This window comes from Sardina pilchardus, chromosome 20 (assembly GCF_963854185.1).
Source record: "Sardina pilchardus chromosome 20, fSarPil1.1, whole genome shotgun sequence".
Classification (NCBI taxonomy): Eukaryota; Metazoa; Chordata; class Actinopteri; order Clupeiformes; family Clupeidae; genus Sardina; species Sardina pilchardus.
This window is the reverse complement of record NC_085013.1, coordinates 18,926,685-18,998,773: the sequence shown is the minus strand read 5'-3', so window position 1 is coordinate 18,998,773 and position 72,089 is coordinate 18,926,685. Positions and strand designations below refer to the sequence as shown.

Here is a 72,089-nt window from a genome sequence, read left to right as displayed (position 1 = left end):
GTCTGTATGAAACCCTTGCAGTGACGTGTGTGCGTACCAAACCCTTGCAGTGACGTGTGTGCGTACCAAACCCTTGCAGTGACGTGTGTGTGTATGACCCCTTACAGTGATGTCTGTGTATGAAACCCTTGCAGTGACGTGTGTGTGTACTAAACCATTGTGGCGACGTGTGTTTGTACTAAACCCTTTTAGCGACGTGTGCGTATGAACCCCTTGTAATGACGTGTGTGTGTGTGTATGAAACCGTTGTGTCAACGTGTGTGTGTGTGTGTGTAGTAAGCCCTTGCCTGGTGCAGCGCTCCGATGATCTTGCGGCTCTCCTGGTAGGTGGTGTGTGCGCTCCAGTGGGGGTTGAGAGCTCTCAGAGCGGCGGCCACGCGGTTGTGCTCCCTGAGCCACAGCGTGTGGAGGGCTATGAGGGGCAGCACCTCGTTCACCCTGCTGTCCCCGGCCAGGAAGCACTCCACCCGCTCCCTCCCCGCCACGTCCGAGTCGCCGCAAACACCACCCTCGCAGCTGCCGCCGCCGCGCTCCTGGAAGCACGGGGAGTCGGCGGCCACAGACGGCAGCAAGGGCCGCCCATTGGTGTCGGCGAAGCGTTGATTGACAGCCATGGTGCCGGCGGAGCTGTTGCGGTCGCGCAGCAGGGCCTCCAGAGCCACGCTGTGTCCGTACACGGTGGAGGCGTCCAGGAAGGACGTGACGGCGTTGCTCTGCTGACGCTGGAGCATCTGCTGCGGGGGGCGGAGAGGGTCGCTCGTCACCGTCATCGTCACCGCCGCCGCCGCCACGCTCGGGCACGCCGGCGAGGAGCGGAAGAACGGGAGACAGCTCTTCCTACCGAACAGCTGGTCGTCGGGGGGGATCTGCGGGCGACAACAAGATCATCCGTATAGCGGCTGAAACGCGGCGCTGGAATCATAGATCACAAGTCATGGCGGAACATCTGCTGCTAAACAGAGTGCACTGCTGAGCTCTGTGTTTAAACGGCGACAATAAAAACACAGTTTAAAACACCTCCCCTATTAAACTTGATGGCTATGACTTAAAAAAACACACACGGCAGGCTGGAGTCAGATGTGGCTCAGCAGCAGCGCTGGCATGGCGTTGGCATGGCGCTGGCACGGCGCTGACACGGCGTTGGCATGGCGTTGGAGGAAGTTGGGCTGAGGAGCGCCTTTGACCCTCCAGGCAGGAGGTGGGTCGTTTAGAACACTTAACCCGTCAGCCCTGCCGTTTGGAGAATGGCCTCACCTCCTTTAGCCAAACAGTTTAAAGTGCTCTCTCTCTCTCCTTCTCTCGTAGTCGTCTCTCCCCCTCTCTCTCTCTCTCTCTCTCTCTCTCCTTCTCTCGTAGTCGTCTCGCCCCCCCCCTCTCTCTCTCTCTCTCTCCTTCTCTCGTAGTCGTCTCTCCCCTTCTCACCACCCACTCAACCGCTCACCCGCCCGCCGTGCACGCTGTGGCACTTTAAAACTGGGGCGTAGTGGCCTTAACTGTGGGGCCCAAGGTTGTGTTATGCAAAAACGCCTGGAGCAACGCCCCTGATGTGTGTGTGTGTGTGTGTGTGTGTGTATGCGTGTGTGTGTGTGTCTGGGGAGGGGGGGTTCACTCACAGATTGCCACGTGGTGTGCTCACGTCTTTGTGCTAGCCTTTCATTATTTCATCTTTTGTGTGTGTGTGTGTGTGTGTGTGATGGAGGTAGTGCCTCTCCTCTTCCCTCCCCTCCCCTCCCCTCCCAAACACTCTTCTTTTTACTTTCTTAAAATAGCAGCTACTGCTTCTCAGAACTGCACCGTGCTGCAGGGGTGGTGGTGTACATGAGATGAGATGGAGCTTGATGCTCGCTGCACATTAGCGCCCGCGCACATCTCGTGTTTTAGCCGCGGACGAGTCTTTCAGGCGCCGCGCAAATGTGCTGTGAATTGTGAATGGGCCGAGCGGTTCAAAGCAAGACCTTCTCTGATCGGGGAAAATAGAAGCGGTCTGCCGCCACAATCTGCTTAATACGTTTTTAAAAGACATCATCTGCATTAGCAGACGTGTTCTGATGGCTGCGCTCCTTCATATCGTTTGCAGCGCTAATTCCAATCGCCTGTCCCACTCCTCATCTCTTCCGGGCTTGCGTCCAATCCAGTGGGCTGTTTTCCCTCATTTAGCTGGCCATTTTTATTGCATCATTATGCAGTTTATTGCAATTGTTTTTTGTTTTGTTTTTTTTCCCCTGCAACTCGAGCTTTCCACAGAGGATGTCCCTAAGGAGCTGCCAGGCGCTTGTGCTCTTACAAACAGTTGATGAGGCTCAAATCCAATTCAAACAAAACATTAGAGAGCCTACCAGCTCCCTGACAGCTGCCTGGCAGTAATTTAAACTTTGTCAGTGTTATTCTGTGTGTGTGTGTGCGTGTGTGTGTGTGTGTGTGTGTGTTTGAGGTTATGTGTGTGGAGTGCATGTGTAGTGTGTGAGGAATGTGTATGTGTTTGTATGGGGGCTTTGGTGTTTGGGAGGGGGCATGTGTGTGTGCATGAGTGTGTGTGGGGAAGAAGGGTTTGTGTGTGTGTGTGTGTGTGTGTGTGTGTGTGTGTGTGTGTGTGTACATGTAATGTCAGTATCCATCTGTTGTATGTGTGTGTATCCAGTAAATGACCATACTTATTGCTGTCATTTCAGCTGTCGGCTGTCCATCATGAAATATTGCCACTTTGAGAGGGTATCACCAACACTGATGTCTTTGATAGTCTATCCCACTACACATGATGGCTACACTGGACACTAGATATGGTCTCACATACCATATAAAGGAAATGAACGACTACAGAGAAACTGTAGATCCATCGAGTGCCTTTCACACAAACCCTTTATTATTGCGGTGTCTTGGTCTGGATCTGGATTTTCAGCAAACAAAATAATGAAAAATAACTGACAATACTGACAAAACACAACACAGAACACATGACACAGCTGCAATAACGACACATTTGAGAAGCAGTAATGACACTCGTGATGTATTTACTGTGCAGTGAAGCAACTTTCATCCACCAGTTGTTGTGATATCCAATTTGAGCCCACACAAGAAGGACCGCGATGCCCAAAGCAATCCTCTGAGCTGTTTACAGAGAAATTAAACCAAAGTGCTTTCGCAAAACTCTCCAAAGACGGGCTCAAATGTCAGCGCGGTAATGCAAAAAGCTGACCCTTAGGAGTCCTGCAGACTAGGAGCAGCTGGCTCGTCGGAGTCACAGAGAGGCAGTCTGGAGAGCTATCATCTCCAGGCGTGAAACTGTTCTGCATAAAAAGCCGACAGAATAAAAACAAACACAGACCATGGACTCTTTATCATCTAGCATCTAGGCCCCTCCAGCAAGCACACACTCTAGAGCGCAGGCTGCCATAGGATCTGGCCCCTCAAGAGCTGGCTTGTTCCACATCGACGAATGAGGCACGCATTCACAGAGAAAGACCTGCTAGTCTTCTGTCTGTGTGCGTCTGTGCTAGTTTGTTTGTTTGTGTATTTATAAGTGGGTGTGAGTAATGTGTGTGTATGTGTATGTGTGTGTATGTGTGTGTGTGTGTGTGTGTGTGTATATACTGTATGTGTGTGTATGTGCACGTGTGTGTGTGTGTGTGAGTGTGTGTGTGGGGGGGGGCGGGTGTGTGCGAATGTGTGTGTGTATACAGTAGATGTGTACTGTATGTGTGTGTGCGCACGTGTTTATGTGAGTGTGAGTGTACGCACGTGTGTGTGCGCGTGCGTGCATGGTTCTGTATTTCGCCGTGGTGTCACCGGCTGGATGATCACACATCCTGTTTGTGGCTGAGTCACTCTCCTCTGGCTGGGACGCGCGCACCCACATTAATGACAAACAAGTGCAGCCCCCTGAAACTGCCCCCCGACTGACTAATGCACCCGGAAACTGCCCCCAGACTGACTAATGCACCCGGAGACTTAGTGGACCCAAGGAGCCGCGGCCGCTAGAAACTGCGCTGTTCTGCCCCGATAAAGAAGCAATCAAAGAGATTCTTAATCAGAGGTCAGTGCCTCGGGGCCCCGCGACCTCTCACTCCCCAGCAGACTGATAAACACAGTTCACTGCTCGCCCACCCCACGCCGGCTGCACCAGCAGACTTCTCATGGAGCAAAAATGATGCTTAAGCATCCTCGACACACCACCAAAAAAAAAAGGGAAAAGAGGCCTCCTTTGCTGTCAAAAGAATGTCTGTTTTCCCCCATCCGTTTGATAAGCTCGACAACAAGAATTATATTGCGGCGCAGCTAAGGGGGATTGGATTGAGGGAGACACTGTACACTATGAATTTAAATGGGGGTGCTATGGTATATTACTCAATAGCGCTTCACGGCCGGCTGACTCTGGCTACGCATGCAGGCTCGGGACGCTGGAGATGTTTAGCATCCAAAAGCTTGTGCATGTCTGATGTCCCATGCAAAAGAACAGGCTGCGTGCCACTGAAAGCGCAGACAACCTCCACAAGAGAGCACAGAGGAGGGCAGGAAAGAGAAGAGAAGTGAAGAGCAGAGTGTGGCTGGTGAAGCCGGTGTCTGTACGTCTGTGCGTCGCATTCAAATGAATTGAATTAAGCAGCATCATTACCCTTCATTAACCTCCGATAATGTGCATGCACCCAATTTTGATATCGGATACCTGCACAACACTTGATCCTTGGTGTGCATGTCACTAGGTTATGATGATGGCTCTATATCAGCCCTCGTTGAGACATTAAAAAAAAAAAAAAAACATTAATTTTGTCTTTATATACAGCTATGTTTTTTTTTTTTAGCACACACACACACACACACACACACACACACACACACACACACACACACACACACACACACACACACACACACACACACACACACACACACACACACACACACACACCATAATCTTGTTGGTGAGACTTTTTCAAAGAAAAAAGTAATGGTGTCCTTGTCTTCTTGCCTTACTTCAGCATTTGTCTTCAGCTGTCATATTGCAGGCTACTGCACTTGAACTGCTCTCTCTTCTGCCATAGAGGCTTTAAGTGGTACAGGTAATCCTGCCGCTGAATCAAGGTGCCTGTCACATGCTCAGTCATGGGTCCCTCTGCTGCTAGATTTGATCATTTCAAGTAATATAACCCGGTGTGGCCTATCATGATGGCTTTTCACACTCCCTCTAACTTATAAAACCGCCTGGCAAAATTCAGCAACATTCCTATTAGCTAGTTTGATGTGAAATGTAATAACTTAGATCAGGAGTTCGCCTAGAGGCAGATATATAATTCAATTAAACTCAGCTGGAGGTATTTTCATGCATTATGTCCTTCTTTTGAACTCTGTCTATATGGCACATTCTATGCATTAATGTGCTTTACAGATTGTAAAAAAAAAAAAAAATCAAACTCAACAAAAACCTTCTGAGGTTATCATGTTGCTTCATCTGAGGTCAAGCTGGGTGAATGTGTGGTGTCAACTTTATTACATAACTCAATCAAAGCAAACAGTGACTGAGAAATTCTGAGTGCACTAATGTTTTTCCATAGTGCATACACTACTACTGTATGTTTCAACTACAGCCATGTAGAGACAACATAGTCTACTAGCGTGTACAGTATGTGTGTACTATGAAGGACAGCTTTAGCAAAAGTTTCATCCCTGTCAGTCATTCTTTTCAATCAAAGTCTGGCGTTTCATGTGACTTGGAAAAAAACAATAATTATAATATATCAATAATATTTAAGTTAAGTTAATTAAGTTACAATTTATAATAATTCAACGGTATTCTACAAAAGTTTTCAAGCTGTAACATTTGCATGATCCTAATTAACCTACTGTATATCTCATCTATTACTATGTAATGCCACAACCACTCTGGAGCCAAGATAAAACTGAGTGAACCGCATTAGAAATGCATCACGAGGAGAGTATCAACAAACATCGTTCTTCCATTATGGTCATACTGTACTTTGTTCTTCACTTCAACCCTTTCTTCCCCCTGACCACCACCATCAACTAGCATGCTGGTATAGCTACAGACACAGCGGCCGGATATATAGTACCTCGATGGGGAAGCATGGGTTAGCGTTCCCGCACGTGCTCAGGCAGTCCGGTCCTGAGGGGGCGGCTGAGCGGCCGCTGCTCTGCGGAGTGAAGGAGACGTCGTGGTCCATGTACTGGCCCCAGTCCACCAGCAGCTGAGAGTATTCCTCGTCCTCCAGGACAGGCGCGCGGGGAGCGCGGGGAGAGCCCTGCATAATTCTGCTGCTCGCTGCACGTACCTATAAATGTATGAATATGGAACAGTGCACAGCACAGCACAGCACAGCACAGCACAGCACAGCACAGCACAGCACAGCACAGCACAGCACAGCACAGCACAGCACAGCACAGCACAGCACAGCGTGCCCTAAAAGCATCAGCAATGATTTAAAAAGTCAAATGTATGAAAATAAGGGTGGGATGTGAGGAGCAACTGAATGCGGCTTTTTGGCCTCCGTTCGGTGATCGTTAACACAGCAGCTTCTCTCAGCAATCTTTTTAATGAACTTTTCTCTTTCAGCTCTGCCACTTATTAAAATGAGGATGCTTGCATTAACCACATACTGTGATAGAAGAGCTGCATTATGGCCATACTGTGTGTTTACAGAGTGATGTATTCAGCTGTGTTTATGTCAACAGGAAGCAAATAAAATCAGTAATTTTTTTAGTTACATCAACATGATTCATTATCTCGTCCTCATTCCTGACCTTATGTAAAAGAGCTTTTTTGCATATCTCTGGGCTACATTAGACTAAAACTGTAAAAGATTTAGTTTACTTGTGTATTTGGGGAGAATAATGTATTATTGAGGCAAATATTACATTTTTAATACAGACTTCCTTGAAAGAGTTATTTGCAACATAAATGTTAAAATGGTGCAATGCAATTTCAATGTGGTGGGTATTACCATATGTGACAAGTCTGTTTATCACAGAGGGGTATATGCTATTTATAAATGCTCATGTTTGCATATTAATGTGTCCTTCCCAGCAAGCACTCTACAATGGAGCCTACATGGCCTGTCATTTGTACTCTGATTAGGCACTTTTTAGTGTACTTTTTCCCCCTGTAATCTAGGTATATGTAAATGCATAAATTCAAGCCATAAAATGAGACTAAAAACAGGCGGATTTTTCAACCTGCGTTGTCACTTCCTTCAGCTTACCGGAGGGAGTTGGAAACCGGCGTAGTGGCGGCCGGCGTTCCAGCCTTTGGGCTGGCTCTTCCCGTCTTCGTACTCTGCCGGGAGCCATCTGGCCAATAGCGTGTTGGCGGCTCCCCAGGGAGGGTTATTTCTGAATAAGACAGAAAGTCTGAATAGCGGCATTGAAAAGACCGTCCCAGGCACAGCACAGTTTCAAGGTTTTTTTTTTATTTAAGCAACACCAACCCGAGCCTGTGACTCCGACGCAGTCTGTCATCCGCCGAAAACATGACACTGTCAAGTGTCACAGGCGATATCTGAGGCTGTGCACAGCAACCATGACTGACAAATGGGTGGCTTTTAAGAGGGCCTTATTGTATACAAGCTGTTTGGATAAATTGTGAGGCTCTGCTTAGCACAGCTCAGTGGCTGATTGTGCCTTTGTCGAATTACATTGTTCTGTGTTAATCAACTCTGCTGTCAGTTCATTCCAGAGCAAGCCTGACATGAATGAGACAGAAATGCAATATACTTTTCCCTCTACATCTGTCAGTCACAGCTGGCAGATAAAACCGCGACCGGCACCATTCCACGGAGAGAGCATCTCCGTGCCTGTCTCTGTGCTGCCATGGGTAACGCAGTGCCCGGCTTCAATATTTATATCGGCGCGCGCGAGAGAGAGAGAGTGAGAGAGAGAGAGAGAGAGAGAGAGAGAGAGAGAGAGAGAGACCTCTCGCTCCTCATGCGTGTGATAACAGCAGTGCAGTGCAGCAAGATATCTCTCCTGCGCCGCGCCGCGCTGCGCTGCTTAGCACAACTCGCCCTGCTGGAAGCCCTTCGCGCGCCGGGGCTGCTGTGCCCTCCATCTGCCCAGCAATCCTTGACCGCTTCGCTCTGTCACAGGCTATCTCATCAGCCCCCATGCTGCAGCCTACGTAAAATGCCACCATCCGGTCAGCCTCAGAGCCGACCGCTATACTTCTGTGCCAGGGCCCCCGCCGCCTGGGATATGATCCAGTCAGTGTAAATAAAAACAACAACACCGGTCACAACTCGGTGTTGGTTTTTACTTCTATTGAGTTAGTGAAATGCTGGTGGCACTCGTAATCAAGTTTATGGAAAGGGCAGTGGCATGGAACTGTGTTGGCATACAGCAGCCAGATAAGCTGTGGGTACACCTGTGGGTACACCTGATGGGCCCATGTTACAGATCTTTTCAACATCACAATGCTGGAACATTCTATTTTGTTCCCAAACGACTTCTGCTGCGTTGAGATAACATAATGGAAGGTTGAAATGGAAACCTTGTGGGAACGCTGATAATGGAACTCTCTTGATACGGTCTATAATATGTTATAATAATCCCATAACCATAACCACAATTGATAGGCACTGTGGATGAATGCCTGAGCCTGATGAATATGTCTGAGAAATGCTGTTTGGGTGTGAGGCAGGGTGAGGTGTATTACCTGTTGTTGCAGACTCCATCGATGGAGCGGTATTTGCTCGACTGATCTCCATGGGGACAGCGGGCTGGCTGCAGGGGGGCGGGGCACCCGGACCAGTTCGCAATCAGCTCCACTTCCTCTACGGAGAGGTACTCTTAAACGGGAGTTAATTAGGTTTACAAATGCAAATCAAACATCCCACAGTCAACAGTCCTCCGAGGTTTGTGTAATATCCATTTCCAAGCCTACTGCACCCCCAAGCTTGTGCACACAGATCAGGCATGACATTTACTAGACTTGGGGCTAAAAAAATAAATAAAAAATATGCGCCACAGAATCCAAACGAAATGCTATCACTTGCTTGTTGTGAAAATGACCTGCTTCTGGGATCAAGCTTTTAATGATGACGCCCTGTGTAAACACTACAGAAATAGACAGGTAGGCTCGGCGTGACTGGATTACAGCAGTGCTGACTTGGCAGGCGAGTTTGAATTGAAACAGGACCCCACCTGTCAAAGCTATGGCTCTTTTATGTCTCCGGCTTGCCTTGGCCTTTATGAGCTGTAAAGTCATTTCAAAGACTTCGGCTGCTTTTGATATCTCCAGGGTCTCTGCCGCCGGTTGCCTTAGAAGCGTGAACATCTGCATGGGAGATTGCGCCGTGCCTCGCCTGCGAAGCCACCAAACCCCACGGAAAAAGTCAGCAGATTCCACCGCATTACGGGGGAGAAAAGTGTGTAGAGGTGCAGAACAGAAGCCATGCTATCAATGTTACCTCATATTAAAGTGTAGAGGTGCAGAACAGAAGCCACGCTATCAATGTCACCTCATATTAAAGTGTAGAGGTGCAGACGCCATGCTATCAATGTTACCTCATATTAAAGTGTAGAGGTGCAGAAGCCACGCTATCAATGTTACCTCATATTAAAGTGTAGAGGTGCAAAACAGAAGCCATGCTATCAATGTTACCTCATATTAAAGTGTGTAGAGGTGCAGAAGCCACGCTATCAATGTTACCTCATGTTAGTGTGTTGGTACGCCTGCTCCACCATCTGCACGCTCTCTTGAAATGAGGAAAAAAGCACATCCCAAGACTGGTCTGGTCCTCCTGAAGCAGCTGTATATATACATGAGGAAGTAATGAAATAAAACAAGGAAAGAGACAATACGAATATTGGCATACCATTTAGCCATCATTTCTTTATACACTTGACTTGGAGGTCTATTTTTAAAATATATATATGTTTAAATGGAAAGAGCATTTCCTGTCATTATAGTCGTTTTAGTGTTGGTGCCGTTTCAACGGTGGGAAACATAATTATGAAGGTGATTGTGGCTCACAACAATGAATCTATTCATACACTGCCTTCAGCTTCTGATTGCACTGTACTGTACAGTACTTACAAGTGGCTACAACTGATTCATTTCCTGAACCCAGGGGGGAAAAAAACAGTAATGTGCCTGGAGGCACCATAGAACTATCCAAGGGGATCCATGTGACATTGGTATGTCCTTGACAGCCACCTCATCCTGAGTCAAGACGGCCCCTCAGTGACCCAGGGGCAGTAGGCTGCGTGCATATGGCCTCTATTAGATCACCGCATGTCCGCCGCTTTGCCGTGAGGTGCTAACCCCCTTCTCTCCCAGCATGCCTCACACCCCCGTGTGTGGCGCCAAATGGCTGGGAGCATCTCCAAGCAGACATTCTGGGATCAGCAGCCATACTGGAAGGCTAAACTTTTGAAATTAGGAGGAATATTGTTCCCCCCCCGTGTGTCACAATAATGTACACGCAGAGAAGCTGCTGCATTCGGGCTGCTGCCCTGAGCTTTGATTAAACTTCACTAGAAGGGGAAAGCAGGCGTTTGCTGGAGTGTCTGAGGGTATCATGACAACAGCAGTATCCTTGAGAATAATATTGTGAATTTGTTGGACTATTCAGTGTAGCAACAGGACACAAAGGGATATCTTGATGATCTGCTGACCCTTACATCTCAGAGCGTAGGCTACTTGAGAGCAGTGTGATTCATATGGTTGGCACCTTTGGCATTTCTATATTTCTATTGCAAAATAACCCACCAAGTCTGACCCAATGTAACCAAGTCTGACCCAATGTAACCAAGTCTGACCCAATGTAACCCAGTCTGACCCAATGTAACCCAGTCTGACCCAATGTAACCGTGATTTGTGCAGCGCTAGATTCAGGGGAAACTATATCAGCTTGTCATGGGCTTCAGCATGTGGTGGTAATTTTGATACTACTGATGAATAAAGACCCAGTCAGACCAATAGTATAGGACACATCAGTCACAGTTTAATTTACAATGATGTGCATCAAAAGATAGACAGCAGGACTTCACCTTAAGATCCACCAGCTGCTCTAATAACTAGACAAGGAAATAGTCAGAGTTTAATTATCCTTCAAGGTTGACGGGAGATTTGCTCATCCCATCTTATGTGGACCATAATAAGTCAGACTCTGATTAGTGACAATCTGACTGTTGGTAAAAATATTAGCTGACTGCTGGTAAAAATATTGCATACCAAAGTGAGACGCGACATCCAGTCACACAGAAGTATACAATCAAGATGCAGAGTTTAATTTGGCTGTATACAGGAGAGAGACACATGCACAAAGCACAATGCACTCCAGAATATGCGTCTCTGATTTGGCACAGAATTATACAGGGTTTACTGTAAGTACCCAACAGCAAAGGATACAGATATCATACAGTAACAGTGGCAAAGTCAGCAGTCATCCAGTCTACCCTAATCAATGATGCAAATAGCCAGAACCATAACATTCCCTCACATGTCTAAACACACACACACACACACACACACACACATACACACACACACACACACACACACACACACACACACAGATATAGGCATAGGCAGGGACAGTACAGGAACGGAATTAAATAACAACAGTCATGTGGAAGAACACATAACAGAAACATCAGGACATAAACCACTTATGAATTCATATAAAAATCATAAGTTCCAATTCCAAAACACTCACATGCGCTGTTTCAAATCATTGGCTCATTCCACAGTGAATTTGTTATTGATAGGATTTCAGGAAATACATTTCTGAGTGCATTGTTTATACTCAGTCCTGATTATAACTGTCCCTCAGTTTACTTGACCCTCTTACCAAATGCTGCTCTCACAATTGGTTGTTCAAAGCTGGACATGTATTCCTTACGTGGACACAGCAGACATTTTAAAGTCAGAACCATCTAATCAGTTATCCAATTAGCAAGTCACTAGTAGCCTACTGCCCACTGTACATACCTGTGACAGAGCTTTGTCAAGGGGCTGAAAACTAAAATGTGAATAATGGCAAAAAAAAACACAACAACAACAACAACAACAACAACACAATGGCATTAAGGAAGCTCGGGAGAAATCATCTTCCAACGTGCACCACATGGAAAGGTGCAGCAAATGACTGTAATTCACCTAAAATTGCTCCTCTGAAAGAAATGAGTAGGCCTACGGGATAGCAGTTACGAAGACCAGAGAGAGGTCCTCAAGTACAGTAGATGTGTCCAAGAAAAATGCACTATTAAATTAAATTAGAAACAGGTCAGATCAGTAAGAACTGCAGAAAATGGATGAGGGAACGAACACGAATATTACTGTCACATGGGCTGAGGGAAGCCAGTGTTTTCTAGCCACTGACTGAGTGTAGGCTACAGAGATTGTATGCTGTCTTTAGCCAGTATAGAGGTTTTTGTTCAAATTGAGAGAAAATAACAGGGAAATGCAATTCAATTATAAGTAGGCCTACATGTATATATTTTTTCTAGGTCAAGTTACCGGTTGGAGTACCCACTTGTGCAAACTGCCGTGGTATTTTAGCTACCTGGTGTTTTTCGTGCTTGTAGATTCGGGTCCATTCAATGCCTTATCTGTTCCACTAACCCACCATAACAACAAATGGACATTTTGACTTGCGGTTTAACAAACTGCATACCCGAGTCACTGAACACTGAGTAGAAAATCCCACTCAGTATGCACTCTCAAAAGCTAATGCCAAACAGCGTCCACCTGCGTCTATACAGACCCATCACACAGATAAAGTTCTCTCTATGAAGGCCAAGGATCTGACAAACACCCACACACACACCGTCTTTGCTAACAACAATGAACATTGCCCTGCTATTGCTGTCAGAAAGAGAAGGGTCAGACACAGACAAATCTGCACAGGCAACGGTGTGAAGATGTATTCACAGCAGACTCAATGTCTGAGACTGGTCCACACACTTGACGGACAACAGCAGAGCCTAACTGAAATGATGCCTTTCCAGAAACCAAATACAGCTGCTGACAATAGACTGAGAGATAGCACTACAGCAATGTCAAATCCACGGCAGGAGCCATATCGACAGGTCTTTCACTGCTGACAATGGAGAATTGCCCAGCAGACACCATTCCATTGGCCCGGACACACACACACACACACACACACACACACAGATTTGGGGGTTGGGGTAACAAATAACACACCATAAACCCCTCCTCATAAGAGACTGGCTATTCATCATTGCCCATAGCACATGGCAGCAACCTGAACACAGAGTTAGTATAGTAGCACAATGCTTCTAGCTATATCTGTACAGTGTTATTATACAGAGGATATATTTAGCAAGCTCAAGAGGTGTTCCTAATTAAGGCTTAGCAGAACAGGCAACACGAGACGAGGAGCAAGATGACAAACTCGATTTGAGACAGCAAATGTGGTCTACAAATCTAGTAGTAGAAAACTAGCATACTGTAGCTTCTGACATGATTAACACCTACTGTAGCACATGGACAGCTACTGAGGCACCTACAAAGCTATACCCTGAGATACTCTCTCATTTCAAGTAGCCTTGGTGAAGCATAAAGACTGCCAAGTGAATATTTAAATGAGGAAAGATATGGGTAAAACCTCAGTATGTAGGTGTAGCAAGACCAGGAATCACTCTGGAAGACAAATGACTTTGATGTTCATTTTGACATTTTTGAAGAGGATGACAGATGAAATTTGGTACATGAAATATTACTCACATTTAAAGATTTCTGCTCCGCTGGTTGATAACAAAGCAAGCAAGGTGCAGCAGAGGCTGACAGGTGTGAGAGGTTTGTGCAAACCAGCCATAATTACACAAAGTCCTGTACCAAAAAAAAAGCCAAGAGTTGTCATTCACAGACAGATCAAACAAAAGACTACACATAGAAATAAGAGATTTTTACAAACATATTGCTGCAACAGTAAGTGCCAGAACACATGACCAAACAGTAAAAAAAAAAAAACAGTTTACACACACTTCACATACACAACAATATGACAATAATCTCATTTTTTATGTAGTACTGAAAACATAGCTTTAGCAAAGCACATACTTCATAGGCCTACATAATGAAATAAATAACATACTAAATTGCATTAGAGCAATACCTGTAAAAGGATCTTTCTACCTTTGCTGCCGTTCAAGGAAAGGACGCGCACTATTTCCTGCTGGCAGTGTATACGTCTGAGTCGTGATTGTTTGCATAGGCACTCTCTCAAAAAGTCACTGAAGGGAATTCTTCATACCCTGTTGACTTGCCTCAAAAGCCACTTGAGTTCTTCTTGTTCTTTCCCTCCACACTCAAGTACACACAGCTATGTATTTATTTATTTATTTCACTAAAGTAAGCAGGAGAATCAGGAATATGAAGTTCAATCAGGATGCCAGTTCTTATTCAGCACTACACAGGAGAGAGGCAATAATCCACAAGAGGATGCACAAGGTTATTATGGTCCCATGTGTCTAGACCATAGACTGTATAAAATAGGTCTATAGAGGGAATGACTCAGAGCTTAGGTAACATATTAATTACTGGTCCTAATATGACAAAGTGCATCTTACTTCATAGCAGTGGTCCAGTCAGGAGATACTTAGTCCATCTCTAACAACATGACGACTACAGAGTTCTGAATCTGACAGGAAGATAAATTAACATCATGGCCTTCAACAAACACACATTCCCTCTCTCTGGTGATACAGAATAACAAGAGCACAGTCATGTCATAATCAAGGTTGGAGGTTACTTCAGAGAGGATTATTCTTGTCCCCATTCCATATATCTCCACGGAATGGCTTCTATCCAGTATTACCGTGCTATATCAAATGTAGTCATACGCGTAACAGAAGAGATAAGGTAAAGAAGATCCCATCTAGTTTAACATAACAGTGGAGTTAGTGTAGTGGTTAAGGCAAGCTAGCATGCAGTAATCTGAGAAGTTGGGGGTTCGATTCCCGACTTCCACAGTTGTCTTTAATTTAATTGACATGTGTATGTCACTCTGGATAAAATTGTCAGCTAAATGAATGAATGTGAATGTAGTCTTTACAACTCATTTGCAAATGTGTAGCATGGCATAAAAAGTCCTCTCTTTAGATGGGTTCACAAATATCATTAACTAACCACTTGTAACTCCTGAGATAATCATGAATTAACATAGGAGTAATACTTCACAAATGATGATCAAAGCATTTACTAATAGTTTATAACTGGTTGTTTCAGTATTTATGAGGTATAAATCATGTATTTACAAACATTTTTTTACTTACTATGAACAAACCAAATATAACATTGTGAACAAATGCTTTAAATTATGCATGAACAATAAATTACTAATGATGAACAAACCATTAACTAATAGGTAACGAATGCTTAATAAATTATTAATTGTGTGTAGTTATTATAGTGTTACCAAGTTTTCTTTAAAGGCTGACAAGTCACTGAACCCAAACAATTTAAGCTAAACAAAAAAAAGTCTGCACATGTTCGGATAACCAGTTCATAATGTTGTCGAGTGCTTCGTTTACTAATGAACTCTTTAAATCATGTATTTTCATCCATTGTCTGTTGAGAACAATTAAGCAACATTATTTTATTTCCCTTGGGACAAATAAGTATCTGTCTATCTATCTATCTAACATTATTTTTTTTCAGAAGCTCCTCATCTCTTTTTTCCTCTGACCAGTGGGATTCTAATGCATCTCTCTGTGTGATTCACAGCCAGAGTCCTTTGAAACCAAGTATGAGAGTGGCGAGTTACCCACCAGAATGATCCACTTGTGGTAACGTGTGAATTCAAAAGTTTGGAGGAAACAGAAAATCAATTTCCATGAGAGGAGGAACACGCATAAACAAAAAATAATGACAGGAACTAAAGTGTTGAGGAGATCCATTGCAAACTTGAGGCGCTTGATGGCGAGAGTAGGTGATGACAGTACCCCTCTCCGACACCCAGGAGCTTGCCACTTGAATCCGAGAAATGGGTGGTCTGCTGTTAAATTATTACATTATCGGGGTTATTACATTATCAGGGATTTATTACATTATCAGGTTCTACATACCCCTCTCCGACACCCAGGATGGTCCCCCTGGCAAACGTTGAGGATAGGTCCTGATTAGGACAGGGTCCAGAATGTGTCGAGCAGGGACCTGACCTAGCAGCGCTCTTCAGAGCCGAAGCCTGACGAGATACTTGATACCCAAACTTCAATTCTTGGAGTCCGTGAGACGTCATACAGTGTATGAGTATTATGCGCCAATTCAGCTCAGAGAATATGTTCATGCCAGCAGGAGGGACTGTTAGAAGCAAAGCAGTGGAGGCACTTCTGAAGTTTCTGATCAGTTCTCTCAGTTTGTCTGTGGCTTTGAGGATGGAACCCTGAAGAGAGACTAACAGAAGCACCAAGCAGACGGAGAATATTCTCTAGTATTGAGATGCCAATTTAGGACCACCATCAGAGACAATATTTATGGGTATACCATCCCACTAAACACCAGATGTCCTGCAGATCATATCTATATCTGTCCGTCAGTCCAAGACCAATTCTGGACATGACATGCAAACTAGGCCTGCTATTTGGACGTCTAACCATGACCCCACTTGGATATCAATATGCAGTTCAACATTTGAACTTCAGACTTTTTTACTTTTTTGGACTTTTTTCAGACTTTTTTGGAGGTCATGTGGACATCTTAAACAATGCAATATTTTTTTCATTTATGACAAATATCAGTATAGTTGTCATCAACGTGATTAATGAATGTGAATATAGATTATCTGTGATTGAACATGATATTTGATATTTTATTTACTTATTTTCCTGTTTTCTTCCATTTTATTGTAAGCAATGAATGAATGAATCAATGTATTTACTGATGCATTTATTTGTTTGGAAATACAATTTTTGGGAAATTAGGTTTAAGAAAATAATTTCATTTCAACCAGTGAACGCCACTCTGATTGGCTGATACAGCACGTTATCATATCCCAACCAGTAAACAGCACACTGATTGGCCGAGGCAATACACTAAGCATTTGGCACAATTTGGCATGCGTTTAGCATGATAATGAGATGGCATGTCGCATGTCTAATTAGGGTTTAAATTTGACATAGAAAAGACATCCACAACAACCACAGTTGGATTACAATTAGTCCAAATACAGAGGTCCTGTGGACATCAATACTGGATGTTCGGTAGACGTCTAAAAAAAAAATCGTCGTCTGGCTTCACAGTCGGCACCGTCAGGGGACCAAAATTGGACATGCAAAAACGACATAGAATGCTGTTGTCTGGACATGTCTTTGCACAGTGGGATGGTATCTAACAGTTACTGTACGCCTGTTAGGAAATCCATTGATACCAAATGGTAGATGGGAACTGGGAGAGACTAGAGTAGATCTGCAGGGTATTGTGTAGGTGACTTCTGTTACGTGTAGAATGCGCAGGCATTGATGAACTCTCGTAACTCTTTCTCCGTCTTCTTCAGCCACCAGAATCTATGCCGGATGAAATTGAGTCTGTGTGTGATTAAATCCTGAGTGCCCTGCCAATCGAGAACCATGTCCCCACTGGAAAACTTGAGGCCTAACTTAAGGAGGTGAATAAAGCTTTCCCTCTGGGGTATCTGGACGCCCCGGAGTACTGGAGTGTGCCTGACAGACTGTATTTTTAAAAGTGAGGTATGTCAGGGTAGAAATGGGAGAATTGCATATAGATGGGCATCTGTGGCTGTTTCTGTTGGAGACCTATCAAATTGGCAAGAGAGGGCATCTGCATTAGTGTTCAGCGAGCCACATTTGTAGGAGTGTTAAAATCAATCAGTAAAACGTAACCAGTTTCACTGCTGGGAGCTTCCTGTTTCCGGTATCATAGTAAGGCTCAGCTGGGTTAAGCCAGCGGAGGGGAGAACACAGTGATGGACCTTGTTGTCCTCAATGGACCTTTGTGACAGCACTGCCCCCAGTCCCAGTTCAGGAGCTGAGGAAGAACTAGCCGGACATGCTGGACATGTTCAGATAAGGACTGCGAAAAAATCAATATGTCATCAAGATAGACAAAGACAAATCTATTCAACATAGTTCAGCCAGGAATACTCAGAGACATAACTGAAGTTAACAAAGATTTTAATCAGGATAGAAATTAGCAACAATGAGAGTCTTTGGCGTAGGCCCCGTCCTAGGTCCAGGTCACTGAGCGTGCGGACCCTGGCAAATCCTGCCGGAACGAGAAGCAGGGGTGAAGCCTACCCCCTGGACAACTGGACGAGGACCGACCTGGTAGTGATTAGGGAGGGAGGGTGGGAACATCGAAAATCGGCACCTGAAAGCAACAAGGCAGGTGCCTGGGCAGAGTCATTAATAAAGCCAATGTAGCCTGGTGATTGGTTGAAGGTAATGAATGAATGACGTATTAAGTATACCCGGCAGAACTACGCTGCAGCTACGCAAGCGCTACATTACATTGTTAGCCAAGCATTGGCAAGTACAAGGGGCATTTGCCACCACAAAAGGCATTGCCATGTACACGTAGTGCCCATTGCATCTCTCTGTTGGTATTCCAAATTTGTCAACGTACGGTGACAACAGTGCTAAATATAATCTCCTGCTGATCCTGAATACACAGCCTTTACCTGAGGGGTCCATGCCCTCTCTTTTCAAGCAAACTGAGCTGGGAGCTGTAGCCAAGGTTAGGTGTTGAGGAGAGAGAGGCTCCATTCATTAAATCTTCCTTAATGAGCCACACCGTCTCCTGAAAGATCAGGAAACTCACCCCTCCGATGCCCCAGTCGTCCACAATAGAGACTGCATGAAAAGTAGTAATGAGATTCTCTACATCCCATTGATTCTCAGCTGCTAGGGCTCTGAACTCTAAAGCATACTACTGTGCAGCTGGACAAGATCCTTGCCGCAGACTGATGAGACGTCGGCTAACTTCACGACCTGAAACAGGGTCATTGAAGACCAGCTGGAACTTGTCCATGAAGGCATCCACATCATGGCAGATGGAGGAACTCTGTTGTAATGCCTTATCTGAGACTAAAGTGATAATGTAGGCGACCTCACTTCTGCCTGAATGGAGGGAAGATGGATGAGGGCCAACAGTAGGAGATAAACTAGAGTGTTGAGGACGTCCAGGGCAAGATGGCAGCCCCTGGTGGCAAGAGTGAGTGATGACAGATCCCATCCTAATGGCCAGCCCCCGAAGGCCCAGTATGGTCAGGGTGGCCCACTGGATGTTTCTAGTCTCATGAAAGGCTGGCAACTGTTAGGAATCAAGTTTATTTGCCTCGAAAAGCCAAGACATGTCAGTGACTTGAGGGATTTTAAATCCAGAGGAAGCCAATGTTAACCATACATATTGAAAGTCACAGATGCATTGTGTTGGTGTGAATATACGTTGTAGTATGTGATTCTTACAATATATAAAAAAATAACATTGTGAAACTATTCAAATAGATTATGAAAGCCACTACTATATGGTTGCCACTATGGTTAGATTGATTTGTGAAAATCCAGTGAATTTGCTACCATGGCGATGCTACGTCACAGCCTCAGCACTTTATATGCACTGTGATTATGTGTATGAGAGTAGAAAATAGTTTATGTTCCTTGCAGTAAATTATACCAAAGCAATCATGCATAACCCGAGGGATGTTTGTGAAAAGTCCAAAGGGGACATATGAAGCAATGTCAGGCATGGTAATAAATATTGAGAATCAATATCATGTTTATTTGTGCATGCGCTGAGGCTAAAGATGCCTTGGGGCATGAAGTGTGATTTGAGTACCTATGATTGGTTTGTGGCTTGGGTATTGTCAAAGAGACAGCAGGCCTGCTTGGCAAGGAAAACATCAAAACATAAAACCTGCACACAGAACTGGGAATTTATTGTTGTTTGTCACTTTTAAAATGTGTAAATACGCTGTTGCCAAGTCGTTACCAGTCAACCACACTTTCATTTAAAGTTCATGTAGTCAGTAGACCTTTAAAATTATCATTAAAGTCCATTAGTAAGGATCATTTGTCAGTTGATGGATTATTTGCCAGTATGTGGTCACGGGGCAGAGGTGCCTCACATATTAAATCCTTCTGCTGCCAATATACAGAGTGGATGTGTGGATACCCACTGGAGGATTGCCGTGAAACGCAACACCAGTGGATGATATTAATCAAGAAGACAACTTGATTGTTTACAACATAATCAGCAACAATGACAACAAATAAAGATAAGGATATCCTTTATCCAGCTTGGATTAAAAAAAAAATGCAGTAATCAGTGTATCTATTTCATACCAATAAATTTATTTTATTGTAAAGACAATAGGTATAATCACATGTGAACACAGTTGTAAATTCAGGGGCTCTCATTGATTTTAAGTACTAGGCAACTGAATGAGGAGGCTGTGGAATATAAAGAATCTTTTGGAGACAAAAATAACTACAATGCAATTAAACAATAAAACAAGCCACTCATAAATTCACAAATAATTGTTATGAATGATTATCTTTCATGTGGAAAACACATGCATGCACGCACGCACACACACACACACACACACACACACACACACACACACACAGAGAGAGAGACAGACTTGAGACACACACACACACACACACACACACACACACACACACACACACACACACACACACACACATACCCATACATCTCGATAAACTGCCACCACAGAAGCAACCCTACCTGCACTTTGAAAAATTCGAATAGTTTGAAAATGCTGACTGGGGAAAGCAAAAAGAAGGATTTCTTTTCATGAGTGTTTTTTTATTACGGTGACCTTTCAATGTTTTGTCTTATCTGTGCTATAAATATAACGTGTCCTACATAAACCAACATAAAACAGAACCAGGTGCAAAAATTCCTTGACAAACATCATACAGTACAGTATGTGACTGATCTGTGTCAAGTTGAATAAAGACTCTGGTTAAAATCCATGGTTGCAGACAGCCAAATGGCCTGGCCATGTTGTGTGACGTCACAGCAGTCAAGTGATTCTGCATATGAGTGTGTGGGAAAAGGTCAGCCAAAGCTGCAAAGATGCACAACACATTCATGATTCTGAGAAAGGACATACCCCCTAGGACCAAGAAAAGCCATCCGTGCGTTAACCAGTTCCAAGAAGGTGGTAGAATATTCACTAAGTAATTAATAGCTCAGTCAGTAACTAATGAGCCAATTCTTAGGGGTCTTCCAACTCAAATTAAGAATTCAGTACTTCACCAAGTGTCAAGAACGCTCTGATTTTTAATAGTTCAGCTGCATCAAAAAGTGAATCCATATCGTTCGCCCTCCTTGGAGGACATGAGAGGATTGAAGAGTATAACTAACAGAGAAAAGAATTCTCACTAGAGGAAGCTTGTTTTCTTTTTCAGTTGGAACATCTCAATTATTTTTCTGAAGCTAATGGAATTCACATTAACATTGGATATGATGTGAATTCCATTATTTTCATTTAAGTTGTGACTATGAAAGAACGCTTTCGTAAGGGAAAATGCAAATATCAGATAAACTGCTGAAATAATGTCAGACAAAAGCACGTCTCACTGGGAAACAAAGATTGATGCTTTCTCTCTATATAACTCTTACACAAACCATACATGCAAATGTGTTCTAGTCTCCCACTAAATTGCTTCTTTGATGAAGGAGATTGCGCTAATGAGGTTTGAGAAAGTGCTATTAGTCTGTTTTTGATCTGGGCTGGGATCGAATGAAGAGCTTTGGCACGCACTGAAAAGAGAGAAAGATCGTAAGGTCATTAACTGACGCAGGGTTAACAAGCAAAATAAAAAAAATGAAATTAAAATCTCTGCTCTGTGCAAGCTCAATGTTAACACCTGTATGACAGGAACACTTTTGAAAGCACTGATATCCTTACATTTTATACATTTTGGAAATGAGAGTAGCTTACTCATGAATAAACTGGTCATTTCTATTGGCTTTGGCCCTGGGTTTCAGGAATATGTTACATTACAACTGGATATTTTGGATACACAGAAGACACATTATCATACTTCACTACTTTTTGTTGGGTTCTGAGGTGAAATATTTCTTCCATGACCTTTCAATGCATAATACTCATGGAAACGGAATAGTGTAAAATTAAAATACTGTGTTGCTTGCGTTTGTATATTCAACACATTAATATGCTAGAGGGCATACTCTGATTTTCTCCATACATGCATACTTGCAGGGGAACTCTCACATACACAGAAACATACACTTTCACTTTTTAACTGAAAACTCAAAGAAAAGAAAAAACATTTTCAAATAATGAAACATGTATCTTGTCATTAATGTCACTAAATAAAAGAAAAAGAAGGAGAACTCCACTCTGAACAAAATACATAAGGTATGAACAATCCATTTGTACACAGAGCCTTTCGATTTTGTTTTCCAAAACAGTTCACATTTTCAGGATTAGCTTTTTGTGTCTTTCATTAATTGTTAAATGCAGCACATGCGCTCAGTAACCATCTGACCAAGCTTGAGTCAATATTTGCTATGCTACATGACCACCATTTGGAGCAGACCAGTGAGAGAACAAAAGCAAAAAAAGTCAGTACCAAATTATTAGTTGATGCATGTCAAAATATCCTCTACCCTAAAAGGTTTGTTTCTTTCACATATTGATCTTATTTTACAAGTCATATAAAAATAACAAGAACTAAATATATCTATAGAATTTGTGCATAAAATAGTCAGTCGACTTGGGAGAAAGGATGTCACATGTACATGAGAACAATGGGGCCTCTAGCTGTTGCCCAAAGGTGCTTTTCAACATGCCTCCTCGATCCTCAATGCTCGATCCTCGAGGGGCGTTCCCACTGATCTATAACTAACACTGGATAGACTATCCCATTGTTTTCGCCCCATCATTCTTTATGTAGATCAGTGAGGATCGAGGCCCGAGGAGCGAGGGAGGACGTATAAAAGCCCAAATGAGAGGCACCCCATGTATTTCCTCTAGCTGTTGCCCATGTATTTCCTGGTGATGCTTTGATTGTTGACGAAGACGGGGTCCACCGAGGCCACTTTGGCGGCGATGAAGGAATGTATGCAGTGAAGCACTGCCGTCAGGTTGGCAAACTCCAACTCCTATCAAAAGAGACAGAGACGGTGGATATGAGCGCTGTGTAAGCTGGGGAGATGAGAGGTGTAATTGAGACGCGCGTTTATTAGATTCTGAGTCAGAGTGGACTAGGAAGGGAGTGTTCAGTTACCTTCATTTCGATTTGTTTGTTTTCCGAGTTTTGGAAGAGGAGTTTCACTCTCGTCTTGCCGTCGTCAGAGGAGCCTTTTAGCTGGGAGAACTTGTACCTCCAAAGGATTTTCTGAGCAAAGGAGAGGAATAAATCACAGACTATCGGGTTGCACAGAACAAATGGCAGCAGCGAAACTGCCCAGCTAAATAAGCACACTCGCCGTGTTTCTAAAAAGAATTGAGGCCCTTTTTGTTGTTGTTCCCAACAACAGCCAAATAAGTTATTTCTGTGTGCATATTTCTTTTGGTTTCAACACCCACAGGGCCTGAATCAACTTGAAAGCATCCTATTGAGATTAATTTGTCTGGCAGCTACATAAAGCATTTCCTACAATAAAAAAATGTCCTGTCTACGACCAGCATTTGAACCTGTATTGTTTAATGAACCTAATGGGGTATTAGGTGACTGAAGCCTGCGTAGACAATGCCTTTTGTTGAGTGACTGACACCACTAAAAAGGATGTTTTTGTACATGTTTTTTTCTTCCCTGACTGTTGGACTGGGCCGCACACGAAGACAGACAGCTGGTTGCTGTCTTGAAAGACAGTTAATTAAAGGCAATTCCGATGACAGATCTGGGCTATAGAGTATAGTCCCTCACAAGCTTACATTGTGACAGTTCCTGCACTGACTTTCAAAAAAAAAAAAAAAAAAAGCCAATCAGCTCACACACACATACGCACATACACACACACACACACACACACACACACACACACACACATGCAGTCAGAGGATCAGTCTTGGTGCAGTGCGTTCTCCTGCTGCTTCCACAATGAACACTTCAGACCCACGTACAATTAATGGCCGCCAGTCCGGGTGCAAATCAGACAGCATTGTGCGTTCACATTCACTGGCTCAGCTCCCGCAATAGGATCATAATAATAAGCACTGACTAATGACTCCCCTTCACAAGGGGGGCTTGAAACTCTGCGGAAATATTTGTATAGACTAATGTGGGACGGACGGATGGGCAGAGCCAGAGAGGCAAAGGGAAAATGAGCTCTTGCTTTGGTCGATTCCTCGTTCTGAAACTTTTCAGAGTGGGACGTGCGTGTGTGCGGAGACTGAGCCATGTAGGCCACTCTTTGTTTAAGGTGCTCGCTAAACGACCCGCGGATGTGATAAACGCTCGAACGGCGTGCCACTAGGCGCGGCGAGGGTGCCAGGCATGCCCAGCTCATAACGATGCCCGTTAATCGTCAGCGGGGGCACCGCTGGCATCGGCCCATTCTGATGTCAGCACGTTTTCCAGCCATCTGTCAGCGCGCGGAGCTGGAAGTGACAGGTGTCCGTCATTGCAGACGCAGCGGACTCTTCACTCAGCATTTGTTGTGTGGCTTTTATAAATAGCCCTAACAAGCTAACGGAACTCAACGAAATGTTAGAGGAGAAAAACACTTTAGTCTAGTCTCAGAGAGGGATGCATCTAAATCTCAGATGACCCCCCTAACTAACCTTTGACCTCTCACCTTTGATATGCTCTCCGAGCAAGAGAAGCCGGCGTCGAAGTCGATGGTGAAGCACAGTATTCTCCCGTGACTGCTGCACATGTATGTCTTTGACTGAGGAGAGAAGACAAACACTCTTAATTAGGCAGAATAAACACCCCCAACACATGCACACACACGCAAATTAGGCTTTAGAAAGCTTAACTAGATGATGCCAAGCCCTGCCATGCGCCGCGCCGGCATCTGAATCACCTGTGTATAATTTCTGCTTTGCGGCGATTCTATGGGAATGAGTATTTATGTTAATGGGTGGGTATTTCCTGCATGCCTGCTGTCACCACGGCAGCTATTTTCTCTACCAATTGGACAGGTACGATCCCGTCACTATGGCAACAGCTATGCAGGTCTCTCCTTAGCAGAGAGGGAAATTAGAAAAATCTGAAGGCTTTACAATCTAATGCATATATTATGGGGTGTACAGATAACAATTTGCCATTATAGTGACAAAATGTCTTCGGAAGATATTTCACTGGTGTAATTTGTGAATAATTGATACAGCACCCCCAACCATCCCCACCTCACACAGACACCCACACACACCCACACCCACACACACACAGATACACACACTTACACCCCACTTTTCCCGCAACTGCTGTCTATGCGGCAGCAAGAGAGGCGGTGATGCAATAAGAAATGAACTCACAGTTAGTGGACTTTGACATGCTGTGAGGAGATTGACAGGCATTCTGTTTTGGAGCCCTAGGCTAACGTACGGCAGGCCTTCTGGAGAGACTGACAGCAAGAGGCTGCATAATTGGGTTGCACAGAGCTACCACTGAGAATTGATGTCATGCTTAAGACATTTCTCTCAAGCTTTGGCAATGGGGCTGACTTACATAGCCTCGCAAGATGCCTATGACTTGAGGCACACCCGCTCTTCAAGTCTGCATTTGGCAGTCCAGGTAAGTTCGCTCTTTGCTTCCTTCAAAACAGAGCCCAGAGAAACCTTGAGAGGCCCACTGACAATTCTTCTATCTTCGAGAAACAAGGAATATTTATATCCCTCTTGCACTCAACATTTTTAATGTCTTCTTATCATACCCTGCAGTCAAGACCTAACACCTTCATATCTAATGAACTTACTATGAACTAATTGTCTCTCAAAAGACTTCTTTGCGCTGCACAGCGCCCCAAAATACAGCCACAGTTTGAAAATCCAAACAGGATACTCCATCACCATCCCCCGCAGACTCTGCCCTCCCACATACTGTATCAGCCGAGTTGAGTTACCCCAGTGCAGCTCTGAATTGTGCTCTGCTGTTCCACTGACTTCCACTCTCGCGTTCGCTTCTCTTGTGCGGCGTCGGCTCCTCACCAAAGGCCTAACTTCTGTCTCACTTCAGTGCATAAACAGTTTGCAGTCTCACAAATCCCAAGACTTTGGGAACTTCTTCACTTGTGTCTTACTCACCCCCCCCCCCCCCCCCCCAACACACACACACACACACACACCCACTCCTAATGCACTGCCACTCTCCTGCTCTGCCTGCGTCTCCAGAACTCGGAGGGAGTGTGCCCCGCCGTAATGTCCTTAATTGTGATGTACCATCAGTGCTAAACGAGGCAGGACTCGGCGCAGCACTCCCCTGGCAGATGTGCCTTCAGATCGAGAGGCGCCTGAGCATTCCGCCTGCCTGCCAAGAATGCAAACGCCAGCGAAGGCGGATTTGCCATGCTTACTGTCACCCTGCATGAGCGCTCGATGTGGCACGTGAAGCGCGGACTACACATCGCTAATTGGCGGGTTTCCTCTCGAGGATCAAGGGGAGGAGGGGGGCGCACAGCTGTGCCGTGCTTCTCGGAAACTCCTTGTCATGTTTGGATGCACTGACCACCAGTAATGCCATGCTGTGTGCTGTGTCTTGGGCTGATTCTCCGCATCAGTATGCATCAGAAGAAACACAAGGCCCCGAGGATAAGGCAGGAGCCACCGTGAATACTGTAGTTTACAGTTACCACTGCAGCATGTGGCTTCCAAAGCACCCATGTAGAATTCAATATCACTCCCCTAAAACCTTGCAATAACCGCCACCGCAAAACCCTCTGTGTTGGGGCTGTGGTGTGGCTGCCTGGAGTTGGGTATAAGCTGGGAGTGGCACATAGCCTGCCAGTGACTGGAATAATATTGAACAGGGGAGGATTTTCAATCACGATCACGATCACGATGATAATCATAATTTGTGGAGCAATCAGACTACAGAAATTAGCTTTTAGCGCTAAAGAATTAAACTAACTCCACCTGGAGCACCTTCATTAAGAGTGATTTCATACCTTGAAAGAACAGTGCTTTTTTTCTAATGAGCATGATTTCCATAAAGCAATGCTTGTTTGCCTGCCAACTGATTCGTGCACAATTACCTCCACATCAATCAACTCCCTAACAACGAAGTAGAAAGTGTGCCTGTGTGTGCCTGTGTGTGTGTGTGTGTGTGTGTGTGTGTTCACTTGTCTATCTCTTTCAGCACATTCTCCGAGTTAATCATCCTTAAAGGGATAATCCGGAGTGAAATGCACTTTAGATCAATTTTTCGGACTATTGGGAGTACATACGTTGAGTTGACACCAAAATTATGTCATTCGGATGTATTTTGAGAATGTTCGAGTTCACCGTTTTTAGCCAAAACTCGTTAGCCTGGAAGTGACCGGGGCAAGTCCTTTCGCCGCTACAAAACGCTATTTTTATACCTCTTCTACTGTTCCAACCAACACTACACTTACGTGGTAGTGAGTAGAGGGTCCCTAAAGCCAAACCGAAGTATCCCCACGTCTTTATGTGGTCGGATAGAGAGTCCAGAATTAATTTAATCGAGTCCGTACCTTTCCGGAAATGTTATTAAAATGTTGTTAACGCGTTGCTAGCCGCAGCAGTGACATTTCCGGAAAGGACTTGCCCCGGTCACTTCCAGGCTAACGAGTTTTGGCTAAAAACGGTGAACTCGAACTTTCTCAAAATACATCCGAATGACATGATTTTGGTGTCAACTCAACGTATGTACTCCCAATAGTCCGAAAAATTGATCAAACTGCATTTCACTCCGGATTATCCCTTTAATGGAACGCACTAAGACAGCACGTCCACATTTTAGGCAGAAGTGGAGGTCAAGCCAGAAGCATCACCAGCATGACAGGGCAGGAATGTCCGGCGCTCCGCTCGCTTGATGCTTGGACAGGTGCTCTCCTGAGAGCCTGGCTTAGTTAGCGCAGCTGTGCAGGTGCTCTCGTTCGGTGGTTCATGTTTATTTCACACGGCCTTGTGCTGAGCGGTGGACTTAGCCGGAGTTGAACTGTGGAACGCTCCGCGGAGACAGCGGGAGGCTCGGCTAATTGGCTGGAGAACAGAGAATCAGCGGCTAATTGAAATCCTCCATCACATTCAGTACTCTCCCCAAGGACCGGGTCCCGAGTTTATATCATTAAGGGGAAAAAAGGCAAAAATTGTTTCTCTGTTTGCATTTTTTTTTCGTGGAAGGGAGAGGTGGTGTGTGTGTGTGTTAGTCAGTGGTGTGTGTGTGTGTGTGTGTGTATCAGTGGTGTGTGTGTATTAGGTGGTTGGGTGACAGGGGGTTCTGCTGATCACGGAGCAGAAGCTACAGTCGGCGCCCCTTTGCTGCAGCGCAAGAGAGACGCCTTGGGACTGATCCAGGGGCTCATGCATACACAGAAACACGTCAGCTCTTCCACTGCATCAGCATAGCGGTGCCACACACAACTAACACACACACCTAACACACACAACTAACACACACACACACACACACACACCTAACACACACAACTAACACACACACACAGATACACAATAAAACCTTACTCTGACAGTTGTAAAGTAACAATAACAGTCATGTAACTGTAACTAATCAAGGGTAAGTCTTGCTCCACATGCTGGAGTGTACTAAGCAATCCTGCTGGCTTTACAAACTCAGGTTTTCGATAAATTCCAGATCTTTCATTTAAATTAAATCTGAACGATAGAGCAACTCCACTTTGGGAGCATTGAACTTAGGTTTCTGAGCGGATGGCTGCAATTTTTTTCCCTTCTTCGCTCTCAGGGATCCGACTGGTAGAAATGAATAGCGAGGCGCGATTTAATTTTGCCTAATGCTCTTTGAAAGAGCACTGCCGACATCATTCTCAGCTCTACATGCCGTGTGGACACTTTCTCCGGGTTCTGTTAAGAACTAGCCTAAGGAATGAATGATTGTCCGCAGAATTCAATGGAAACTAAATTGAACTCCCCGGAATCATGATCCTGAACTCCGGGTGACTTCAGCCCCGTCGAATCCCTCCTCTATAGCCTTTAATGTGATTATTTTATCTCTCACAGAGCCTCAAAAGGGCGTTACGCTGTCATCTCACAGTTCCCCTGTAACTGGGGAATTTAAAGCGGCCACATATAGGCATGCAGGGAGAGAATGGCTCTGATAATTGCTGCTATAATATCTGCCTCTGCTTTGTGGGCACGGCCGATGCAGGAGCAGATAGAGGGGAATTGGGGCTGGATAGGGGGGCACGGGCGAGGGGCGAGGGGAGGGGCGAGGAGAGGAGGGGAGGTCTCACACTCTCTGCCCTTGCCTCTGTATCTTGGCAGAGCTATGATTTAAATCTCTTCTGACAGGTTCTTCCCTTTGTATTATTTAGAAATGTCTCTAGTTAAGGGCTGCCTGCTTCACAGCCCCTGGGTGTCTCTCTCTCTCTCTCTCTCTCTCTCTCTCTCTCTCTCTCTCTCTCTCTCTGTGTGGGTGTGGGTGGGTGTGGGTGTGTGCGAGTGTGTGTGTGGTGTGTGTGTGTGTGTGTGTGTGTGTGTGTGTGTGAGAGATAGAGAGAGATGGAGAGTCAGAGAAAGAGAGGGGCATTGTTTGTGCGTTTCCTGCTTCAATGTTGGCAGTATTCAGTCCAAGGCCGAAATAAAAACTCCTTACAGTATGGCACTGCGGGCCATCCTCTGAATGTGTTGATATGACACAAAGCATAGCCTCTGTACTGACTCAGTCGTGTGAAAATGGGGAAAAGGATCCATTGCTTAACAAACCACAGAATACCATTCTTGAAATCTGCCAACCAGCCAACCTCCTCACCTTCACTATAAGCTGCTTGAGTAAGGACGAAAACCTCCACACAGCACACACAGGAGCCACCGCAGCCACAGCCATGTTGTCATGCCCATTGGAGTTCTCCACAGATAAGGATGATTGTGCTGTGTTAATACCTGCTGCACCCTATTACAGCTCTCAATTTTGGACTGTGACCATCCAATTATTACTTAGTCCTATCATGACTATTAACACTGAGGGGTAACTCTGCATAACATTAACTCAGTGGCACTAAATGTGTTCACAGCGTCCCGGGAGAGAAAAGAAAATCAAATCCAGATTCCCTGCTGTGTAGGCTATAGTGTAATGAACAAAAAACATGTTTAAATTAGCATTCATTTAGTTGTTTTGTGTGTTAAATTGTATTTATTTTTGGACCTTGGATTTTCAGTGAATGAATGTGTTCACAGTGGTAATGCTCACATCACGTTAACCTGATCTCGCCGTTTGTCTGGCGAGACGAGAGCGCGCGGATTTGACCTAAAACGCCCACGGCTAATTTCCTCGTCCGCTCACTCACTCACTCACTCACTCACTCAGGTTTAATTGTTACACTTTGTCTGACCTTCACTGACCTTCGCCAACTAAACTCGGAGAGGAGTTGTCCCTGCGTCCACTAAAAGATTTAGTGGACTCACCTCCGCTGCTCCCATCACAAGGCGTGTTCAATGCTCAACTCGGGAATTCATCAGCAAAGCTGCAATGCCTCAAACCTCACTGTGAGCAAGGCAATTTAACGGCTCAATGAGGAGAGGACTTACAAAACAGGTTCTTCAGTAAAATTTAATTAAACTAATAATAATGTTTGAAAAGGAACGAATCAGAGACAGAGCGCCATCTCGGCTTCAATGCCTCCTTGCCATGGATTTTCTCCTTGTATGGGTAAATTAAAAGCAATGCCCTACCTGTAATTGAAGTTCTTTCTTTGTCTCGGCAGAAAGTCACCTTTGTAAACAGCCGTTGTTAGTTTTCTAATGTCGAACGGATTCTTTCTTTTTATCATTAAACAATAGCCCAATATTTGTCTTGTGCGTTGGATATGAATGGAGATATAGTGGTGGTCTGGGTGTAAAAGCAACCGCATACTTTATCTGTCAATCACTCTAGGTTGGATTCAGTGTATCTGGTCAGTACAGTATTGATTAGAGTGTAAAGTCAATGGGAACAAGTCTTGAGCTTCTGCCAAACTAACACACACACACACACACACACACACACACACTCACCCACATACAGAAGGCACCTCCTCAGTTTCATTCAAATTCAAATCAGCCAGGGCCAGTGTTTTAAGGAGGCTAGATAGCTGAACTTAGTTTCAGTGGCTTCTGTTCTCAACCTTTTATCCACTGACTCGTCCATCTTACGCAAAGTCCCAAACTAAAAAAAGAATAATGAAATATTGTTTACATTACCTATTCATTGTGAATGCCTTATTTATACTTCATAATGTATTCAACAGAAATCCATACTCATATGATTTAAATCCCATGCCTCTATGACCTTCTCTATTTTTGCTCCTCTCTACTGGAGTCCAATGCACCCCACTGCCCTCCTGCTTTAATAACACCACGAGCCTACACGCTACTATAAACAGACCGAGGCCTCCCAGACCGGACACAACCAAGAGGTTCTGGCAGCCATGAATTACACACAGCACCAGCCACAGGATGAGATCTGAGGCAGAAATCCAATCTAGCCAGAGAGAGTGTTTCTAAAAAAGGGTAATAACAGTGAAGGCTTTCCCAGTAAGCACCTATACCATCAAGTTTGATTTCTTAATAAAGTCTGTTGAGAGGGTCAGTCAGATCAAGAAACACACAAGGTAACTCACAAAAACTCACAAAAACTCCATTCTCACATATAAGCTGTAAATCCGGACAAAACTAATAACAAAATAAGTTGTATTGCACTGAATATGGCACCGAAATATCTGATATGTGTATATAATCGTGCAGGGCCACTACATTGTCAATGAGTCCACAGCACTGTAGGTACAGTACAGTACAGGGAAGTCCAACACAAACGGGACACCAAGCTTGACCCCTCTGGAGAGCTGAAGAGCGTCTCATCCCTGTGACACAGTGATATCAGCACACACTCCATAGCACACAGTGCTGCATGTGGCGAGGGGAGATTAATATACCCCGAGCACTTCATTAAGACTGAGAGAGACTTACTCCCGCCCGGCGCACTTCGGCGAACACGGCCCTCTGGAAGGCCTTGTCCCAGATCACCAGGTCCGAGCCCAGCTCCGCGCTGAAGGAGTGGCTCTGGCCGTGCCCCACCAGCACGCTGAAGCAGAAGGGCTCGCTGTCCCGCTGCTCGCAGTCCTGCTGCAAGCCCAGATACAGCTTCGCCTGGATCCAGCAGTCCTCCGCCACCCAGAGCTACATCAGATGGAGACAAGGAGGGTGGGGGGGAAGGGGGGGGGGGGGGGAGGGAGAGAAAGAAAAAGAAAGGAAGAGGGAGAGAGAGAATGAGAAGTAAGAAGAAGCGGAGGAGGTAAGAGAGATAAAAGCAATAAGAGAGTGGAAGGGAGGGGGAAGGCAGGAGAGATGGAACAGAGACAGATAGGGAAAGAAAAAAAGGACAGCTTCAAAACACTTAATTCAACCAGCACAAGGATAAGGACTGCAACTACAGTACGCTGCTATACTGTAGCTCCCTATTACACTGCAGCGGAGCAGCAAGTACATAAACTCATAGCACAAGGTAAACAACACACTACCATTACTATCAACTGACTCCAGGCCCTTGAGTGTACACCATGCTGTATGCATGAGGAAAAGCAGATTGGAAAGAGAGAGCGAGAGAATGAGAGAGAGAGAGAGAGAGAGAGAGAGAGAGAGAGAGAGAGAGAGAGAGAGGGGATGGAACATTAAACATAACAGTTCACTGGAAGAGGAAAATATTCATGGCATTATTCATCTAAGACTATAAGATGAGTTTAAATTTACTTTCAGGGCCCTGCTGCATCCACTATTCAACTTGGTACAAAGAGCTTTCAAAACATTTATGCCTAAATTGAAATTCCACTCGACTATTTCCAGTCTATTGTAATGCAGGCACATCTTTCGACCACTCGCTATGTACTTTCCCAGAAAGCCTTGCAGTTAGCTTTGGAATAGTTCACCCTGATTCAAATCATGCTACTGAACAGACATCTTGGTGGCAGTTTTTCAGGCAAACAGCAGAGCCTCATACCTTGTGAACTTTAAAGAGAACCTCACAGAGGTTGAAGGTCGTTTCGGCCTGAGCCCAGTCTGACATATTGACCTGGTGGAAGAGAATAAGCACGAACGTTTCAAAACATGGCCATGGGCTCTTCCTGTTCAGCTCAGCTCTCCATAATTAATCCCACGCTGAGCAAATGTCAGGACGGTATATCATACAAACTAGATCAACAAAACAATCCCCTACACCCACAAGTGGCATATATGGTAAGCAAAACTGAACCAGAAATGTCAGAGAGCTGTTTAGTGAATACAAGCAAATCATGTCTGGGAACAGGGAAATTATGCAGGAACAGCAAACCAGACATTTAGTTTGACTGATTCTCAATCGCTTGATTTCTACAAGACACATTAAACTTTGACTTATTCGATGGTACAGAATTAAGCATTTATACGAATTAGGAGAGCATCTGGAGATTAAGAGTGATTAAAGAAATAGATTGAGAACTGTAAGATCTGCAGGCAAATCTGGAAACAATATCCTGCTTGAATTATTGAGAGTCTCCTCTTACAAACCCACAACTTCAAATTTAGTGCATATTTAAGCCGTTGCACAATGAGGCAAACCGCTAATTCTAACCTCTAGGCATTTGGACTCTGTGTCAGTTACATATGAACTCCTGCTCCAACTGCGGCACAAATTTAACTTGTCAAGACTCAGTGATAAAAGCAACTTGAGCTAGTGCCATTCTTTCACAGGGAGCACAATTAAAACTGTATATAACCCCGCTAATGACATGCTAATATATAAGTAGGAACTCTTCTCCTCCCCACTAGGCACGCTGGATGCATACATTTAAGACTCCTCGCCGCATTAATTCAGTCATTAAAAAAAAGAAAAGTAAAGAAACATCGTCCACAGCACTTTCTTGTACAAGCTCCAGTCCTATTAGCTATAATTCTCTGCACATACAGTATATGGGCAGGTGATTTCTGTGTCTGTAGCATGAGGAGGATGATAGCTGTGGAAGAAATTGGCCGATGTTTTCTGGATATATTTCACCCATGGTCAGCCACACTGCTCTGGAGCAGGAAAAGACCTTTCCTCTTCATAAAACATTAACAACTCAACTTAAACTGTGGGGGTGTTTTTGTGTCACGTATACAAGAGTCCGTGAGGATTGGCCTTCCCCTGATTCTGCAGGGCTAGTTCTTGGGCATGGGCTGAAATAAAGAGGTGAGGGAGAGCCTTACAGGCGGACTCCTGAGGATGTAGAGCGAGGATCCTTTGAGAGCCAGGAACTTGTACTTGTGAGTCTGGCTGGCATCGCTTGACTGGAGGTGCTCGCAGACCCAACCCATATGGATGATCTGCAAGACAGATTGTGCGCAAGAGGCAGAATCAATACCTCAGCAAAAAGAAGAGTGTGTTTTGGGGGGAAGGGTGGTTTGGGGGAGTTTCTCTGACACCCTTTCTGCTTTTTTTTAATGTAAAAGAAAAGACAGTTTGTCTAACAAAAAAGTTGAACACTTTATTGTGTCTGGAGTAAAATCTTCCACATCTGCAGTTTGATTAGTCACAATAAACTGGGAACAATATCAAAGAGAGCTAATTAACCAACTGAAATATGGATGTGATTCTCAATATATTTTAATTTATTCAAGGCTTACAACTAACCATTTGCAATGTTCATTCATTTTTTTCTGTTGACTTCATTTTGTTGTTGCTTTTCAGTTAAAGCCAGATGTGAGCTTAATTCAGCACTTTGTTTGCTTTCTTTCCAGCGACTCTATAAATACGATAGTACATGTTGTATCTCTCTCTCTCACACACACACACACACACACACACACACACACACACACACACACACACAGCTTGTCTTAAGAGAAAACTACATACTTGATCATCAGAAGAGAAGCCCTGGTTGGCCATTTTCATCTATGAGTGGAGACATGCAGTAATTAATTAAGGATATACAGTATTACATCACAGAACTTGAAAGAAAAAAACAGAATTCATAAAGTCAAGTGAATAAAACAGAATAAAATTGTTCTAACATATTCAATATTATCTCTCTCTTTACTATCTTTGGCGTACACTGCACAATACATTTAAGTCATATTAAGATGGGCTATTAGTAGGTTCAAAAACAATTATAATACAATCTTCAATGGTTTGGCTTTTGAATATAATATTTTCAGCATCTTCTAGCAGGTCCACAGACATAGTAGCACTGAAAGGCGTCATCAGAGGATCTGAGTCAACTTCACTTCACATTAAAGCCTATTATCATTCTGAGGGGAGTGGAGCTGGCCATCAGCTGTCTACGGCAGTGCCTGGCGTGGCGTGGCGTCATCTCCAGGGTATCAAAGTCACACGTGTCTCCGTGTCTTTTTATAGGCTCTAGGTCAACACCAGTCACAGCTCTGTTTTCACTGCACTGATATACAATCACGCCCTAATTGGACATTTAGCAATCAGTCTTTGCATTCATGATTAGGTGACGCAAGTGAGGTAATTGCTCTTTTTTTTAAAAAAAAGAAAGAAAAAAAAAGCAGCTGCGAGGGTGTAAATCAGTGTGTGCTTGTGTCTTTGGTGGAGAAAAAGACCCATTTGGATCATCAGTGTGGCAATTAAAGCCAAACACAGGAAATAAGATCGTTAGGCAGAATTTTTGTTCGGTGTTCTGGGATGGATACAGAGCCCTGGTGCTTTGTTACTGGTGGTACACCAGGCTCGGTGGCATCCAAGAGAGAGTGTAAGCTCTAAGTGAAAATGTCTCCTGTGACAAGCTCATTATTAGTGCCCATTCAGTTATTCCAGAGATGTACCTGTAGACTGGCCATGTACTTTGTGTCTGAATCTGGGTTACTGAGAAAGGTGTCTTAACCCCTCTCCAAAAGAAATGAGCGGATACTGCAGCAGGTGAACCACAGCAATAACGATCGTGCTCACACTGCAATCAAATGTGCCTGCTATTGAGTGCCTGTGTGCAGGTACCGGTGCACCTATATTCCTTAGTTTCTATCAATAAGCATTAGGGGTGGCACGGTTTTTGAAAAATGCTCCGAACCGTGCGGTTCGCATGTCACGGTTCGGAGTGTGTGTTCGTCATACGGTCCTACGGTTCAGGCTAGTTATGGCATGCGCAATTGATTCCCATAGGCTATGTGACGACGTGTTTCCCTTACGTGCGAGAGTAGGAGTATGGCGTTTTGAGTGCTGCGCGCAAGGTTTTAGAAATGGCAAGTGCAAGAGATCATCCCTAGCGTGGTCAAACTGATGCACCTGACCCTGCTCAGGTGGAAGCATGTTCTTCCGCAACTGTAGACTATGCGTGCAACTTTACCAAACAGTAGAAGTAAACTCATTCTCCTTGGCCCGCTCTCGTGCGCGTTCAATGGACACCCGCCCTCGACATGCACAGTAATCCAAATAGAACATTCACAATCGTGAACGCAATGTTATGTTGCTAAAATAATGACTAGTCTTCACTTCATGGATGCAGCAACGCACTTGTTTATTTTCTCCAAAACCTCACACAATTAGCGCGCACCTACGGTGGCCTTACAGTGTCAAAAGTGCAACGTAAAACAGGCATCCTAAGTAATAGAATTAGAACTGTGAAAGTATGTATGTACTGTATTACATGAACACAACACGCAATGACGCACAGAAGACGATTAGCTAAATTACTGTTAAAAACGGTTAGCATCATTAGAAGGCTATTGCATTCAAGTTGACTGACCATCTCAATACCAATGTTTTCAACTCCAAGGCTTAAAAGGGCCTGTCCCAAGGAGAAAAAGTATTAGCTTACCTTGAAACTAAAACACATGTGGGGAAACAGAACAGTCCAACCAGTAGAGTATGATGAGCTTAGCCTGCTACTTTGTGTACAATATTGTGAGGCTTCAGCCAGACAGCTGAATTTAAGAGGTGGAGTTATAATGAATAGTAGGCTATATAATCTGCATAAAGTTTGCTGTTATGAATATCAGACATGTCAGTAGAATGTATAAATAATTACATAATGTGTGTGTGTTTCAAATAAAGACAAGCTTTACATCTTGTTAAAAAATCATTCACACTATATGAAAGGAGAGCGATGAAAAGGCGATGCAATGAAAAATATGGGTGGACGACCTACATTTTGTGCTGGTGCACTATCCCTGCCAAATAAATTAAAAGATTGTTGAAATCATCAATGTCTTCCCTCTTGCTTTATCAAAATCTCAACTGAAGCTTAAAGTTTCCTCAGACAATAATGTGCTTTATGTGAAGTCAAATTCAGTTTGTGCATTATTACATGATAACTATTCTCTAAATACTCTAGCCTAATTGTGGATGATTAAGCTATATGCTGAAATATGTTTTTGGAGTGTTAAAGAGTAAAAGAAAAAATAACAACAAGAACCGTACCGAACCGAAAACCGTGACCCTAAACCGTGATACGAACCGAACCGTGGATTTTGTGAACCGTGCCACCTCTAATAAGCATACAGTACAAGCCAAGAAATCAGTCATTTATAGGATTATAGCCACTGCATTGCATGTCTTAACACTTACATTCTCTTGTGTCAAATCGTTAATGTTGGTTGATATTGCTTGAAGCCAGTCTGTGCTTTCTGCTGCTGTGCAAAACTGCAGAACATTGGTGCATGCTCCATCTAAGGCAAATACTTCAAAACTGTTGGACCTGTTCCACAGAGTGTGATGGGTAAAAGGAAGGGCAGAAGGAGACATGGGACAGAGGGAAAAACAGAATGTGGAATCATTAACAATAACAGCAGTTGAGAACCAAGAGCTTCAGAGAGAGAGAGACAGAAAGAAACTGACAAGCTCACAAATCCAAAAAGTTCAGTAAATCCTGTGTCTTATGTTGGAATATAATTTGTTTTCCGAAAGATAACAGTGATCATCTGCCATTGCCACATCCAAATAATGTATTATGCAAGTACCGTGCAGTGTGAGATTAGAAAAATGTCTCGGATTGTTATGCTTTTAATAAAGTGTGGCAAGCATGCGTTCAGACACAATATAGATTCAGAAGGCATCCACTTTTAAAAATGAATCAAAAACTTCACGGCCAAACAACAAACACCTCGACAGAAACAACATGAATAGGATGTATGACTTGCCTACATCTATTGTATTTCTGTACATGTGTTTTGACACTTGATGTTGCTGTGTACACACTGTGAGAGAATACCTCTTTGTGCAGTCTAATGGCAGCTGTCGATTGTTCTCCATGAACAATAGGGTCTATCTGAGTGCAGAGGCAAGTAATGTGCTCTTTGATGGCTGAGGAGTAACATTTATCAGTCGAGCCTTACACAACTAAGAGCCCCAGATCAAGGACAGCCGTTTGTGTTTTTTACACTTCAGAACAAGGACAAGAAGACACACCATTCAAGGCAGCGGACAAGGTGAGTGGTTAGAGTGGCTAAATACGTCGTCATCAAAACTCCAGCTTGCTCTGTCCAGCTGTGATGAGAGTCCTGTCAAGTCCAACAAAGCAACAATAACCCCAGTCTGTAGGAAGTCTGCTGTTTAGTTCTTGACAGTCTCATTTGTCCCTGACTTCTTTGCTTTACTTGAAGTGACATCAAAATCTATTTGTTTCGATTTAAGACAGGGGTTACACATCCAAAGTATTGAATTAGGTCATATATATACCCAGCGTGCTGCATCTATAAAAACATTGCGAGAGCAGGGCTAGTCTGATACGGCCATTTGTTCAGATGCATAATTTCAATTAATCCAAGTCAAGTGAGAGAGATACAACCGTTGCTTGGTTGGCCTGTTTCTGAGAGAAATTGCCTCAAGAATGTAATGTTCTGCTTGAGCTCACCGCGGACCGCAGCTGGGGCCGGCGGAACCAAGGAACTGCCATCGTGAGTGACAGAGAACAATACAAAATCCATTAGTCCCGACTGGTCCCTTTTCATTGGGTTCTCGCATACATTGAGAAGGGTGTGTGTGTGTGTGTGTGTGTGTGTGTGTGTGTGTGTGTGTGTGTGTGTGTGTGTGTGTGTGTGTGTGTGTGTCTGTGTGTGTGTGTGCGTGTGTGTGCGCGTGTGCGTGTGCGTGTTGTTTTTTTTTTTTTGCAAGGGGTAGAAAGACTAATAGACGTTCTGGGAATGGAAATGGCTGTGTTGAGTATGGGAATGCTTGGTAGTGTGTGGCAGGATTATATTTGATACTGGAGACCGGAGGTGGCCGAGTGTCAGTCAGTCTGCCAGAGGTTATGACCAGACCTTACAGCACTCCAGCAGGGCTCCCTCCTGCCACTACATCAAGCCTGCTGTGAGGGGCAGGAGTGGAGGAAATAGGAAAAGACTGGGTAAGCAGCCCTAGGGGCCAAGGCTAAGCCCTGGTACAGAGTTCAGAGGGGAAAAAAGAAAAGAGCCATACACTCCGACCACGAAGCAGAATAAGCACATTGCTCTCCACAGACGAGAAGTTTCATCAGATGAAAAACATTCTGTTTGGTCACGGACATTAAATGAAGACGGGGCCCTAGAAGAACATCAAGCAAAGGAGAAGCCACTGAATTAGAGCTTGAAAGACTGTCTCAATTCACACACACACAGAGAGAGAGAGAGAGAGAGAGAGAGAGAGAGAGAGAGAGAGAGAGAGAGAGAGAGAGAGAGAGAGAGAGAGAGAGAGAGTGGCTTTAAATATGACTGAGTCTACTTGTGAGATGAGTAGGATGAGAGGGAGGGGGCCAGGCCTTGGTAATGACGAGTAAGCAGTCACACATCCAGAATATCAAACTGCAAATAGATACTAATTGGAGCAAACAAGCCCACTCCTAATTACACCTCACAGAGATGAGATCTAAGAAATATACCTCATTCTAAGATGCCTTCAGCAAAGAAATGATACATTGATTCCTCCGCAAGTGCCAACTAATTAAATTAATGATCAGAAAAAAGTATATGGCAAAGGCAGGCGCTTTAATGAAGGATGGAGCTTGGAGGACATGTTAATCAGAGCCTCATCCTTCTGTACACACACACTGTGGTGATTCTCAACGCTCTCTGGTCAGCTATTCTCTCCAATGTTTGTCTCCCATTGATTTGTTCCTGGTTAACGCTCAGCTGTCCTCCATCATCAAAGCTAATTGGTGGATATAAAAGAAATCTAATGCCGCACAATGTTTTCCTCCTCGTCCTCCTCCTCGTCTTCCTCCCCGATCAGAGCCAACAGCGGGGAGGGACTCGGTTTCATTAACCCACGGACCTCCTCGTGCCGGTGGAGGCTCGCTGACCTTTCCATACATCATGCTTGTGCATAGATATTGAGCTTAACAGCAATTGTTCTCGCCCTCGCCCACAGAACGGAGGTGTGTGTGTGTGTGTGGAGGTGTGTGTGTGTGGGGGGGTGGGGATCAGCGAAGAGCCCAAGTGGGTTGTGGCTCCGTAAACAGTGTTGGGAGGAAGAAGAGGGACGACGGGCAGTGCAGGTGAGATAAGAGGGGGTCACGGGATTACTGCACCTTAATTTATGGCTTCCGGCTTTGTGTCTGGAGACCCGGGCCATGGCCAGAGGGATGGACACTGCGTCCACCCAGCGCCTCTCATACTTTGGGTCATTAGCCGAGGGCGACGAGGGCGACGACGGAGCCTACACAGAATTAATGAGAAAGAGAGGGTGAGAGAGGAGAGAGAGATGGAGAGAGAGAGAGATAGAGAGAGAGGGAGAGAGAGAGAGGGAGAGAGAGGGAGAGAGAGGGGGAGAAGAGGGAGAGAGGGGAAGAAGAGGGAGAGAGAGGAAGACAGAGGGAGAGATGGAGAGAGAGGGAGAGATAGAGAGAGAGGGAGAGAGAGAGAGGGAGAGAGAGGGGGAGAAGAGGGAGAGAGGGGAAGAAGAGGGAGAGATGGAGAGAGAGGGGAAGAAGAGGGAGAGAAAAAAAAGAGAGGCGATAAGAGAGGATAAGTATTTCATCTCATGATCAGAGCAGAGCCATCAGAGTTCAACAGCAACCTGCAATCCAATAGCAGTTACGATGAAAGTGCTCCACTCTCATGCTATAGCGACCATGTGTGTGAGAGCGTACCTATGTTCCCCAGGTCCTATGTTCCCCGGGTCCTATGTTCCCCACTTTGTATGGGACCGGGGAACATAGGTCCCTTTTTTCTCAATTTTTAGAAAGAGTCCTATGTTCCCACTTTTCCCAAAAACGGTCCTATGTTCCCCGGTATGTATTGCAACCGGGAAACATACTGTAGGACCCTTTTGGGGGAAAACAGGGACCATAGGACCTGGGGGACATAGGGATGACCCTGTGTGTGTGTGTAGCTCCAGCTCTGCTCCTACAATACTATAACAGTTATGGTGAAAGCACTCCACTTCCGCACTGTAGCAGCTATGTGTGTGTGTGTAGCTCCACTTCTGCTGCTACAATAACAGTTATGGTGAAAGCACTCCAGTCTCACTCGGTAGCGGCTATGTGTGTGTGTGTGTGTGTGTGTGTGTGTGTGTGTGTGTAGCTGCAGCTCTGCTACTACAATAACAGTTAATAACAGTTATGGTGAAAGTGCTCCACTCTCACGCGGTAGCAGCTATGTATGTGTGTGTGTGTGTGTGTGTGTGTAGCTGTGGCTCTGCTACTACAATAACAGTTATGGTGAAAGCACTCCACTCTCACGCAGTAGCAGCTATGTGTGTGTGTACTGTAGCTCCAGCTCTGCTACAATAACAGTTATGGTGAAAGTGCTCCAGTCTCACGCAGTAGCGGCTATGTGTGTGTGTGTGTGTGTGTGTGTGTGTGTGTGTGTGTGTGTGTGTGTGTGTGTAGCTGTAGCTCTGCTACTACAATAGCAGTTATGGTGAAAGCACTCCACTCTCACATGGTAGCGGCTGTGTGTGTGTACTGTAGCTCCACCTCTGCTACTACAATACTATAACAGTAATGGTGAAAGCGCTCCAGTCTGGCGCGGTAGCGTGTTTGTGTGTGTGTGTGTAGCTCTGCTACTACAATAACAGTTATGGTGAAAACACTCCACTCTCACACTGTAGCAGCTATGTGTGTGTGTGTAGCTCCACCTCTGCTGCTACAATAACAGTTATGGTGAAAGAGCTCCAGTCTTGCGCGGTAGCGGCTATGTGTGTGTGTGTGTGTGTGTGTGTGTGTGTGTGTGTGTGTAGCTGTAGCTCTGCTACTACAATAACAGTTATGGTGAAAGTGCTCCAGTCTCACACTGTAGCAGCTATGTGTGTGTGTGTGTGTGTGTGTGTGTGTGTGTGTGTGTGTGTAGCTGTGGCTCTGCTACTACAAGCTCCAGTCTCACGCGGTAGCGGCTGTGTGTGTGTGTGTGTGTGTGTGTGTGTGTGTGTGTGTGTGTGTATAGCTGTGGCTCTGCTACTACAAAAACAGTTATGGTGAAAGTGCTCCAGTCTCACACGGTAGCGGCTATGTGTGTGTGTGTGTGTGTGTGTGTGTGTGTGTGTGTGTGTGTGTGTGTGTGTGTGTGTGTGTGTGTGTGTGTGTGTGTATAGCTGTGGCTCTGCTACTACAAAAACAGTTATGGTGAAAGTGCTCCAGTCTCACACGGTAGCGGCTATGTGTGTGTGTGTGTGTGTGTGTGTGTGTGTGTGTGTGTGTGTGTGTGTGTGTGTGTAGCTGTGGCTCTGCTACTACAAGCGTCCCGCCATGCTGCTTCATTAGTGGGATCAGGGCGTCGGAGACGAATGGGGAGTTATGCTAAGCACTGATGAGAGGGTCCCTCAATGACAAATGAGACTCATTTAAACAAGCGCACTGTGTTCGCACGCAGGCCAACGCTTCCTCAGGCTAGCACTCATGCCTGTAGCATACGCTAATGTTGATTGGAGTGTTGACTCTGTGTGTGTGTGTGTGTCTGTGTGCTTGTGTGTGTGTGTGTGTGTGTGTGTGTGTGTGTGTGTGTGTGTGTGTGTGTTTGTGTGTGTGTTTGTGTGTGTGTCTGTGTGTGTGTGCGCGTGTGTGCATGTGTGTGCGTGTGTGTGTATGTGTGTATTCGTGTGTGTGAGCATGCATTATGTGTACATGCCATTTGCAAACATGTACATTCACTGTTTAAACACTCCTTGTAAGCCCATCACAATGCCATGCACTGCTATAAAGATGTGGCCTTAATTCAGCTAGTGTTTGCCAAAAGTGGGCTGTTGCACTGAACAAACAGAAATGACAAATTCCTTTTCATGGACATGTTTCTCATGTACAGCACATAGATTCCCCCCCCCCCCCCCCCCCCCACACACACACACCCCTGCATGTGAGGGCATGTGTGCTCAATGCTGTGTGATTTGTCCACAAAACTGACCTCCCTTCTTCAGAGATATAAAATATTTACTCCAACAGAATCAAATGTTCTAAGTCTCACTTCTTGACACACAGGGATCCACTGATGCAGTCAGCATGAATGCCTCAGTCCGATCACATCAACATCCTCCACGGGCTCAGCATACGGAAGGAGACGTTTTATTGTGTTAAGATGCTTCTTCACTCAATCCATCCTCGAAAAGTTAATTACCGGGCAATCGCAGCATTGACTTTAGCTTAGCTTAGCTTAATGAAACTGAACATGGCCCCAATGTAATTCAGGGCATTTCGCTTGCCATTAAGATGAATGTGTACTTGACGTTTCCACGCGGCTCGGTCTCCTTCGCTGACGCTGACCCATGGGTGACCAAAAAAAAAAGGTCCTTCAGACGCTGTTGATGCCGTGCTCCTGTGAACACCACGGGGAGCTGTTTGGAAAACAGCCGCCATCGACAAGCCTTCCTCACACACTGTCATTAGATCCCTGGTCTGGAGCTTGAACACAGGGTCTCGTAAGTGGAACCCTCTCCCTCTGATCAAATCAAAAGTGGGGTGCCAAAGCCAATTACGTCTCTGCCGTTTCCCGCGTCCCGATCCTCTCCCTTTGCCGTGTTTATGCAGGCCTATGCTAGATAATTAAACTTGATTTGACTTTCATGTCGAGCCATGCCAGGCGAGGAGACGAGATGACAAGGAATAAAATATTGTCGGGATGTCAGGACAGATTAGAGTGAGGCGGTGTCAGTGTCGGCACGTGGACCTGACCAAACAAGAACTAAGCTGACATTGTTGTCCTTCCTATCACTCACGCCGCCACACTTCAAGATGTGTCCCCGCGCAACATGAGGTGCAACTCTAATTATTTGCTGGCATGTAAATGAATCAATGTGGGACCCCTCCTGGGCTCTCTGAAAGGAAAACACTGTCAATCATTTCAATGTCGAAACAGCCTAGAGGGGATGACAAGCTTAGTGAATTCTAATCACCTGCGGGTGCTGATATAAGCGGGCCTAAAAGAGGATGAAAAAGCTCATTTGGCAAATACAGGAGTACACGGACTCTGTTGACTCAGCAATTACGGAGAAAGCATGGCCTGTCTTAAACGCACACTCGCACACCTTCCAGCCGGGGAGGGAGGGAGGGAGGGAGGGGGTGGGGGGGACGAGCCGGGGAGGATCGTTTGTTTGCGGGTGATGCCAAGTAATTGGACACACGGCGCGGCATTCCAATGTTTAATAATGAAGAATTTGCGCTCATTGTTCCTCGTCAAAATTAGATAAACAAAATCTGAGGGAAATAAGTCGGGGCGTTGGGTCTCATCACTCCTGCATGTTTACCATGGACCGCTCGTCCGCTCCCCCCGTGCTTCCGCCACGCCACTTCATTAGGGAGGCCTTCGCCCGCCCTCCCAAGGCCTTGTCATTCATAATGCACATGCCACGCACACATGAAAAATGGGGCTGGAGAATTGCGCACGTGCGTGTGTGTGTGTGTGTGTGTGTGGGTGTGTGTGTGTGTGTGTGTGTGCTGCGCAGCGTGCTGCCGAGGTGGCGGAGGCGTCCTGGGTGCTCGAAATGTCACATTTTCTCAACGGCGCTTCTCCCGCCTGCATAACGTCTCATTCTCCTCGACAATTAATTACTGCTTAATGACTCCCCCGTGTGTGCCTCGCGCCTCTTTTTCAGCGTGCGCGTGTGTGTGTGTGTGTGTGTGTGTGTGTGTGTGTGTGTGTGTGTGTGGCGCCCGTGACTCCGGGGCTAGTCTGGCCAGCGCGAGTCGTTAATCTCACAAGGGCGTATTCATCGAGATACCTTGCCCGCCTAATAGACTGTGTCAGGCACCTGCCCCGTCAGAGGCGCTATTTGCAGCCGAGAATCACAAATCATGGGCCCGGTGTGATCGGCACTGCCTGCTATACCTTATCAAGTCCTCTCCTGCTTGTTTATGAGCTCCTCCGCTACTCCAGGTAGGCATGCGGTGTCAGAGCCAATTTGCTCAAAACGCAGCAGCGAGCCCCAAACCTTTGAGCAGCTGAAGAATTAAACACGTCACATTAATGTAAGTGCTGGAGATGACAGTAGGCCCGGGCTCTTGAGTGGGCCTTTGGGAGGATACGCTCAGTATATATGTGCACCACTGCACATGCCCAAGGCTCCGGGGCCGACTCTCTTAATGCTTGATGAAAACGAAATGAACAAGATACTACAGTCTGCTATACTGTGCTTGCACTTCAGCTAAGAGCTGGAAAGCCACTCTAATTCCACAGGCATTTGGATGTGCAGCCGAATGAGCTGAATATATCTCAGTGTTGCCCTATATGCAATCATACAGAAAACTACAGGGGTTAACTTGTCCCAAAGCACAATACTAATAGTTTATTGAATTGATGTTGAACCCTTCATTCATCAGTCAGTGGCGCCACACAGAATGTATATTTAATGGAAACCCAGGGCTGTGTAGAGCTGCGAGCAGAGGAGCAATATCCTTGGTGAACAGCCTGGCGGTTGCCACAGCAGACAACGCAACAACAACAACATTAGAAGACACGAGGACGAGGCATCAGGACCACTGCTGCAGCTATCATTAGCCAGGCTCATCTCGCCCGCCGTGCTCTCGCGGTAAACATCAGCTCGCTTTTTTTATTTACCCTACCATGCTAATGCTGTATTTACAACCTGATTCTGTCACACCAAAGCCTCTCTAGTCTCATCACCCCCCTTCACACCCCACCCCACCCCACCCCACCCCCCGCATGGATAGCACAATGGCTTTTTTTTTATTTTTTTTTAAAAAAAAAAGGGTGAAAAAAGCCCCAAGCGAGTGCAGAGACGCGAGGGGATAGTGTGTGTGTGGGGGGGGGGGGGGGGGGGGAGCAGACTCACCGTGTTGCTTGAGTTCCCATTTAAATGTAAACCGCTGTCAAAGAGAGGGGAGGACGCTCGGCTGCCGTCATCACTGGAAGGTCCTGGAGAGCCTGAGAAGCAGCACACACACGCCCCATTAATGCCTCATTGTCTCCAGCAAGAGCCATACAAAACCCTGTACGCTCTGGGGCATCGTCTGACCTCTCTCTCTCTCTCTCTCTCTCTCTCTCTCTCTCTCTCTCTCTCTCTCTCTCTCTCTCTCTCTTGCTCTCCCTCTCTCTCTTTCTCTCTCTGTCTTGTTTTCCGTCTCTCTTTCTCTCTCTCTTTCTCTCTCTCTCTCTGTCTTTCTCTCTCTTTCTCTCTCTCCCTATCTCTCTCTCACACTCTCTCTCTCTCTCTGTGTGTTCTAGCCTTTCCCCCATTTTAATTTTATTTCAGAGTAGGGGTGTAAATGGGACAGAGAGCGAAAGCGACATGAACACTGAGAGAGGACTGTGAGGGAGTCAGTTTGTCTAAATAAGCATCCATCAAATGTTGTTGTACTAGCTGTGACTAGGCATTTAGTCAAATGTTGACAAATGACCCGGGCGCCCGGCACTGACACCTCAGCTGGGCCGTTTCATGTTGCTGTGTGGGCCGCCCCTGTGTGTGAGAGCACTCACCTAATGGCAGCTTCAGGAAAGCTGGAGCTTCCCTGAGGTACCGAACAGTGAGCGTGACTTCATCTCCCGCCGTACGCAGAAGGTGGACCTGCATCGCAAAAGGAAGAGAGGAGAGAGGGATAGAGAGAAGAGAGAAGAGAGAGAGAGAATAAAGGGAGGGAAACAAAAGCAAGGACAATAAAGAAAAAAGGAGAGAAACTGTGTGGAATAGTGAAAGAAGCAGAAGAACGAGGGAACACAATAAGACAGTGGCCGGAGCAGAAGAAGGAGAAAGATAATACAAGTGGTTGTGGTGAGAAGGACATAATAGAAATAAATACTGGCCTTCCTCAGAGGAAAAAAAACATCATACTGACAATGCGACCCCATCACACACTCACTGCACGCCTAATTGAGTCGATGGGATTCAAGTGTAATCTGCAGTGAGGACCCAACATCTCACTCAACATGCAGGATCATGCGATTGCCAATGAATAATTACAAAGAGGCCAGCGATCTTAAATTGAGCCTCCGTGTGATTGTGAGAGGGTGGCTAACTGCCTCTCAGACGGGTAATTACCCTCTCACCATCTGCCGGCTACGAGTCCTTTCGTCCGATTTCTACAAGATCTGACAAGGTTGCATCACGAAATCGTGATGAAGGAAAATGTCATGAACCAATTTTCTCTTTTTGCAAAGGCATGTTCCATTCTGTATGATACAAGAGAAATATACTGCCGATGCAAATTGACGAGCATTTCTCCACTCACTCGATTTAGCTCAAGTAAGCTCAGCTCAATTAAACATGACAATTGATTGATTCTTTTCTCCTGGACTATCCTGTCATATGTGGTGTGAAGCCCTCAAACAAGAACAGTCCTGTATTCTGGGTGGCATCAGCCACTGCACCGTCCTCTGTGAAGCAGTTGTGAGAACCAGGCTTTCTAAACTGCTCTCGTTTTGGAAGGGAGGACAGAAATCATTAATCATGTCTCTTGACTTCCTCCCAGTGAATGAAGAACAGCTGTTAGGAGCTTGAGGAGCGGGCGGGGTGGGGGGGGGGGGGGGGGTAGAGGCTCGCACAACCTTTAGAGCACCCCTTCCATAGCTTCTAAATTTGGAAAATTCTTCCTGTAATGAATTTGTTCCTTATTGATTTTTATGTAAACCGTGGCATTAAAAATATAACTTAGCACAGGATTCGATAACACTATTTTATATATATAATATAGTGTATCAATGCCACAGCATAGCTCCAGTGTGAAGGGGATTTAGACTGTGCAGTGATAAGCTCATAGAATACTCACCACTTCTTCATGAGTGCATTTCTCAACGTTGATGCCATTGACCTATGGAGAGAAACAGAGGTCAAAGCAGAGATCAGCATTTATTACATAAATAAAAGATGAACTGGAAATAAATCCAAATTCAGGCTTAAAAAAGTCACACTGAAGCTGAAATGAGACAACAGGGGTATGAAGAATGTAATTTATATATTCTCCAGTATCCGTGTTAGCTACAGTACAGACAGTTATGGCGTAACACCTGTCCTCCAGCTGAGAGGGGTGCATTATGGAGAGCGCTGACAAGATGACCTTTAATTAAGTCCTCACCTGGCCCCTACCAGTCAGCGTGGTCAAGAAACAAAATCATCTCTGAGCGTTTCATTAGCGAGCCTCTCCAGCCCATTTCAGAGGGAGCAGAGGTTAAAAGCGCGGCGGAGTCGCCAAGAATCATGAGGAGAGGAGCTTTATTAAAATGCAGGAGCACATTCCTCTGACATGCACCTATGACCCCCCCACACACACCCCACACACCCCACACACCACCCCACCCCCCAGTCGGAGCGAGAGAGGGCACATCATGCTGGATACACTAACCTGTAACATGGCATCACCGATAAACAGCATCCCTGTCTGATCTGCTGCAAGAGGACGGGCCAAAGGTTAATGAAGGCACTGACACAAAATGAATCATTTCATGCACCGAAAAAGGCTGGAAATAGCAATCAATGCCTGCATCTGACTAGTCTCCAATTATAACAGCGAGTAGGCTGGGTTGACAAGGAACAGGCTAATCCATGACTAAATATTAAACAAATCTGGATATTAACTCATCTCAGCATGACTGATGGAAACAATGACACTTCTTAGCCATTTGGAACGGATTTGTGTTACTCTGAGAGGCGATGCATTGCCATAACGCACCATGGAATCTTTTGAAGCCCTGCTAAGCTAATGAAAGCGGGGGCAGTACAATAGTTTCAGTGCGAGAAAAAAAAAAAAAAAAAACGGGAAACTTTTCTAAGAACACTGTAATCAAAACCTCTGGATATTTCAAAGGGGAACGGCTCATCTAACATGACATGGCACAGACCAATTACACCACATTCATCTGAGACATCAAGAGATTCGTATTCTGCTGGAGTTTGGGGTGCCGTATAGGTTTGCCTCATGTTGGCTACCCACAGCCTTCTACACTACTTCCTTTAGCACTATAAACAAAGTGTCTAAATGTTCAAAGCGTCTAAAATCTCCTGACCTTCCCTCTGCCTGGGCTGGACTGACACAGGAAAAACTGCAAAATGGCCTTACCTACTTGATCTTTAAAAATCTTTGAAATAACCACAGGCACTTTGTGTTCAGCACCCCCCTGAAAAGACAGAAGAATTGCAGTCAGCGCACCACACTGTTGACAGATCCGCAGCCAAAGATGTTCCATGCACCATTCCACAGTTCCGATCAATGGCTTTATCAAAGCTGCGTTTCAGCAGAGTAATGGATCTTGATCTTCCGTCTGTAGCTCTATCTTTAACCCAATGGATTTGCCACAAACGGTCGACTTACATTTCCTCTGAATGAGCTGCGGCTGATGAGAATGGAGTGGCCAAATAACGGATGACAAAAGCAAAGATAAAAGGCAATCAAATGAAACCTACTTTGATGCTTAGTCCGAGACCTCCAGTCGGCTGTCTTCGAAGTACAACAGTTCTGTGCTTTAAAAAATGGGAATTTAGTTTGGCAAAATAATAACAGACATAAGTAGGCTATGCATGCAAATACATGCACGGCCATCGCTCCTGCTCGCGCGTGACCAAGGTAAGCTGAGACAAATAGCTTGTCAAAAACTATCTATAAAGAGTGAAGTATTCCTTCACCCGTACCTTTAATCACGGCCGCTGAGAGACAGCACGTCTCAGTAAAATCTGTATCGGCTCTACCCAGCACATTGCAGTAAAGTCAACAAGAAGGGCGCTGGAGCCACAATAAGCCCTGGTGCCCGTGACCACTGAATACATAATAACAGACACAAGCTCCACATGATGTTTGTGCCCTAACCACAAAGCATTGAAAATGGGATGTCACGTCTAATGAAAAATACTCTTGTGTCTCTCACTCCAATGACTCTAAGCAACGTTCCCACTGAGAAAGGCCTCCCCTGCAAACACTGAATTACTCAAAAAAAAAAAACAGTCCCAGCATATGAAACATGAACATGTCGGTCAATTGTAAATAAGACAAAAATAGAAATATACATATACATACAAAAAAATTATAATAAAAGATGTCCGAAGGCACACTCGTATTCTCCTGGCGAGCTTACTAGAAAAGCCTAAGTACTTACATTTAAGTGGGGGTCCCCTCCATGCGCACAGACCACGTCCTGCTTCTGTAAGGTTAGCATCTCTTTGGACAGCTTGACACGGATATCGTAGGTGTTACCGCTATCCTCATTATACACCAGGGCAAGGCCGCATTTTGTCTGTTGATAAAGGATAGTGGGCATTTGTTAGTGGGCCGGAGGGCGCTGGACTGAGGATTTCACTCTCACAGCACACAGCAGGTCTGTAATCTTTAAAGCACACCTGACAGGAATGCACTGAGAATACACATGGGCCGTACACATGGGCTCTAGGGGGACAGGCTACAATAGAAAAGCGGGGGTGGTGTGGGGGATAAAGAATCACTGACTGTCCCTTTCTAGAGACAGAAATCAAGACTATTCTTGGCCTACATATTGTCACGCTCCAAGAGGTGAGTCTCCATTCAGGGGATGATACAAATCTTCTGCAGTCCTCTATTCTGCCTGAAAAATAAAGTTCATGTGGCTTTATGTTCTACTTATCATTGGAACACATCGAAGAAAAAAGATGTGAGCCATTTACTTAATAATGTCCTCATCAGTTCTGGCAGGAATGCTTTACGATGATAGCAATAGCATATATATACATAGGGTGAGAGCGGCATGCTAAAGGTGATGCATTGGCTTTGTTTTGTCAGGCTGAGAACAGCAGGAGCACAATGCAATTCCGAAGATTGATTTCAGCTTTGTGTAGAGAGACTTTTCCCCCCACCCTTAGGTTAATTGAATATGTGCCAGAGAAAGTTATTTTCAGCCCCACAATACTTAGGCACGTTATTTCAAGGAAGGAAGGGAAAAAGAGGAATTCTAAAGACAGATAAAAAAAATAAAAAAAACTCTTCAGAGCTCAGTTAATTTAGTTACACTTGAAAATTCCCAAGTGTGTATTCCTGTGGCTGCTAAATTGAAAGAAATCCGTGCTCGGAATGTGTGTAAACGATAAGGTATGTTGTGTTTGCACAGAGAGCAAATAAAAAACAAACCGTAGGCCACAGCTCATTCCTTTTCTATCTTGAAAGTAACAAATTGCTGTAATATAAGTAAGGACACAGGGGAATGAAAATGGATGCCCTATGCTTCCAACTCAACCATGTCTCCACTATGTGCTAGAGTTACGGCATGTACTGTTCTCATGATTCAGACTTCAATTACTAACAGCTACCTTTGAAGCAGCTCTTCACTCCGCAGTTCGGCTACAATACAGGCCTCATTTGACCTGATGACCACATATCAACCACAACCTTTGGATATATAGGTTAGCTTTATTAAAAGCAGTGATTTGGAGATATATAGGTTAGTTTTATTAAAAGCATTCTCCTCGTGTTCCCCTCTCCATATTTCAGTCTCTCATAAATGAGCTACCTCTTGTCTATTTTTATTTTATGGGGAACTCGACCACAGTGAAAGCCTCTCAGACTTGCCCTAGTTCTTTCTTTCTCTCTCTCTCTCTCTCTCTCTCTCTCTCTCTCTCTCTCTCACCTCGACTTCTCCCCCTGAGACACAGATTTAGGTCGCAGCACCCTCCCTTTGGCTCTCCGAAGGGGCCAGAATGATTAATCAAACCACATTGTCGTGGTGGCCTGGTGGGCTGGGTCTCGGTGGCAGTACACACTAATACTGTGGCCCGGAGTTCAGGGCAAGGCCCTCCTGCTCCAGCTCAACAATGTGGGGCTGTGTGAGGGGGCATTGTCCATCTGTAGAACATCTGTCCACTAAAGGAGTGGTCTTTAATTCCAATCGTATATGCTTCTTGCAAACTTCAGTGAAAGATGTACAGTAGCGTTTCTACTGTAGATCCACGATCCAATTCTAGAACGTCCAACAACATACAGAGGTCATTTGGTGATAGTGGTTGCACTTGCTTCACTGATGACACATTAACACAAATCTGAAGTCTCTGATCTACATCTGAAGTCTATACTACACTGTACTCTACATCTAATGCAGTATTCCCACAGTGAGTAGAATGAGCCAGAACGCTATTTGTGTTCAGAGCCTTGCCTATGCAATTTTACTGTACATGCACGGCTCCACTCATTGATCTCCATAGAAATGTGCAGGTCTCCTGATATATGAATAATATGAATAATAATGGTGGGTATGGTAAGAGGCACACCGTCTGATAGCATAGTCTTGTGTTGAGAGCTAGAGACTCTTTTATAGCTTACTGAGGCCCCTGTTACACATCACACAAGCATCTGTGTTTCCAAATAATGATGGTCACATGACAAGCTCTATATTATGCTCCCTGTTGTTTTTTGTTTTGTTTTTGTTTTTTGTATCGATCTCTCCACCTCTCTCTCTCTCTTTCTCTTCTCTGTTTCATTCCCTATCCAGAATACATTGCTAAAACAAAACTACAAAGCTCATAGAATATAGAATAACAAACGCAACACTTGTACGTGATGACACTTCCATGCATTTCTCCTGGTTTGAGGGCACCTATGCTCACAGGAAAGCCTTGTGATTGATGTTGCTGCATGACTAGGAGACAAGACAACATGCAAGGCAGGTTTACTCAGGTCGGCCGCCGCATTCCACATATGTCTTTCTCTCTCACTCTACACAAACATGTGTGAGTCAGTCATAGATTAAATGATGTATTCACTCAGGAGAATGTGTGAAGCATACAGTAGCTCAAACAGATCACTTGCAATTCTTTATGAAGGAATGAAAGGGCTTTAGATATCAGGTTTATATTCCTACAAGCCTAAATGTGAGGTAGCTAATGCAGGAGATAAATGCAACTGTTATGAAGGCCATCTTGTTAAGAAATCATTATGCATCAAGAGTAGGCCACCATTATTGGGTGATAATTCTCTCTCCTTGTTTAGAGACAAAATGTTCAGTGCACACATCCTTAGCAACATAATACCAATGAAAAGGCCTTTTTAAAAAATAACTGTCTGCTAGAGTCATGTTTTTATGTAGTCTTAGGCTACAGTGAATAGGCAAACAAATATGCCCCATGTCTCTCCCTAACCTTATCATTGACCTTGATGAAGAATATCAGAAGGAGAATTCATAGGGGCTTAGGAGAAGACAAGAAAATCTTATGCACTTACACAAGGTTATGTAGTTATGCAATGTTGGATGTTACAGAGGTCACAAATGTTGCTGCCGAAAGGCTAGTAGTGGAAAGCAGCTGAAGGTAAGGAATTTGAAAAATGATAACAGAATAAAGACCACGGCCAGGTTTCCCACAAACACGGCGAAGGTACTGTATACCTTGCTAAAGCTGTTTACTTTTCTGTGTGCATTTCCCAACGTGTCTGTTAAAAGAACATGCATACAGTACCTATGCATACCTAACTCTACCTTAAAGAGGAACTATGCAGGATTGGCGATTTCATCTCTGGTTTCGGTTTCGTTTTTCATTTTCGCTCGTTTTATGCTTGCATTTTCTCTGCAGAGCTTCCCCGACAGCTTTAGCGTGTATATTTATACATGTATAGGCTATATCTAAATATATAAATTGCAAGCGTGGTTCTTCGTCTCAGACTTCCAGATGTAAACAAGGAGCGATCGTCTCCTGCAGAAAGTTGCATAGGGTCTCTTTAAGAGGTTAAATCCAAACGTCTGACATCGATTACTGTCATTCACACAGATGAGCATGATGACAGGACAGATTACACACGGCTCATATCTTGCCACTAACATGACATTTTTAGACTGAAAGCCTTCCTCCAGGCTAGGGCTGTGCAATTCATTGAATCAATCGATTAATTGTGTGTGATAATGACTTCCAACAACTATGAAAATAGCATAATGGAAATATAATGATTATTTTGTTACCCTCAGTTTCATAACAATGCTCTCCTTTTGTCTTTAGTTGTCGTGTGCGTTAACTTTTTCCATGTATTTTTTCCTGTTGGATTATATTTGACAATCAATGTAAAAATTGTAAAAATGTCAATTTTGAATATGGATGATAGTTCCAAAATCACTGAGTAATCACGTTTTAATCATCGTGATCTCAAAATTGAACAAAATCATCATGTTAATGATTTTTACCATAATCGAGCAGCCCTGCTCCAGGCTCGTCCCTAGTCACTGCCCTCCACCTCCATTTCCCCTGTCCATCCTCCAATCCTATGGCTATGGCTATGGTTATTTAGCAGACGCCTTTGTCCAAAGCGACATACAAACCTACAAACCAATTCTTCCCTTCTCTCTCCTCCAATCCACCTCCATCTCCCCTGTTCATCCTCCATCCCTTTCTTCCCATCCACCTCCATCTCCTCTGTTCATCCTCTATCCCTTTTCTACTATCCTTCCTTTCTTTCTCCCCCCATCCACTTTTCTATTTCTCCACAGCCCATCTAAAGAAGGGCAACACATTATTCTACCCTCTCCCTTATAATGCATTGTCTTTAATTATTCATTTATTCATTCATTCATTTCTTGGCAGAAGCTAAAGCTCCTATTTCTTGTGCCATGAGCCATTCACTATTACAGTAGCACTTGACAAATGCTTGAATACAGTATCAACCTCATACTGGGCTGTTTATGAGTGTAGGGCATGACCCAAATTAGCCCAAAATGAACCCAAATATGAACTTAGTTCTTTCTCCAAAACCGTATCGCTGTCAGTTACCACTAATGTGTTTCTGTGAAGTCAATATCGATAGTCGATAGATTAATATAACATACTCCTCACATTACAGATCCTGACACATACAGTACATATTAAAACTGGTGCACATGCCATCAGATGAAATGGATACTGTGATCTTTAAGAAAATAAAATCCCGTACAATATGTTGTTGCCTCCTTTATGTGAATTTAAGCAAAGAAGAGTTTTTTTCTTTTTACATTTCAGTCTCTTTTTTATGAACAATAATGCATGCTGATAATTGTCACAATTAGTCCTAAGGATGTTGACGCCATCTTGTCATATTCTCATTTTAATCGTGTAGAAAAGGTTATAAGTGAACATATTTAAGTACATGTAATTACTTTCTAATTACTTTGAAGAGTATAATGCAAGTAATTTTAGTTTCAACTTTTTATTTATAACAACTTCATCATGATACCTAGTCTACTTGCCAAACAAACTGCAACCTGAAGCATTACATCACAATCTCAGATCAGGCTTTGCCTCTTCTCCAGATATACCCAAGGGTTGGGTAAGGTTAGATGTACCCAAGGGTTGGGTTAAAGTGCTTGTGCTATAGATAGAGCATTCGCCACAGTGGCTGATCACCAAGCAAGCTTATAAACCGCCACACAGCATGACGTGAGATACGTAAGGGGCAGTGTTTAGAACGCCATAATCGGGATACGTCGGGAACGTCATAATCGGGACAATAAGTTCCAACAGAGTGAACTGGTCTGGACCCCGATGTGCCAGCAGAGGCATCAACCCAGCAGTACTGTAAAACAACAATGTGCCACATGTTGTACACTCTCCTCTTTTCTGCAGCCTCATACAACTCTTTTTAGAGATCATCCTGGATAACAAATCAACCATCCAGCCTTTGTATAGCTCTGGGACAGGTTTGATGTCTGTTCATGTCATAATTACAGTTGACCTCAGTCATTCCATTCACTTCATCCTCCGTTGTCCCTTTCAATCCTTCCTACATTTCTTTTTAAATAGCCATTGATGGAACTTTCATTTCCTGGTGTCTGCGCTGCGGCCTCAGGCCATTTGACCTTGATATCTGTCTCTTGTTCTGCTTGATTTGTCGCTGTTCCTCTTTAGATGATCCCTACCATTCAATGGTAAGCATGTCATGTCCTCCTTCAAGTGCAGCAGGGGCATTGGTATCCTGCAGTCTTTGTTGTTGAAACTACTCCTGGACTTTAAAAGCTAAAGTTAAAAGCTACTTTGTACAGTAGTTGTCAATTCAGAACCCCTGAACATTCAGGCACTTTTGCCAGTCTTTCAATGAAGTGTCCTTTCTCCATCCACATACACAAACCTTCAAAGATTTATTCTTGACCTCCCCAACTTGGCCATATCTGTGTTCATCCCTTTTCTCATCATCAAAGATTTTTCTAGAGTCCAAAGCCAAGAGGCCTGCTTGAGAGTCATCCTCCACCCCTGCTCTCACTGACTCAAAGGCTATTCTGTTCATATCCTCTCTGTTGTGGCTTATTTGGGTGCATCTGTTTGGCTGTGTTTGGCACAGATGCTGTTGCAATGGACTGTCAGCACACGACAGCCATATCAAGTTAAAATGGTTCACGCTTGGATATCAAACATCATTAAAGTGTTATAATCTCATTAAAGTTCAACCCAAATGGAACAACTAACTTAATATACAAAGTATATTTTAATACGAGATCACAGTCCCAGACTTCGCCAGACATCCCTGTTCTATTATGCTTTTGAAACTTATTTGCAAATCACAATGACTAGACAGAGGCAATGCATCAACATCAAGAGCCAATTTCCAGTTCTCTTTCTGCTCCACCTCATCATCATCATCACCATCATCATTAACAGTGGATGGGGAGTAGGCCTATCTATTCTGCGCTTTATGCCCAAAGCACTGTGCTATTGCACCCTGACACTTGAAGAAGACGGATATAATAGCACAATCATTTTTGGGGGGTATGAGACGTCATTAAAATTCATACCTGCCCTAAATCAGAATGGATATGAGAATGAATGCGGTGTCTGTGCAGGGGTGGGGTGCCTGGCGATAATGGAGTGGAGAAGAGTGAGTAAACACCAGCAGCCCAGGATTAATATTGTACGGGTGCAACTGATTTGGGGGAATAATTGTGGAATCTCTTCTGGCGCTCTCGAAGCGCTACGGAATTCGACGGCGGCAGCGGCACCAGAAAGGGAATGGCACAGCCTGGACGTGGGGAATTAGGCATCGGAGATAAAGCCAGAAGCCGAGAGGACCTGCTTGGTTGTGTGCTAAGCCTGATTGATGGCCTGCCTATGAGTTTGTCGATGCTCACTCTTCACCAGACGCTCCATTATCTTTGTAACCCAAACGGAGGACCAGCTCGGCCTTTATCCTAACTATCTGAAGAGCAGTTTCTCTTCCTAGCCATTCTCTATTGCAATAAATATACACAGCAGAAAAAAAATGGAAGCATGACGGAGGAAGAAAGGGAAAAAATCATTACGAGTTGTTAAGATATGCAGGTTGGCATGATTGGCATGTGATGGCCTTGATTAGAAATGGAAATGAATCTCAAAAGAGAACTGTTCAGTCAGTGAAATCAAGGGATATATACAGTATGAACTTTGGGTAATTAATCATGTTCAAAAAGTTCAGCTTTGACTGACATACAGTACAGTACGGTCTTTCAAAACCCACTTGGCACTCCATGTTCAGACTGCTCATCTGAGCGGTCTGTCTTCCAGTCTTTATGCCAACTGAAGTGCTGTCCACAGAATGCATGTGTGATCAAGGCCAGTTATAGGCCAGTTACTGTACACTCAGGTGCGGTGAACATACTTTTTTTTTTACCTCAGACAAAATCAGAGGGCAAATCCAGTGGCAAAAATCCAGGTCATACTATACATGGTGTTACAGGGTTTTAGGCAAACAATCCAAAATCACAAGCGCGAAAAATCATAGTCAGGTCACGGAAAATTAAGAGCAATGATTTCTCTATCATATATCAATCATTTCTTCTAACGAGGCTCGGTACGTTAAAACAGAAACAATACCTCACACGGTGGCAGGGGAAACAGAGTCCTCATAAAGCCTGCGGCTAATTAGTCAATGCAACCCCGGTGCTTAGAACTCCAACGACGCGGAGAAGGGCTGAAGTGGACGACAGGGCAGAGAGGACTGCGCACGCTAAACGGGTGTTACAGCATGTAGTGCTGTAAGCCTACGCTGTCCAGCGCATAGAGAAATGAGAAGAAGATGACAGAACACTAGATTTATTCATACTGTATACAATATCTAACCATTACATACCATAACAAGGAACTTATATATGTCAATTATATTACAAAGGACGACATTGTCCCTGGAGCAACTTAGGGCTAAGTGAATTTCTCAATGGCACAACAGTGGAGGCTGAGAATTGAACCAATCACTTTTCAGGTTACTGCATGCTAGCCCAGCTTCTTACTATGCTACCACTGCCCTATGATCATAAACTTGACAACAACATTGTAAGTTTGTATCACAATATTAGCACTTTGAAGACAGGACTGCAAGAGAGGGCACAACAGCTTCGTAATCAGCATCAGAAATAGCCAATCAAATACAGCTGTACTGTAGTCCAACTGTAGTCCAACCAATCAAACGTGAAGCCACAAAGTCGCAAAAGTCACAAAACAATCAACTTGTTTTGTATGGACATTAAGCTCAGGTACATATTAAAAAAAGTTAGCCAGGAACAGTTGTATGCATGTTTTCTTCTTTTTTCCCATTAATTGTGCACCCATGATGATGTTCCACTTCCATTTTTTAATAACATATTTTATGGAAAGAAAATTCACTCTGAGAATGATGAAATGTAGACACTCTGCCTTCAATGTCATAAAGATGGCAAAAGAGACAGAGAATACTCTCTGATCTTCTCACAACAAGCTTGCCACTGTGTACAGCAACCACACCTCTGCAAAGGGCTTAACTCGTGTGGGTAAATAGGCCACATCCTCCAGTGTGAGGAGGTCAACTCGCGTCCTGCCTTTCTGCACTGGGGCGCTGATGAGGTAACAGCACAGAGTTTGACCACGCAATGTAATGTAACATGCTAGCGTTCAGTCTTGAAATGACCCTTGTGATGTGGGCAGCAGTCTGAGGATCGTCTCATTACGCAATAATCTCGCTTTAGTTCTGCATATCAATCAGCGTCCTACTCAACTCCAGATGACCTACTGGTATAAGGTATGAAACAAGACATCTTTTAACATTTCCTCTCCTTCTCTTGTGCTCTCTCTCTCTCTCTCTCTCTCTCTCTCATTCAAATTCAAAGGAGCTTTATTAGCATGACTGTTTGCCAAAGCTAGTGTTACAGATAATACAGTAGTATCATAAAAGCACAGAATGCGCTAACATACAAAACATCAAGACACATATCACATGAATCAATGGAAATCAGCTCTCTCTCTCTCTCTCTACACTCTGCACCCCCCCCCCCTTCTCATCTCTTTCTCCCACTCATTCAGGATTGAGTATACTTTCCTAACAGTTGATGCATTCAGGGTTATTTGGTCATTGAACCATTCATTTCCAAACCTGTTAATTCAATTGGCATTAATGTACTTGAGGGTTCAAAATAGTAAAATGCAGCTCATATTGGGCAATAAGTAGAGTTCAATTTCCTCTTCCTGCCTGACTGCTGCTAACATGATGCTAAAGCGCTATGCTGGCCATACACCTGTCAAGACACACATGCTCCTTGTGCTTTTTGGATCCAGAACAAATTCACTCCCGGACCATGCTTTGGCTACACTTTTGCTATCATGCTCATGAGGATGTTCTCAGACTTGGTGTTTCTGATGTCATGTTATTATTAATACGTTTACAGAAAACAGAACATCTACACCTTCTTCTGAAGTGAAATAAGGTCTTCAAAAAGTTAATCAACCGTAAGAAACGCACACTATGGATGCTGACATATCATTGTCTCTCTGGTATTTTTCTCCACGCTGTGCTGCATTTTAGTAGCCTGACAGAGAGAATCAAGCTGAAGCTACTGTATAACACACACACACACACACACACACACACACACACACACACACACACACACACACACACACACACACACACACACACACACACACACACACACACACATTGCCCTCACTTCGGATTTATCTTCTGTGTGTCCCGCACTCTCTCGTCGCATAAGTGTCAACACCCAGTGATGCATCCCTTATGCATACAAATAATCACAAGTGTGACTTTCCATGAAAACAGAATCTTAACCGGTAACATTTACATATCTTGACATATCCACGACTGTATGCTATATGCGTTGATTAAAAAACGATGTTGCAGTCTGGCCGGTTCAAGAAGCGTTTATCTTACACACTACAATAGACAGCACTGTCTCAAACACTCTACCTGTCTGTGAAGCTGCAGCAATGCAGATGGCTACAATTAAAATACTGTACGATATAGGCTCATATAAGGTTCATTACTTCCATTCCTAAATGCAACGTGTTCACTTCAATCATCAGCCCAAACACAATGACTCCCCTGTGTGCAAATGTCCTGTACAAAATGGCTTCACCGTTCACACAAACTACATCATTCATCTGCCCACCATAAAACTTAACTTCCTGGCAACATTTTATATAGCCTACCTATCGTCATGGGAATACTGTGAATCTTGTTTGCAAGATGCCTTTCATCAGTTGAGATATTTAGTCCAAAAGCAGTTTTACAGCATAATGTTCATTTAGGGAGCCAGTCCTCCATCCGTCTGTGTACGGGGCCTGCGAGTGGAGCTACTTTGGTTTACTGGAGCAAAGAAAGACAATCAAATTATATTCTTTGTAACAACGATTTGTCTGAGCTTGTTTAGAGATCTGACACATAAAAGTCCTTTTGGTTGTTCAGCTTTGCAGTGAATCACAGTTGTGTAATCTTCAGAATGGCTGTGTACTGTATCTCCCTAAACTAAATTCCATATTGGGATATAATTCTGTTGGGTGTACACAATCAAACACCACACTAATTTCTGACTGCTCGTACAGTAGGTGTTATTTTCAGAGATTAAGACCAATTTACCAATCATACTGTATATAGATCCAATCAAAAGGTCAATCATTCCATATAAATACTCATTTTCTGGTTGCCATACATTATTGTGGCGAGGCATGTAAAACATAGATCATAGCCTGGGTGAACCCAGACAAATTTGTTAGTAAATCACAATTTGCTCCAGAGGCCAGTCTGGAAAGGATCCCATTGATGACCGCTCTCAACGTGTTACAATCTTCAGGGTCTAACCAGCAGTGAGATTAAGCTCAGTTTCAGACGTGCAGCAGACACATCTTTCTTGTAAATAAAGGTTTTAAATGCAGTAGTTTACTTAATTCCACAGTCAATACACATTCCGATTTGGACACGGACGTCAATGCCATCCTTTCCAGACCAACCTGCACAGATTTGTCTAAGTTCACTCAAGTTACAGATCATAGAGTTCAAAAGAGTCTAACCAGCTGACCTGACCAGATTTTTAGAACGTGCCTGAAGGCATTGTCAAGATAGCTCAGTCACAAGAAACAGACATACAGTATGTGGTCACAGTGAACTTGAACTTTGACCTTTGAGCTTCAAAATCAAATCAGTTCATCTTGCTTTTAAGTAAGTAAGCATTCATACTAAAAACGTTTCACAAGGCATTCTTGACAATTACATTCACAAGAACAGGACAAAAACATGTGACCACAGTGACCTTGAACTTCGACCTCCAAAGATGACTCCAGAATCCAAGACAACATTCCTACAAACTTTGAAATATGTGATATGTGCCATTTTTCGGATTTTGTGCTCATGAGATCAGGACGAATAGACGACGGATGAACAAACGGACAGACAAACAACCTGAAAACATGAAGCCTACATCATCTACATAATGGCTAATGCACAGAAGTCTCCGAGAATACAAAGCCAATGGATGAGAAGGATTGGGACTCATATTGGGACAATTACATTTGTCCCTTTAGAATTATAAGGTTCTATCTACATTTTCATTAATGCTAAGATATTGAGCTTCAAAGTCTTAGAATACCATAAAGTTATACTGATAAGTGGATCAAACCTCTTTAGATATAATGTCCAAAAATGCATACAGCTACAAGAAATGCCTCACCTCCCCTTCTTAATAAGGTGTCACAGAATAAGAATATGCCAGTAACTCAATAGAGAACCTTATCATTTTAAGGAGGACAAATTGCTACGATCTATTCAAGCCATCGTCGTACACACATGTGGGACACACAGAGTGTTTCCGGACTAATGAAGTTACAGTGCATTTTGAATAAATGTCTTTCTGTGTTCTTTGCAGAACAACGACCCCAAATAAATACAGACAAAGTGGGGGGAAAGCCCTTTTACGTGTATAACTGCTAATATAGGCAATCACTTAAATAATCTATATGTTGTTTCAGTAACACACTGTCCACACTTGTTCAGAGCACAGAGAGCAGATGCTGCACTGGTGTTTCAGCAGCAGGTTAAAAGTGGGAGAGAGAACTTCTCCCTCTCACGACCTCTCTTCCCCTGAGTGAATACCCTCTGCAACCGCAGGAGATGAAGGACTCCGGTGACCATAGCAACCACAGAGACACCCTTGGGAGAGTTTACAAACTTTCCCTCTCAAAGACAAAGGTCTCTCTGAGCCATAATAGAGGGCACTGCTTTCCTTTTATAAATGGTCAACACATCCCAAAGGTACTCCCAATCGCAGACCTTTCATTTGGGAGGGTAGTTATGAGAGGGGAGAAATAGGGGAGGTAGACAATGCTCAGGATTTTCCTGACTCATACGAATGACAAGACAAAGTTTCTGAAATATTCTGTCAATGAATTATATCAAACACCTGGCACACCCTCTATGTGTTACGGTCTCTGTCACGACTACAGTTTCACGATACTGGCCAGACGTAAGAACATGGCCACAGATAATTAAAGGCTGCCACTAGACGTTGAAGATGCAGTCAGTGATTTTGACCAAGGCTTGTTGATATGCAAGCACACCTCACTTCAGTATTCCTGAAGTCATGTGTTGATTGGGGTGAATACTTTACGGCTCAGACGTCAAGCCACTATATGTGTTTCCGATTTAAAGAGCCAGCACTGTGCAATTTGTGTAATTTGACAAAAAAACATTGAGTTAGAATCTCAAACTGCTCTTTTAAATCTGATAGATGCCACTTGGTTGTCCTGCAACGACACATGTCCTAGTGAGAGACTATATAGTCAATGATACTTCAAAGCTGCATACCCAATAATTTGGCAAAACAATGAATTATATGCGTAAAACACAGTAAACTGTAAGAGTGCATTTACCTTGAGAGAAAATTGCTCTCAAAGCATAATAAGATTGGCACGGCTAGAAAGGCATATCAGAACAAAACATTTCATTGCTATCAAAGGCTGCACATAATGCACAATTAAACGCTGCTTGTTTTTGCAGTCTGAGCAAGGCAGTTGTGTGTCGGCACATTAGCAACACAGAAGGGATAATTGCAAAGCCATCTACAGTCATCACAAGACGGCATTTATGGACACGTCTCACAATCTAGCATCATTATACTGCTCATGTGACCGGCAAGCCGCTGTTTAGACAGTCAACTTTCATTGGTAGATCCATGATATGTAATGTATGAACCATGTGCAATAAAGGCCTTTCACTGCCTAATTAAGCCCCCTCAGATGCTCCATCCTCTGCCACACTGCTCACTCCTCATGCTCTTGATGTCGCCGACTGAAATACCCCCGCTGGAGTGTGCACCTACAGTAGCCCTGCAGCCTGACTTTTACAGATTTCATTCATTGTTCTTCAGTCGTCATTTTTATTTTTATAATGCAAATACGACATGACGAACACTTTTCCCTGGTGCATCTGTAGACAGTCAAAACATACTATTTCAAGTAGGTAAAACTTAACAGGATATGTTGTAAAGGTTTTACATGGCTTTACTGAGAAAAGTTAAGTATATCAGGACAGAACTTAGACACAGGCAAGAGCAGCAGTAGCGCCACTATACAGTAGCTTAGGGTGGGCCCCTGTTGCTACAGTAAGTGCTTGCTGAGATCCACTCATTTTATTTTGAGTAGAAAAGTTCAACAGTTCTTAATTCTTATACCAAACAATGCACTATTCAATTTAGAGAGAGTTAGCCCCAATATATAACAAGAAAGTGCATCCTTTTGTGGTAATACTAATTTATGGACAAGTCTGACAAGCTTGTTTTTATAAATATATTTCTATTGCGTATTTTCAGAATTAGCACATTGGGAGGTACAGGATCAAGACTGTCCAGCTATCTAAATGCCAAACTCAATAGAAAGAATAGACCACACAGATTCTCATGACACCTCCCTTCAAAGGATATAGTCTGAATAATGAAAATGAAATGAATAATGAATGAATGATTAACAGAGTGAGTCATATCCAGTGTCCAGTCTACTCTCAAGGATGGATGGGTTAGATGGGAGGGTCTGTGATCCAAAGCATTATCATCTTCACAGACACAATTTCAATAACAGTGTCTTCCATTCCATGTTAAATTTGAAAAGGATTTCATCAGAATGTGGCATCAGACAATACGGCTGAAGGGGACGTTGTCTAACATCTCAGAGGAGATGCCACTGCTGGTTCCTGATTAAGTTGAATCTTTCTTATCAGTAAACTGATATCACACACTATCAGTTTCTCATCCAAAGATCACCTAAAACATACAGCTTAGAGTCCAGGAAGCACTTCTCTTCAAACTTTTTGTGATATCACACACTCTTCAATGACAATGTTGTTAAAAGAGATGTGTGTGTTCCTGATAATGAAGACACAGCCATACTGTACATTCATAAAATCACTACAGGACAACAAATTTACCTTTGAACAAATGTAGCTACATCTGTCAATAATTATAGATGAGTGTCTTTTTTACTGCCAAAAGCAAACAAATCCATATAGAAAATAATGATACAGAGGAATAACAAAAGAAGGGAAATAGTAGGCTGGGCTTAAATGTGCGATTGGGGTAGGAGGATATTGATACATTACTGCCTTCTAAAACTGCAGCATTCATTGATTTTTTCCTTAAGAAACTCGGGCAATCTGGTCTCAAGTGGCCACCTTAGGAGGCAACAGGTACAGCCAGTGTCCTTCATTTCACTTACGCTACTCAGACGCTGGCTGGCCCGCTGCTGCTGTCTAAAAAGCAAAGGCATGACGGCACAACAGCCAGCCGTTGCAGTGGTTTATAATGATAAGCAATGTTTGAGACTGGCTGAGCCTTAAGGTCCCACGCTTACCATATCCCAGTAAGTGACACAGTGTCAGAGGAGATGTTCTCATTTAGATGTTCATCACTGCAATATCATCCCGTTTGAATCATCCCTCCATCAGATGTTATTGTATCATGTTCAATCAAGGCACTACATGTAAAGTTGCAGAAGGAACTCTCCCTGATCACCAGTCAATGATTATTATCGCTACTAGTTTATTACGTTATGAATGTACAGTACCTTAAAACAGTATTAGTGTAGATCCTTATTATGCATATTGCAGTGCACAATGTTTCGTTGTATTCAGCTTCAATGTAGCAGTATAATTTATTCATATCATGACATGTGCATGGCCCTAACTTTGGTGATTATTTAAATCTCTGAAATTGACATCAGGGATAAATCACATTTTCATGTATCTACAGTATGCATATTTTCTACTTACTAGGACTGATCTTTCCTTTTTTATTGAAGTTTTTCAAATAGCAACTTCAGTTTGGCAGTGTCCAAGGCCAAGGCAGCTCAATGGACATTATTTCAGTAGCCTATGATAAAAAATGACCTATCTCCTACTTTCATTAAAATGTGAAAGAGTATCAATTCAAATGAAAATCCAGAGAATAAATTGACTCTGATTTTTCTGAGCGCTTGACACTGATGTCAACTCTGTTGTACAATGATCATACCACTGTGGGAAGATGCTGCAACAGACTGAATGCTTTTCTTATGGCTATACAAAGCCACATCTCTCACTTTGGTCTTGAGTTGGGAGATAAAAGCCAATGCAAGAGAAGAAAGCCTCTAAGCTAGTAGAAACCAGTATGAAGAATTCAAGAATAAAATCCTCAAGCCAAGAGTTTTTTTTCCATTCAGTCAGAGCATCTCGCTACTCAGACTGAAATACAAACATACCAAAGGTAAATACACTAACAGGAAATAAGTCAGAAAGTATCACCCATACACACAATGTAATAATCATGTTTCAGCCCTTTTTTCAATGTTAACTAAGTGTTCATTGGTCACACACCCGCTGCAGCACTGCATTAACGAGGAAGAGAATGCATATACTACAGTAGTTAGGTATTTAACAAGTTAGATAGAGATCGTATGTGATGACATTATTTCAATACACACTTTCCAATTGCAAACACAGCAGCGCGCGCAAAGGCACATGCAAAAATGAGAGAGGGAGAGAGAGAGAGAGAGAGAGAGAGAGAGAGAAAGAGAGAGAGGAGGGCATGAGAAGCAGAGTGATAAAAGCGTTGTATCGATGTATCCAACCTAGTTCTCTAACAAGGAGCCCTAAGCATTAAAATGGCCCAAAGAAATATGCCTTCAGTCATATATTTATCCGCTCTTCTTAAGCATGCAAGTTGCTAACACCTTTGAGTCTTGGTCTTTAACGAATTGATAGAGAATATATGATAAATAGCTAGTAACATTTTATAATTCAGTCAAGACGCCCCAAACTTCGCGTGAATACCAAGTCTTTCAGAACAGTCATTCCCATCGTCTACTTTATCGAGTCAAGACAATCCACATGAACCCATTTCTATCACTAAGACATGCATAATAGCTATAGACGCCATCGTAAATAGCTTTTGTTTCTTTACAACTGCGTGTATATCTCGTTATTGACATGCCAAACGGTAATTGGTATAAATCAGTATTTTTTAATATTTTTTTTTATTAGAGCTGGCTGGTGAAATTAAATTAAATTAAAGGTTGAAATAGGCTACCAGTATCCTACTCGAGAGAATATGTTCAATCATTTGGCTTACCTAATGCGAAATGTTGTCAAAGCAATGTTAGTGATGTTTAAGTGCCGTCGCTTGAAACTGTTCCACAAAATGTATCAACATTCAAGACCACACGGTAAGTAGGATACAATCGGCAAGTGACACTAATAACCTTATTTCTCCCTGTTTGTCAAATAAACACGAAATCTAGGCCAAACTAAAGCATAGGGCAGCGCAATAAATCAAACCCAATGAGTTTACGGTGGTTACAGCTGGGGCAGTAGCCTCCGAGATGAAGGAAAGGGCTGTGCTCACCCATGTTGGCACTAAGAGACTGGCTGGTCGCTCAATAATATCAGGTTGGTGCTTGCCGGCCACGTTCATTGCCCATTCAGCCGCAGGCTCTGTCCCCTGAAGTCAAAGAGACTTTGATCAGTCATTTATCCAACAGTCACTGGTTAGTTCAGTCCGCCGATGTCTCTGCGTGGTCCGACGGCGGAGGGACGCGCATTCTGTACTCTTCCAAAAAAAAATACTTCAAACGAAGGCTACCCTGTCTGCACAAGTTGTCAGGTAGACGTCCTCAATACTTCAACATAGTCGATATTTTGCCATTGTTAGACAACGACGAAGTAGAAAAAAATAAAGATATATTTCAGAGCATGGTCGTCGCGGAGCAGAAACAACTGGAAAAGGCTGCTTTGAAGTGACCGTTGCACCCTGATGCCAGCTGCTCTCTGTAGAAGAAGCTGTAGTCGCAGGGGCGCGAGGCGCAATCTGTGCAGCATGTTGCCTCCTCCACCTGCTGCCGCTCGCACTCGCCTCCTATTCGCCAGGACGAGAGCAATCCGGCGAGGTCAGTGCTTAACTGTTAAATGTCTGACGAATACGGCTGTTGTTCGCAATCTTTTCATCGTAAGGGTTTTGACTCATTAATTTTCCGTTCATATTTGCTTTCAACAGAAAGTGTTTAGATGCATTTTCATAACACATTTTGATGTTGCCATTTCTCTCTCTCTCTCTCCCTCTCTATTTTTTGAAGGGGGTGGTGTCTTCTGATGTGCCGTGCTCCCCTTGGCAAAAGTAGCCTACTGATCATTACTAAGTTTGCTAGAGGGCACTAGTTAGCTCGCTGTTTTTACTTGTCCCCTCCCCCTGAAGGAAATCGCATTTTAAGCTGCAGCATTTTACACATCTGTAAAGGGTAAGTCACCAATTCTTAGTGACATAGACTAGGTAGACTACAGCATCGGTAACACAGTGAGTGCTCTGACAGCATTATCTCTTTATCAAATGTACTAGCTTCTTTTGAAAATGATAAAGTAATCAGCCATTAAAATTCTGCAAAACTGCTAATTTGTCAACCATACAGATAACTGTCCAGTGTACAGCAGAATATATCACTTCAGCATAGATATTCACATCTAGCATGTCTTTCTTAAGGGCATCCAATTGTGGAGGACAATTTTATTCAGAAACATGATATGTAAGTGCTAATGTCTGGCAATAGAAAATTAGTTACACTTTTATTATTAGTCCATTGTTACATCCATGTAGTAGGCATCACCTTAAGATATGGCCAAACAACCAGTCCCCTACCTTTCAAGCAACCGCTATGAGCAAGGCCATAATTCCTGCCTATTTGAATATATAATGCAAAAAAATAATATTAATGTAGCTGATTTAAACCCTTTGGCATGGCAAAGCCAGACACCGAATTGCTCCTTCTGCCTGACTGAAGTGATCCTAGGGGTTGGAGATATGGGGGAGGCAGCTAAAGTGTCTGGGCACTGGGCCAGCAGCCCATCTAGAGAGGCTCCTGGAGAAAGAACTGGTCACTGTCGCATAAATGGACCCTCTGATAAGCATTCATTACACATGGGGACGGCTAAATGCAACAGGAGCCTGACACGACACCGACTCAGGGAAATGGAGGTGGGTTGCAGGGGAAGGTGGTGTCGCTCCACCCGAGACTAGATCTGCTCGATATAGGATGTAGCATGACAAAGCAGTCACCCAAGGTTCTGGGTGTGACACCTACCCAGAGATCTCAGAGGCAGCTTTGTTGGCTTGCATTTCTGACGTGGTTGTTATTCCTCGCATGTCATGTTGCGGGCCAGCCCGAGGAGGAATTTTCACATTTGCAGGGAAAGCTGCATCAACAATTTAGCATCAAAGCTCAATCCCCCTCACGCTTAAATTCTTCTTCATGTTTGATTAATTAGATCTGCACATTGACAATTCAAGTTTTATTCTAATCGTGCCGGGATAAGATGAGATGGATTTATCCCTATATTAGCAGTCATATCAGGGCAAAGTGTAGTTGTTGAATAGAGCTTTAGAAAGCAACAATACAGAACAGCATCAGTCACACTTGGAAACAACAGCTGCTTCAGGCTTTAGTTTGGAATAAGTATTAATTAGACAAATAATCCTAAAACATAAATAGAGTATTTAAGTATGTCTTGGAAAAATGAAACCGTCATGACAGAAGGAAAGTGAGACAGCCACTTAAAGTTGACATGTTTTAGATTTTAGGGAATTCTATAAGCCTCACCTTATTATAGAATGTCTCTGTGAGAGGACATCCTATCATCCTATCAACATCTGTGTCTTCACATCTGTTTTATTGTTCTTGAGATACCCTTACACCACATAACCTAACCTGCTCTGCACCGTGATGTGCACATTAAGGGTAAAGGTGACACCTGTGTTTCCAGATTAAAAGGCTACGAATCACACACACACACACACACACACACACATAGAGAAGCCTTATTTTGTTTTTCATTCTGTTTTGCTCCTTTTGACCAACAACCATTTTCACACGTTAAGGAGTGAAGACAGTGCCTTCCACACTGGACGTGCTGCACACAGCCCTCAGCACTCCGGCAACAAGGCTCTCATTTACACTGTCAGCAGGGGTCTATTTGTATAAGGCAAACAATTTGATAAAGGATCGAAATGCTGGGAAAGGCAGACATTCAATGTAATGAAGTAGCGAAAGCTCATTTTTCGATTTCTGAGGTGAAAATGAAACACTGGCAGCCAAAATGTCACTCTGACATGATCACACATCTTCCTTCCCTCCCTCCCTCCCTCCCTCCCTCCCTCTCCTATTCTCACTCGCTCTTCTCCCTAAAGAATCCATCACCCTATACTTTGAAACAGGTCATAAGCTGTGACATTTTCCAGATACATTAATGGTCACATTGTAAATGAGGAGTAAGAGCTACCTTTTACACAATTTCAGGGGAAAATATTCATGGCACAGGATCATTTTAGATGAAAAGATTTTTTATTGGTGGTTATAGTTTATATTACAGTAATTTCCCGCATATAAGCCGCATTGTGTATAAGCCGCAGGACAGTGTTTTATGCAAGTTAAAAGAAACAAAACCATATTAACACCATATTAACTGCCCCCCTGTATAAACCTCATAGCTGAAGAAATGTAGCAAAATCAATGTACAAGCCGCGGCTAATAGTCGGGAAATTACGGTAGTGTTCAATTTGAATTAATTAGAAAATGTTGCCTGATACCTACAATAAATGTTATACACCGAAACGGCTTAGGGTGTCTTTTCTCAGAGAATTGGCAGTGGAAGAAAATTCGGAGCAAAACCTGTTGGATAATTTCTACTCTGAAATGATAAGCCAAGGTATTATTACAATTCAGAGGATTCCAACCCGAACTACGGGTAAGGCTGGCTGGCTGTGCACCGTTTAAAAACAGGGACTCTTTCCACATAGTGATGGAAAATAAACTGAATGTAAGACAGTCCAAATTGTTTAAGGTACTGTAAGCCATAGGATAGGATTTTCAACCCAGCATTCTCTGTTGGCGAGATAAAGCAAGGTAGAGCGAGAGAGAGAGAGAGAGAGAGAGAGAGAGATTACATGGTAATTTGTGAATAATGTGCAAATGAAGTAGAAAACATGAAGTACACAACGTGACCTTTTACTGTCTGCTCTCTGTTTGTTTCGGTGTGGCCAGAGGCTATGTTGGGTGCTGGCTGATTGTCTACTACTGTATATGTCACAGAGACTGTCATGAGCAATTGGGCCTGCAGTCAGCCACGCCAGCTGGGGAGTGACCCGAAAGTGCAAACAACATCTCTATTTTCTACCCATTTGCAAGCTATACATCAGTGGACAGACCGCGCCAGCTCTAGTTTTTCAAAGAACGAGATATCTGTTAGGATTTGAAACACGGCATCCAGCTCTGTGATAGTTATAATTGACCAAGAAGCAAAATAGAAAAGGCACATTTAATTTAAAGTAGCATCCCAAATGCTGTCTATTTTCTTGATTGATATTATTCATATACTGTAAGTCAGTTGAAATCTGAAATTCCCTTAAGAAATATTTTGACATACATCTACCAAGACATGACAGCTCAAATACTAATCAACCGTAAAAATGACTTTTTTCCCTCAAATTGAAATGTTCCAGTTAATACTTGAGTGTTAATCAGACTGCATTGGTATGTGTTACGAAATATGACCTGCAGGGACTACAGCTTACAGCATAGAGAAAATTGTAGCCACATAATGAGAAAAAATTGACTCGTATTTTGATTGCTGAGAAATGTCCCTCATGCCCCCAACAACCCCCCCTCACCCACACCCTCAGCTAAATAAATAAATAACGTAAGACAACCCAGCCCAGGGAAGTGATAGACTGTTGAGAAACTGTATGGGGAAAATAAATATCTCCACTGGTCTGGATAAATAAAGACATCAAAGCGCTTGTCAGTGCTGTCACCAGCTGCGTGAGTGTCAACACCAGGGCAGAGGACTTGCTTAAGCCTTGGGAGTGAGCATCGCTTCTGGCGTCCCATTCATCCGCTGATCGCCATGCAGCCCAGGCGACAGCTCACCACACCAGGGCAGACAACATGGCGAGCCAGCCAGGAGAGGAGAGGAGAAGGAGAAGGAGAGG

General features: G+C 43.9%; 2 protein-coding genes across 2 annotated transcripts in view; both read right to left on the bottom strand.

The window, feature by feature from the left end:
- Positions 1–9,687, bottom strand: part of tpo (thyroid peroxidase) — a 19,864-nt gene extending 10,177 nt beyond the window's left edge. Inside the window, exons 1-6 of the mRNA XM_062523555.1 lie at positions 9,653–9,687; positions 9,145–9,305; positions 8,657–8,789; positions 7,209–7,338; positions 6,063–6,281; positions 288–866 (exon numbers count right to left, since the gene is read on the bottom strand). Of these exons, the coding sequence (XP_062379539.1) occupies positions 288–866; positions 6,063–6,281; positions 7,209–7,338; positions 8,657–8,789; positions 9,145–9,305; positions 9,653–9,687 (1,257 nt within the window). The remainder of the gene's footprint in view (positions 1–287; positions 867–6,062; positions 6,282–7,208; positions 7,339–8,656; positions 8,790–9,144; positions 9,306–9,652) is intronic.
- Positions 9,688–22,779: 13,092 nt separating this feature from the next.
- On the bottom strand, positions 22,780–67,540 carry sntg2 (syntrophin, gamma 2). Its single transcript, XM_062523677.1, has 17 exons — positions 67,461–67,540; positions 50,487–50,624; positions 49,801–49,857; positions 49,457–49,514; positions 48,743–48,786; positions 48,170–48,211; positions 46,884–46,971; positions 46,240–46,331; positions 40,550–40,677; positions 37,615–37,744; positions 34,945–34,983; positions 34,296–34,412; positions 33,073–33,144; positions 32,046–32,255; positions 24,737–24,829; positions 23,224–23,334; positions 22,780–23,098 (listed from the first exon to the last, which is right to left on the bottom strand). Exons 1-17 carry the CDS (start codon positions 67,527–67,529, stop codon positions 22,967–22,969), a joined length of 1,620 nt encoding a protein of 539 aa, XP_062379661.1. The 5' UTR covers positions 67,530–67,540; the 3' UTR covers positions 22,780–22,966.
- Positions 67,541–72,089: the final 4,549 nt, after the last annotated feature.

Coding starts and splice junctions, on each gene's coding strand:
- sntg2 (XM_062523677.1), bottom strand. CDS start 67,529: ATGAACGTGGCCGGCAAGCACCAACCTGATATTATTGAGCGACCAGCC. Junction 49,515..49,800: donor GTCTCGGACTAAGCATCAAA/GTAGGTTTCATT, acceptor CTGTCTTTTCAG/GGGGGTGCTGAACACAAAGT. Junction 48,787..49,456: donor GATTTTTAAAGATCAAGTAG/GTAAGGCCATTT, acceptor GTCCTCTTGCAG/CAGATCAGACAGGGATGCTG.